At 35.5% G+C, this 72089-nt stretch overlaps 5 protein-coding genes across 5 annotated transcripts in view; all 5 read left to right on the plus strand.

The window, feature by feature from the left end:
* The window catches only part of LOC100019474 (olfactory receptor 52R1-like), a 945-nt gene extending 37 nt beyond the window's left edge, over positions 1 to 908 (plus strand). Inside the window, exon 1 of the mRNA XM_007491129.1 lies at positions 1 to 908. This exon is cut by the window's left edge and continues 37 nt beyond it. Coding sequence (XP_007491191.1) covers positions 1 to 908 — 908 coding nt within the window.
* A 19026-nt stretch (positions 909 to 19934) lies between these two features.
* LOC100618376 (olfactory receptor 51F1-like) lies at positions 19935 to 20992 on the plus strand. The gene has a single exon (XM_007491130.2). It carries the CDS (start codon positions 20027 to 20029, stop codon positions 20990 to 20992), a length of 966 nt encoding a protein of 321 aa, XP_007491192.2. The 5' UTR covers positions 19935 to 20026.
* A 10370-nt stretch (positions 20993 to 31362) lies between these two features.
* LOC100618419 (olfactory receptor 51F1-like) lies at positions 31363 to 36184 on the plus strand. The gene is made up of 2 exons (XM_056825901.1): positions 31363 to 32282; positions 36090 to 36184. The coding sequence occupies exons 1-2, from the start codon at positions 31363 to 31365 to the stop codon at positions 36163 to 36165; spliced, it is 996 nt and encodes a 331-aa protein (XP_056681879.1). The 3' UTR covers positions 36166 to 36184.
* A 16547-nt stretch (positions 36185 to 52731) lies between these two features.
* LOC100019585 (olfactory receptor 51H1-like) lies at positions 52732 to 53682 on the plus strand. Its single transcript, XM_001372352.3, has one exon. The coding sequence runs from the start codon at positions 52732 to 52734 to the stop codon at positions 53680 to 53682; it is 951 nt and encodes a 316-aa protein (XP_001372389.3).
* An 11656-nt stretch (positions 53683 to 65338) lies between these two features.
* LOC100618496 (olfactory receptor 51H1-like) lies at positions 65339 to 66289 on the plus strand. The gene has a single exon (XM_016433253.2). It carries the CDS (start codon positions 65339 to 65341, stop codon positions 66287 to 66289), a length of 951 nt encoding a protein of 316 aa, XP_016288739.2.
* Positions 66290 to 72089: the final 5800 nt, after the last annotated feature.

Below are 72089 nucleotides of genomic sequence, written 5' to 3' on the forward strand. Positions count from 1 at the left end.
TTTTCATCCTTCTTGGAATCCCAGGATTGGAAAAAGCCCAGTTCTGGATTGCCTTCCCATTTTGTGCCATGTATGCTGTGGCCATGGTGGGAAATATCATAATACTTCATGTGATACGTACTGACCACACCCTCCATGAGCCCATGTACCTCTTCCTGGCAATGCTAGCTTTCAATGACTTAGTTCTGTCCTCTTCCACCCTTCCCAAGATGCTGGGAATCTTCTGGTTTGGTTCTTGTAAGATTGAGTATCATGCCTGCCTCACTCAGGTTTTCTTCATTCATACTTTCTCTTCTGTGGAGTCAGGGATTCTCATGGCAATGGCTCTGGATCGTTATGTAGCCATCTGTTTCCCACTCCGCCATTCAACTATCCTATCTCCCTTAGTGGTGGCCAAATTAGGTATGGCCGTGATGATAAGAGGTGTGTTGTGGGTAAGCCCATTCTGTTTTATGGTCACTTGGAAGCCCTTTTGCCATAATAGAATCATTCCTCAGTCATACTGTGAGCATATGGCTGTACTGAAACTTGTATGTGCAGACACCAGAGCAAATCGTGGATATGGTCTTTTTGTGGCCTTCTCTGTGGTTGGTTTTGATATCATAATCATTGCTATATCCTATATCATGATCTTACAGGCTGTATTACGTCTGCCCTCTGGGGATGCCCGACTGAAGGCATTTGGTACATGTGCCTCACATATCTGTGTTATTCTGGCCTTGTATATACCTGCTCTTTTCACCTTTCTGTCCCATCGTTTTGGCCATCATGTACCTCAAGCAGTCCATGTAATGTTGGCTAACATCTACCTCCTGGTTCCCCCAATGCTGAACCCCATCATCTATGGAGTAAAAACCAAACAGATTCGGGATAGAGTAGTAAATATTTTTTGCCAGAAGGTACCTTGACACAGACCAATCTACTTCCTTACTTTTTACCTGACTGAGATGAGGTCATGAAGGCAACCTTGGTGGAAACCCTCTTTTACCCAGAATGGCTCTTAGAGTCATCATTCTCATCACTGAACTTGAGGTGAGGGAACATCTTTGGCATAGGCTGAGGAAATAATCAGTGCTCCAAGTGCCAATCTCAAAGAGTAAAAAACAAGGGTGATTATTCTGAGACTAAGAAATTTTGAAAACGTTTTAAAATTATTATAAAAATACCTACATTTATGTGAATCTTTTATTATAATAAACATACTGTAGATGACGGCTATACATTTAAAGTATTGTTAAGAGAAATTTCTGTTTAGATGAAGTTATACCTAATTATTTTTCAGACAAATGCATAAGAGATAATAACATGAGAGCACTTTTGCACTCTAATCAAAGGAGAATGAATATTTAAGAAGTCTTCTGCATATGGACTGAAACAGAGAGATTTTCATTATTTTAATATAATAATGAATGGAACTATGACACAAATGATATAGTACTGGACTTGATTTAAAAAGAATTCTATTTGAATTATCTTTTGCCTGTTAGCTATATCATCCTGGGAAAGTCACTGAACCTTAGATTATCTCAATCAACACTTTAATATTTATTTACTTAAGTCTCAGAAAGGTTGTGATACATAATGGAACTTCTACACCTTAAGCAATTTCAGATCTCCACACTGATATGACTGCAGATATGATGCTATGTGGTAATCATTTTGCTCTCTTTTTTTCCCTCATGCTTGAATGGAAGAATACCTTCGCATTTGAGGGCAAGGGGATTTTTTTCAGTAATCTGTTGTGAAAGAAGATAGAAAAATATTGGAAATAGGATAAAAATGTCATTAAATTGAATCTTTCTCCTAGTGGTATAAGTACTACATCTAAACCCCAAAGATTTAAAAAATAGAAAATATCCACATATACAAAAATAAAAGAGCAACTAATAATATTTTTATATAATAGATTTTGTACATATCAATTTTGTACATGTGGATGCTCAATATAAATTTTCTCATGTTGGAAATAAAAGAATTTTTATCACTTCTTATAGCAATTCTTTTTGTTATGTAAAATAATTATCTACTAAGGGAGGGAGTACTGAAGAAAGTATGGCATATGAGTGTGCTTAAATGCTTTTGTACTGTAAGACATTTTGAAGGAGAAGGTTCCTAAGTAATGATATTTTAATTGATGCAGAGTGAGTTCTACAGAACCAAGAGAAAAATTCCATGATTTTATTAATTCTCTCTCTCTCTGACCCTATCATCCATCTATGAACATGTATTTACATATATACATATATACTATACATATTATAGACATATATTATATACACATTTATATATGTATGCATCTTAATGAGTTTCTTTCATTATCTATACATATTTGTTATATTTATTTTAAATTATTTTTTCAGTGGGAAAAAAGTTAGGAGCAAGGGAAGGTGATTTTTCATTAACCAAAAAACATTTTTAAATCAATAAAATAACTAGTAAATGTAAGGTCATTGCAAATACGGTTTGCTTAAATTGTTTTTCACTTATAAATCCAGTTACCAGAATGCCTGGCACATTAAAAGTCATTTAATAAATGCTTATTGATTGAATTTAAATAAAAGAATCCTTCTTTCCTTTCCACCCCACAACACTTACCCATCAGTAGAGGCTATGAGACATTTCAGGGCATTACTTGATCCTTATCAACCAAAAGGTTGTCAATAAAGTAAATATTATGAATGATCTAGTCCTGACTTACCAACTGTATCAGTTTGGGAAAATCATATTACTTTTCTAGGTTTTTCCATTTCATAACATGACAATTTTTAACTAAGAAATTTATAAGCTGTCTTCTATTTCTGAATCTGTGAAGCTTCAAGGAACAAGGTAAGATTCAGAGATTCTAAGAACTGGAGGTGTCCAAAACAGCCATTGTTATATAGAATGATCTGCTTCAGAAAATAGTACCTCTCACTTCTTCCCTGTCACAGGTCTTCAGGCAGAGGCTACATGACTGATTGATGCATATGGATGGTATTCTTCTTCTGGTTCCTGAATTCCTTTTCAAATGAGAGAACCTATGATATCCTAAAGTGATTCAATGAGCTCCCTCACTCTAAATGGGATATCAAAAATATAATGCCATAAATATTGATAAAGTACTTACTCTATCCTTTTCCATGCACGGTGTAGTTGCTACAAATGGAAACACAATTTAGATGAATAACTGAACTGGACTCATAGAAATAAATTTGTAAAGGGATAGGATAGTAGGCCAAATGTCTCTTTGTCTCTTACAGATTAAATGATCAGATCATTATGCAACCCCCCCCCCATTTCTAGGGAATAGAAATGGAGATCATTACTAACCAGGGAGTTAGAATATCTGTTTTGAAGTTGAGAAGCATTTGAGATTGTTCTCAACTAATAATGTGAGTCTCTTCAGTATAATGAATTCCTTCGGCTCAAATAGTCCTAGATGAGTGGCAAACAAGGGTTTCTGAAGTATCGTTGGATGTTTTCAGATTAGGCTCATAACAAATATTGTGTCAAAAAATATACATAGAGGTTGTTTAGTAATTATTTTACTTCCTGCTCTGATTTTCCAGAGAAATTCAGTTCCATTGCTCATTGTAGTATGGCTGCAAAGTATGCCATGGGTGAATACTTCCTTCATTTTCTATGTGAGCAAGGGATGTTTCCACAGATATTGCAATATTGAGACACCTTGACTAGCATATAGTAGGTCGGGGAGTATAGAATCAGTCAGAAATGAACTATTTTCTATGTAAAAATAGCAGATATTTGAGAGGAGATTTGTTTTGTATTATATTGCTTATGTCATTCTGAACATTAATGTATCTGTTTTACTGGTTCATGGTGATCTTCAGAATATGGAGGCAGGAGTAAACTGGAAGCTAGATCACTAATCCCCATTTCTTATACTCCTTGCAGTTTCTGATTGATTTCCATTTTATGTTTCCCTTTTAGCTATGAAACTAATCCCTGAGGTATTTACAACCTTGTTTTCTTATAGAATCCCTAAATTGGAAAGGACCTCAGAGCCTGAAGTAGGGTGTAGTCGAGAGAATATTTGATTGGTTGTCTAAGAATGAAGGTTCAAATTCCAGCCTTGTCACTATATTTATCATTTTATAAAATCCTTAAGCCCACTCTTAGATTGAGCTTTCTGATCTTTGAAGTAAAGTTGCATTCGATGACCTTTAGAATCCCTTCTGGCTCAAAGTCTATGATCTTAGAACAATTTCTGAATTAAAGTTTCTCCTTCTATGTACCTGTCATTGAATCTTTGCTTTGAAACTTCTTAAGTGGGAGTGCTCACCACCTTCCTGCACAGCTCATTCTAATTTCCTAAAGCTATGATTTCTTAGTTTTAGAAGTTATACTTCATTATTTCCTAAAATTGGACCAGACAAATAGAGTAATATTATTTTTATTAATTAGAGTTCCCATTTTGCCATTATTGTCTTCCCCAATTTTATCTTAAATATGAAATGTGATTTTTCCTCCTTATGCTCATTAATTTTATTCTGTTTCTCCTTCACATAGAACACATCCCATTCTATTTTCATTCTAAATATTCCTTTGCATCTTTTTCTCTATGGGTAAACTGTAGTTAAGACTCTTTCAGGATGGTGACTCCCATAAACATAAGTCCCAATCTTCAGAATTGCTTACTGTTATAAGTACTTAAAAAGAAATAGCCAAGAAGTAACTATCAAATTGTATCTATTTGTCTTTAAACTCTTCTCTTGTCATCTTACATACTACTCTTTCAAATTCTGTAATAATATTATCTGAAGGAGGCTGTTTGAAGAGAAATAGAGGGATTAGTGTCAATTAATGAACATCTATCATATGTTATCATCAAAATCTTGCAAGAAGAGAGAGTAAGAAACATCCCATTCAAAACAACCATAGACATAATAAAATACTTAGGAGCATACCTGCCAAAACAAGCTCAGGAACTCCATAAACAATTATAAAACACTTTCAATACAAGTAATATCAAATTTAAATAACTGGAAAATATTAATAGTAAGCAAGAATTGATTGTGGATTGGTAGATCCACTTCTAAATGAAATATCAGACCTAACTAATATAACATCTTTATTCTCTAGCATCTCAATTAAATTACCAAAAAAAAAATTTGAACTAGAAACAATGATGACAATATTCATTTGGAAAAGCAAAAAGTCAATAATATCAAATTAATTAATGAAAAAAATCTAAAGAATGGAAATCTAATCTAGCAGTAACCGATTATAAACCATATAGCAAAGCAGTAATTATCAAAACTTTCTGGTATTGACTAAGAAAAAGGAAGGTTTATCAGTGGAACAGACCAGACATACACCATATACTAGTACAAGAGTATATTAAATTTATGTTTCACAAAAGGGACGATCAGATTTTGGGAATAAGAATTTATTGTTTGGTCAAGATTATTGGGAAAGCTAGAAGACAGTCTGGTAGAAACTAGGTACAAACCAATATCTATCAACATTTACTAAGATAAAAAATGAATGAATGAATGAATGAATGGCCTATTCATAAAGGAAATAGCATAAGCAAATTATAATGACTTAGAACTTATTACCTATCAGATTTATGAATAGGAGAATTTATGAATAATAAAAAAGATAGAGAGCATTGTTAGAGATAAAATGAATAAAGTTGATTGTCACGAATTAAAATTTTTGTACAATGGTGCACAAAGTGAAAAAAAAGTTTTGAATTATGACTATGATGGAATATTGCTGCATGGTAAGAAAGGGCAAACAAGCTATTAAAGAAATCTTGGAAACATGAAATAATGAAGAGTGAAACCAGCAGAACCAAGAGATCATTTTATATATAGCAATATAAATATTCTTTGTAAATATCCAGCTCCAGAGAAAGAACAGATAAATAGAAATAAGACATTGTTATGTGTATATCTATATATCTATATCTATATATATATATGTCTTTTTGTCAAATGATGCCTTCTTTAATGGGGGAAGCAACAGATGGAGGGAGTTAACTGAATCTATTAATATTTAAATATTAAAAATAAACTGAGTAGTTAATTTTTAAAATCATGGAATGTAATCTAATTGCAAGAATAGTTTCATTTTCTTCCTACTGCCTAGCACATAATAGGCACTTCATAAATGCTTGTTGATTGGTTGATCAATTATGTCTCAAGGTGCACTGCATTGTTGAGTTGGAAATAACTCAAGAGGTCACCTAGTCCAATGTTTTATACATGAATAAACTGTAACTTAGAGTGCTAGGTCAGAGTTAATGGGTAAAGGCAAGGATAGGTTTTTTTGGCCAACTAAAAATGTGTAGGAACTGTTCAATGACCCAATGATTCAGTACTTAGTACAATGTTTGACAGATAATAAGTAATTAAATTTCACTTTAAAATGTATTTGTTTCTTACATTAAAATTCCCAGGTATTTCTTTTCATCCCTCATGTTCTCATATTATAAAAAATATAACGTGTGTATGTGTGTGTTTTCTTTAGATGTTTCTATTTATCAGTTCTTTTTCTGGAAGTGGACATGCACATTTTATTTTCAATCAACATTTCAGTTGCTCTATGCAATATTTTATTGGTTCTGCTAGTTTCAGTCTTTATAATTTCATTTGAGTCTTTCCATGATTTTCCAATTGATGTCTTTCCTTCTAATTTTGGTTGCATTGGTTTTGTTTGTACAACCCATTTTTAATTTAATGTAATCAAAATCATTCATTTTATATTTTTAATGTTCTCTATCTCTTTCATGGTATTAAACACTTTTGATATTTTAGATGAAACTCCATATTCATCTTTGAATGAGTTGTGCATCTCAATAAACTGGCAATGCCAGAAGAACCTGGGAATTATCACATCACATTTACTAGTTTTCCCTACACCTTTTGTGAAAGAGAGAAATATTGAAGAAAATACAAAAACTGGATTTGCAGTGTTATCTCATGAAAAAGGAGATAGAACTCTGGCTGCCAATGAGGGATGGGAATGGAACCTCCAGTTAAGAAAAGGAGAGGAGCATTTGAGGACTCAGCTTTTTCTGTTTTGAACTAAAGAGGAAAGGAGCAATTTTCACTAAGCCTATCTAGTTACCAATCCCTCATTCAACAGAAAAGATCCAGACTAACCATCTGTCTCATAGTGGTTGGATAGAGACTTTTTTTTTCCTTTAGGGAAGATAATAGCTTAGCCTTCTTAAGACTTCTTCAAAGCTATATCTCTGTGCCAAGAAATACAATCATCTTGAACCTATAAAGATACTAAGATTGTCTTGGACTTAGTCCCTAGACTTGAGCTTCAAACCTCTGAAGAAACTATAGGAGGAAATATAGTTCAGGGTCCTGTTCCCTCTTTCCTAAGCTATTATATCAAACCCTTTATCTAATAAAAAGATATTTTAACTAATTGAGAAATCAGATATCTTCAGTGTAGTAAAGGGGATCATAGATACAATCAACTAAAGAAGAAAATAGTGGTAGTCTCTCGGTGGCCGAGAATGACAATTGTCTTTGTGCATTATCATCTATTGATGTACCCTCATATGGCTTTGAAGTCCAAAGATTGAGGCGCAAAGTTTGTGGCACATGAGGCATGAGACGCCAGTTGTTACAGGTGCAGTTGTGGCCTGGTGTCGGCGTTCATGCGCAGCGGCAAGACATCGATGTCGTTCATCTTCAAAGGTGGTGGTGGCATGGTTAATGTGGGTTCGCCAGCTGCTTCTGTCAGAGGCAGTGAGTTCTAGTTGCAGGGAGTTCTAGGAGCAGAGATTGAAGGGGATTTTTCTCTTACCCTTCAACTCTGGTCAGATCCAACTCCATTTCTCTAGACAGATCTGCCAAGGAAGAAAGTGGTGTTCCTCTTTATCTGTTCCCTTCTTCTCACGTACCTGTCAAACTTTTTTTTTCCTGATCCCCTGCTAGCACACTATCTTTGATTTTTTTAAATCTCAGATTTTCCTATATACTTACCTTTGCCAGAAATCAAGATCTTTCAATTCGATAGAGACAAGGTAAAATGAACCCCATTTTTTCTAAGTAAGATAAAGGAGAAAAATGAGTAAAATAAGCCCAAAGCTTACATAGTAAAGTAAAAAACCCACAGCAAGATGGAGTGAGAGGGTTCTCCCACTGAACACACCCTGAAAGCTAGGCAGAGAGAGTTGATTTTTATAGGATAATGGGGAAGCTGTGACAAGGAAATCACTTTAAAAGACTGATATATATTAATTTAAGGTCGCCAAGGAATTCAGCTATGTAATTCTTAAATGAAAACTCAAGTCAGCAGTCAACCTTTTCATGGAGTTTTTATTTACAAACAGGAGGAAGAAAGGTATTAGAGAGAGAGAGAGAGAGAGAGAGAGAGAGAGAGAGAGAGAGAGAGAGAGAGAGAGAGAGAGAGAAAGGGGAGAGAAGGGAATAGGGCTTAAATACCCCCTCTGTTTAGGCTGGGCCAAAAGGCCCAAGCCCTTAGATAGCTGAGGCAAAGAAAAGAGATCAGTCCCTATCACTCACGTGACCAAAATGGAGAAACAGTCTCAGGGGCCTCCACCTCCAGCCTCCTTCAGAGCAAGCCCTCCTCCCAGACCTCTCCAGGAGCTCTCCCTCCAGGACCTCTCTCCTCTCAGACTCCTTCAGAGCAAAACTTCTCAGAACACAACCTCTCAGAGCAAAACCTCTTGACCTCCACCAGTCCTCAGACTCCTCTATCTTTAAGGAAGCCATCTAAGTTCCCTCCCCTCAGTTCTCACGTCTACCAATCACTGTCCATGTCTTCCCTGTGCCAATGGTGGCTCTAGTTTAACCCAGGACCACCCAGAGGTCTGCCCCTTTGCACATGTCTGTTGAAGGTCATATTCTCAAATAATTAAATCTTGATCCTTGCTGCAGCCCTTCCTAAATCCTTTTACTCTGAGTAGGGTGGAGATTGTAGTTTCAAGACCTGGTTCTATCATTCCAAGTATCTCTATTGTATCAATTTTAAAATCAATCATGACTCAAAGAACTTCCTGTTCTATGCTTAAGCTTAGGTCAAAGCCCTTTCCATTGTTTAGCAAAAGGTTTCTGTCCTAAAGTAGTCTTAGGTAGGGAGGAGAAGGATCCTCCCATGCCAAGGTGTTTCGCATTCCAATAAAGTTCTTACTATCAGTAGGAAATTTTTTCCAGTATGAGATTTCCCAATGGGGAAATTTCCAACATTCATAAGTCTAAGAAATTTTATGGTTTACAAAGCAGAAATAAAACTACACACAATGGAGTACTGGCTGACAACCACCTCCCCTTACTTACTGAACCAGGTACTAAGCCTGGGTATAGGATAACTTCAGGATCCTGGAACATGGGCTATACCAACAAAAGAGCAGCTCAGAACCATATATTGAAGTCCCAGGACTTGCCACACTGAGATCTGGAAGTCCATAGTGCTGGGCCCCTTCAAACATGCACTGCTGTTGTGAAGACCTAGCTCTAGGACAAAATAGCTCACAGTGCCAAATCCTGCAAGTCAGCAGCAGAGAAGACAGAAGCAGCAAGTAGCTTTCAGAATTCCTAGTTCACAGGCAAAAAAAGGCTTGGAAAATAAAAAATAGAAAATAAACATTTAACTCTAGAAAAATTTTGGAGGACAAGGAGAAAAGCACACAACCAACAGGGCCTAGTGAGAGCCAAGTAACAACATGCATAACATCAAAACAAAAATAGCCAAAATAAATCCAAAAATTGATCTCAATCTGTGGAAGAAGTCAAAAAGGAAATTGAAAATCAAACAGGTCAAAGAAAAATGGGAAAAAGGAAAAAAAGTAATGCAAAAAGAAAATGAGAGCTTAAAATATTGGTCACCTAGAAAATGAGGTATTCTTGAACAAGAGGAAAAAAATAGACAATGAAAGAATCTATAAATCACCCCTTACATTAAATCACCAAAAGACAGTCACCAGGAATGTCATATCCAAATTCAAGAGTTTATAGGTGAAGGAGAAAATACTTCAAGCAGTCAGAAAGAGAAAATTCAGTTATCAAGGAGCCCCAGTCAGGATTACATAGGATCTGGCATCTTCCACAATAAAGGATTGCAATGCTTGAAATATTATATTCAGGAAGGCAAGAGAATATGGTCTACAACTAAGAATCATCTACCCATCGAAACTGACTATATACTTTTAGGTGAAAGTATGGGAATTTAATAAAATAGAAGACTTCAAAGCTTTCCTAAAGAAAAGACCAGAATTAAATGGAAAATTTGATGTCCAAATACAAAATTCAAGAGAATCATAGGAAGGGCACGGAACAACACATATGTTAGATAAAAATGTTTGTTTCTTCTGTGGACCATGTCCTACACAAAATTTAAATGGCAGAAGGATTCACTATGGATGATCACTTGTTCCAGATGCTCTTAGATGCAAAAGACATTGTGCTAATTACATGAAGACCCCAAATAATAGAAGAATTATGCAATAAAATGTGTGATTATTTGAGAGAAAACAATTTAACTAGTCATTTACATATACATATAAACCACAAAAATAATATCTATGATTGAATTGTGACATATAGTTGGATGTCTGAGTTGCTCCAGTATGCTGGAAATTCTTAATATACACTTTGTCTCCTGGAGTCAGGTCTTGAAGTGAAAAGTCTAGTGGTCCGGCTTGTCCTGCAGTTCTGGATTCATGGAGTTCATGCAGTTTATGCTGTAATTCCTGTATATAGGAAGCAATAATAGTATCTCCCCCTAATTGTGATGTATATGCCAGGGAGAAAGGCTTAGCCTGTATAGGCGGATGTCCAAAAAGTATCTTAAATTGTGAGATATGTAAGTCTCCTCTAGGCCTGCTTCTTAGATAAAATAGGGTCAGAGGGAGAATTTCAGGCCATTTTAAATGGGTCTCAGTGCATAATTTGCCAATCGTAGTTTTAAGTTCTTTATTCATCCTTTCAACTTGACCTGAGTTCTGGGGATGATATGGAACATGGAATTTGGAATTTGGAAGTTATCCCCAAGCAAGAATATATTTGGTTTAAGACAGAATCAGTAAAATGACTTCCTCTATCTGAATCAATATGTGCTAGCAAGCCAAAGTGAGGAATAATTTCTTTTAAAAGCACCTTATCAACAAAAGCTTCTGTGGCTTGGGTCACAGAAAGTGCTTCTGGCCATCTGGTCAGTTGATCTACAATGACCAGACAAAATGTATGAGGTCCAGCCTTTGGCATTGTTATGAAATCTACCTGTAGGTGCTGAAAAGGTGTATAAGCCAGAGGACGCCCACCAAAAGCTTTGCCACGAAAGGCGTGTTGGTTATATGCCTGGCAGGTAGATCAGTGTGAACACACTTTAGAAGGTATGCTAGTTATACTGGGGGCTATTCATACTCTCTTAACAGAGTCCAGGATGCCCTGGGTAACAAAGTGACCATTTTTGTGAACAGATTGGAAAATTTGGTGATAGAAACTTCTAGGGAGCAGGGCTTTCCCTTCAGATGTCACCAATACTCCATTAATCTGTTTTGCTTTAAATTTTTGTTTCCATTTTTCTACCTCCTTTTCATTATAGGAAAGTGATAAATTTGAATCATCAGTGGTTGTTAATGTTAAAATTAATCCAGGCCCTTCTATGGCGGTTAGCTTTGCAGCAGTATCTGCTCAGTTATTTCCCCTAGAGACAGGGTCAGAGTCACCTGTATGGCAGAGCAATGAACTAAGCTAGGGCTTTAGGCAGTTTGAGAGCAGAAAGAACTTCATTAATAATTTCTGCATTAGCTATGGATTTTCCAGCTCAGGTTAAAAATCCTTGTTGGAGCATCCTGACTGAGTGACAAATGATAAAAGCATATCTAGAATCCATATGAGTTGTTGCCTTTTTACCCTTGGCAATTATACAGGCATGTTTCAGATCTATGAGTTCTGCTCCTAGAGCACTGATATTAGCGGGCAGCAAAGCTGACCACTCAGTGGTAAATTCTGTGACTACAGCAGCTCCAGTGTAGAGTATGCCATCTCTCATAAAGAAGAACCATCAGTAAATAAGACCAGATCTGAGTTGTTTAAGGGAGTGTCCAAGAGATCATCTCGAGGCTTTTCTGTCATGGACACTAGTCTTTTACAACTATGTAATGGTTCTCCTGAAGTTGGTAAATCTGGAAGCAAGGTGGCAGGGTTAAGAGTTGAACAGCTCTTCAAGGTGATGTTTTCATTGTTTAACAATTTTATTTAGTACCTTGTTATTCACTGATCAGAGAATGCTTGTGTTCTATGTCTTAGCAACAGTGCTTCTACCTCATGTGGTCACATAATTATCACTTCTGTATTTGTTATTAAACTGCATATTCCTTCCTATAATCTCGAGAAAAGCTCTACACTCTACCTTATTGTGGCCCTTTTCCCCACAGATATTGCAGGTAATAGATTGATAATCAGATTTCTGGAGAGGGGCAAGTGTCATTGGTTCATTATCATGCCCACTTTCTAGTTTAGCTATCTTTTCTTTTAAACATCTCATTTCTTTCTTCATTTCCTCCATGGCATCATTATTTTCTTCCTCTTCTTTGTTTCCTTTTAAAACATATTTAGCTGTTTTTCGCAATTCTTCAAAATTCATCTCTGTCCATCTTGGACAATGTGTTCTAAAATAATCCTTAATCACTTTGTAAGAGTTATTGACAAAGATCCTTCTAACTTGTCTTAAGCTATTCTCTTTAGTTAGGTCAAAATCCAGGTATCTGTCCCCAAACTCGATTATTCTATCCATGAATCTGGAGGGTGATTCTTCCTCAGTTTGTTTAATTTTTTCAAGTTCAATCCACTTATCTGTACTGTCTGCACATTCCCTCATTGCTGTTAGGATGGCCTCTCTACAACAGTATAGTTGTAGATAATCCTCAGGATTGTTATAGTCCCATTCGGGATCCTGAGATGGCCAATGTGCTGCATTACACCCTCAGGTTTTGTTGACATGAGCAATTATTTTATTTTTCTCACGTTTAGTTAAAAAAGCCTATAACAAGTTCTCAATGTCCTTATAAAATGGATTATACTGAAAAAATATGTCTCCCATCTTTTTTGTTACTAGAAAGGGATCTTGTTCATATGTGGGGATATTTTGTATAAATTCATTTATTTCTTGGGGAGTAAATGGTATCCTGTGTCTTAAAGTCACCACATCCCCATTCTGTCCTATTTCAGGTACTTCTCTTAGAGGAAACAGGCCTCTTGTTGAATTTTGTACCTGTGGGTCAGTTTGACTAGGACAAGTTTCTCTAGGAGGACAAGATCTCCTTTGGGCTGGAATTTGGTTTTCTGTAGGAGAGGGAAAATGAGAAACTGGGATTGCAGGGAAAGGGTTTTGGGGATTCAATTCAGTCCAAATTTGCACTACACGAGAGAAGCAGTCTGCTAACTGAGCTATAGAGAAGGTGTTTTCCATGTCTATTTCACAGAAGGAAATTTCCTCATTCAAAGTTTCTGAAAGGTTCTGTTTTTGGTAGGGCGGATCTTTGCCAATTAATCCTGTAAGAAACATTTTAAGTTTTCAAATTGGGCTTGCATGTTCTCTTGCATCTTTATTATGTCCTCAATTTTTTGAGTTTTTTTCTGAATTTCAGCTTCAATTAATTTTTTTATGTTAGCATCTTTAAACACAGTGCTGAGGAGTACAAAAATGGCATTACCTATTAATATAAAAAATTGGAGGTATGCTGTATTCCTCAATGTCCCTACTTCTTCAACTTCTATATAAATGCCAAAGAATGTAGTATTCATATATATATATATATATATATATACATATATATATATTGTAATAATTATTCTAACGGTCTTCACAAAATATGTGGGGAGCAGGACAAAGCAAAAACTTTCTACAGGTTTTTTCCACTCCTAATCTAGGCAGTTGTTCCCTAAGGGAAAGGAGATTTAGAAACAGCTCTCCCAGCCAGGACCTTAGGGCCCTGTTGCTAAGATTTAAAACAGCTGTGTTCTATCTAATTTAAGGAGAGAGGGAGAAAAGAAAAAAAATATCCAAATTTACTTACCTGTATAGCTGATCAAATTAAGCTATTAAAAATAGTCACAGTAAGAAAAGGTTTAGGAAAGTTAAGAAGATTGAGGGTATTTCATCACACAGACACAGTCATCAAACTGTGATATTGAAATCACTTTAAAATACCCCAAAGAGATAATGGAGAAAAAGACTTGTACAAGAATATTCATAGCTGAGCTCTTTGTGGTAGCCAAAAATTGGCAAATGAGAGGATGCCCTTCAATTGGAGAATGGCTGAACAAATTGTGGTATATGTTGGTGATGGAATATTATTGTGCTAAAAGGAATAATAAAGTGGAGGAATTCCATGGAGACTGGAACAACCTCCAGGAAGTGATGCAGAGTGAGAGGAGCAGAACCAGGAGAACATTGTACACAGAGACTGACACATTGTGGTACAAGAGAACATAATGGACTTCTCCAGTAATGGCTTTACAATGTCCCTGAACAACCTGCAGCGATCTACGAGAAAAAAAAAAAACAACTATCCTCAAGCAGAGGACAAACTGAGGGAGTAAAAAAAACAAGGAAAAGCAAATGCTTGACTAAAAAAAACAAGGAAAAGCAACTGCTTGACTATAGAAGTTGAGGGGACATGATCGAGGAGAGACGCTAAATGAGAGCCCTAATGCAAATACCAACAGCAAGGAAATGGGTTCAGAGCAAGGACACATGTGATACCCAGACAAATCACGAGTTGGCTAGGGAAGTGGTGGGGGGTTTTGGGGGGAGGAAAAGAAAATGATCTGTTTCCAATGAACAATGAATGAAAATGACCAAATAAAATAATGTTTGAAATCCCTTTAAAAGACTGATATATATTAATTTAAGGTTGCCAAGGAATTCAGTCATGTAATTCCTAAATAAAACACTCACTCATCAGCTGCTAAATTTTTTTATGGTGTTTTTATTACAATAGGAGGAAGAAACTATTAGAGGGAGAGAGAGAGGGAGAGACAGAGAGAGAGAGAGAGATAGAGACAGAGAGAGAGACAAGGAGACAGAAAGAGACAGAGAGAGAGAGAGACAGAGGCAGAGAGTGAGAGAAGGAAAAAGGGAGAGAAGGAAAGAAGTTTAACTCAGAACTACTCTGTCTCAGGCTGAGCCAAAGTGGGCCTTAAGGCCTTGATTAGCCAAGGCAGGGAAAGGAATCAGTCCTTATCACTCACGTGACCAATCTGAAGGAAAGCAGTCTGTGGGGCTCCTCCAAACTCAAGCACCAGCCTCGAACTGACTCTAGCCCTCCTCACAGAAAGTCCCAAGCACTTCAGAAGCTGTTCTCTACCTCACTTCCTATGTCTCACATGTGCCAATGGTGGCTCCAGTTTGACCCAAGACTGCCCAGAGGTCTGTCCTTTTTTTGCACATGTATGTTGAAGGCCATATTCTCAAATAATTAAATCTTGAGTTTGTTGCAGCCCTTCCTAATCTTGTTACACTGAGTAGGGTGGAGAATGTAGTTTCCAAGACCTAATTCTATTATTCCAAGTATCTCTATTGTTATTGATCAGGAAATAGCTAAATCTGATCTTCTAAAGAATGGTCTGAATAGGGTGGAGTAGTTTTAAAATTCACACACTCAACACAACAGCTCTTCCAAATCTGTTCATTCCTCCTCAAACTCCCTAACACCATCCCCTAAGCCTCTGAAGTGAGAAATTTCACTTAGAGTTTTCATGTTTTACAAAAAACAAAAAAACAAAAAAAACTTGTGACCATTAGCCAAGAGATCTCCCTCTTCTCCTCTCCTTTCCATCTCACATCAACCTCATGTCTTCCATCACTATTTCTTCTTTTACTCTTATCTCACTTATTGAGACAGCCTCTCTCTTTGTCAAGGCAAAGCACAAGCATGATACCATTCCATCCACAACTCTTCAACAGTTTTCTCTATCTTCTCCATTCTCTCACTTATATTTATTCTCTCCTTGTCTACCTTCTCTTGTACCCCAAAACATGCCATTGTTTTCTCCATCTTGAAAAAAAAAACTTATTTGACCATTTTGTTGTTTAATTGTTTCAGTTTTGTCTGATCTTTCTGATCCCATTTTGGAGTTTTTCTTGGAAAAGATCCTGGAGTGATTTACCATTTCCTTCTCCTGTTTGTTTTTAAGAGGAAGAATTGAAGCAAACAGGGTTAAGTGTCTTGCCCATGGTCACAAAGATAGGAAGTCTCTGAGGCCAGATTTGAACTCATCAAGATGAGTCTTCCTAATTCCAAGCTCAGCACTCTATCCCCTGGGCCTAACTTCCCTCACTTGATCTATACTTGATAGCTATTGTCCCATATTTATCCTGCCTTTTGTGAGTAAACTTGAAAATTCCACTTACAGTGGGTACCTCAGCTTCTTATCTTCTTTCTCCTTAACTCTCCACAGTGTAGCTTCCAATTTCACAATTTAATCAAAACTATTCTTTCCAAAGTTACTAATATTCTCCTCATTGTCAAACCAAAGTCCTTTTCTCATTCCTCATTCTTGACATTTCTGAAGACTTCGACAGTGTCAGTCACCTTTTCCTCCTCAATAATCACTCTCTCTAGGATTTTTGGACACAGATTTCTTCTGTTTTTCTATCTATTTTTCTGCTCAATCAATTTACAGCCTTTGCTGGATCATCATCCAAGACATGCCCTTTAAATGTGGGAAGCCACAGGGATCTATTCTAGTCCCTCTTCTTTCTCTATTCGATACTTTATCACTGGCAATCTCATAAACACCCACATAATCAATGATTTCTATGCTGATGGCTCTCAAATCTACTTTTCCAGCTTTAACTTCTCTCCTGAATACCAGTCTAACATCTCCAATTGCTATTCAATATAATGAAATGAATATCCAGCAGTCATCTTATCCTTAACATTCAAACAATGAACTCAATGTCTTTCCCCCATCATATTACCCATCAGATTTATGAATGGGTTAAGAATTTTCTCACCCAGATGCATTGCAGGGAATAAGTTGGCTCAAGGGATATTCTGTCAAGGGATAGTCACAGATAACAGAGAAATTTGTAACTCTTATTTTCTCCCTCCAACCTCTTCTCTCCAGAGGTTTCTACCACAAGGGCTTTGGTGAGCAGCAGGTAGACTCTCACCTGCCTTAGGATAAAGTTCCTCTCATTGGGGTTACTTTCAGTTCTTTTCTGCTGTGAAACTTTGCGGAGACAAAGTAAGATTTTTTTCTTCATGAAGAGTCCAGGTAAGTATCTGGCTTAGCTCTATAGGAGAGGAACAGTCATAGTGATAATGCTAACTCAATAGGCCAACTGCAGAGAAAGCCTATAGATACCTTCCCTGTATTCTGTCTGGATGTCAGAAAACAAAGGGGATATTTGAGAAAAATATGATTCATGGAGTATGGGTTGTAATATCAGATGACTCTTGACCCCCTTTGAACAACACAGATGAATCCCCACAGTAACCAATGTCCACTATATTTTTAAGTCTCACTTTCTGCTTTGTTATTGATATTAAACATCTGTTCTAAAGCAGAAGAGCCCTAAGGGCCAGGTAATTAGGGTTGTGACTTGCCAAGGGTCACAATCAGAGGAAGTATCTGAGACCAGATTTGATCTCAAGTCCTCCAGACTCCAGACCTGGTGCTCTATCCATTCTGCTATTTACTTGCCCCTGAAAGTCCACTTTACATTGCTAGCATAGTATCTGCAACAAATTATTGGCTTAAGAAATACTTTTTATTTAATTAAATCCAATTTCATGGTTTCTCTTAGAGGGGCCAGAAGAATTTTTTTATTGCTACTTCATTTTCTTCCAATAATCCTTTCAGCTAGTTAGTCTATCATGTTTATTTTAGAGAGAAGAAAACTAATGGTTTGAGGTGTAAAGTTACCTGCCCTCAGTCTGTCAGTGCTTAAGGACTGAAATTGAAATAAATCCTGTTTCTCTGTCTCTAAAGATTACAACTTCAACTATGACAAACTATGTATGTTTTCCTTCTTTCTTTTTGTGGGGAGAAGGAGGTGCTTTTTTGAATTCTCTAAAAGTCCTTAGCACTTAATTAATACTTGCTGATTGATGGATTGATTGCCTGTAAAATGTCCCATAAAACTGATCTCCATTGTGTAATCTGAGGGAAGAGATTGACTATCTTCTGTCAGGGTAGTGATCAACTGGCCTGTTATAGATTTCTACATTCCAAAAATTGTTGGGATTAACAGTGGAGAAACAACACCATTGCAGAATCAAGTAGTGAGTTTTTTCACTTCATATATTCAGTCTATCAAAAGGGAGGTCATTAAATACTTTCACTTGCCTCAGTTCAATGTGAAACTCTGAGCTTTTATGGATATTTAAGATGCCAATAATTTTATGCATCTTAAATTAATTGAACTTTTCATTTTTCTTTTATGTGTCACAGATCACCTTGAATAAACCATCATAAAAGCTTTTCAACAAGATGAAAGACTCGAATTTTGCTTCATGAAATAGTATTAAGCTACCCACTAGATGTAATATTTGCCTTTAAATTTTTATTCCCTCCTTCTTTCCTTCCTTCCTATCTTCTTTCATCTCTTCCATTCTTCCCTTCATCCTTCATTTCATTTCTTTTTCTTTCTTCCTTCTTCATTCCTTTCTTCCTTTCTTTCTTCCTTTCTTTCTTCCTCCCTTTCTTCCTTTCTTCCTCCCTTTCTTTCTTTCTTTCTTTCTTTCTTTCTTTCTTTCTTTCTTTCAACATTGAAGAGTTTAATCAGAACACTTAGCCTATTTTTTTGATGACTCTAAAGTAGCATTCCTGTACTGGGTTGTCATATATATATATATGTGTATATATATGTGTGTGTGTGTAGCCTGAATTCCCTTACATTGACTAACTCTTAAATTCTTGTGTACTTTCTTTTTAACTCTTATTTTATTTCAATATCATTAGTTGATTGTCAGTTGTCATAATCTCTTTAGGCCTTATTATCCCATCTAGAGCCACACATCATTTTTCCCTTCCATATTGCAACATTTTAGTTATCTGAAAACTGTTTTTTATGAGCCCCCTCCTATAATCCCAACCTAGTTTTCCCTTCGCCAGTTTCAATACTCCTGGTTGCACTAGTATTCATTAGATATCATGATTTCCTAACCTCATATTATCCTGGCTGCTCTTCCTTAGAAACTGTCTAGTTTGTATTATGCCCCTATTAAAATGTGTTTTCCAAAGCCAGGTAGAATATTCAATAATTTTTTTTTAGGAACAACAGATAGGCAGTGTGCTATAAATATAAACAAATAGTCTTTGAATCAAGAAAAAACTTGGTTTCTAGTCCTTTTTTGGAAACAAATTGGCTATGGTGTTAAAAGCACGTTATTTCTTTTTCAATGTCCCAGAAAAACTGTTCATGAATATATTATGAAATAAATATCTCATCTGTATGGGTGGGATGAGTTTTCATATTCAGAGAACCTAATCTACAATGAAATCAAAAGTAATTGAAAACACAGAAATCCCTAAATCTGTTTTGTAAAGAATAATAATTTTCATAATCATTTTAGGGGACCATCATATTGAGGAATACCATATGTATCATAGTAGAGAAGTCCTCCTTGGTCTTTTCTCCTCATGCTTCTGATACTTCTATCTGGAGTTAAGCAGAATAAATCTTTCTCTTTAATGAAATGACCTCCCTTTAAATATTTGAAGACAGTTTGGTTCATTTCCTCAGTCATTTTATTTCCCATCTTAAAATTACCTTAGTTTTTTTAACTTTTCCACTTATGACCCAAATCTTCACAATTTTCAACCCTTGTTTCCATTTTCTGGCTCCTTCATTACCATAATCACAGCTATACCCAAGTGACAATATTCATTAACATGCTTTCTGACTCTTTTATTCTGTCAGTTGAATTGGAGTATGAAGATAAACCCATTTCTATGGAGAAGGCAGAAGGTAATAGCATAGTACTATACTTTGTGGGATCATCTGGGTTTTGCCATGAAGTATCTCTATGTTCCTACCATTCTCTGTACTATTGCAGGTTGGGATCTTTTCCATTTGAATGATGCCTCCTCAACCCATCATGTTGCTTTTGCCAAATAATACAATCATATCTTTGACATTTAAGCTAACAGTCATTCCTGGCCTGGAAGCTGCCCACATATGGGTTTCTATACTCTTTTACTTCCTCTATGCCATTGCCATCTCTGGGAATAGCATGATCTTGTTTGTCATCCTCACCAATCAAAGCCTTCATGAACCCATGTACTATTTGCTCTTCATGCTATCAGCCACCGACATGTGCCTGTCCCTCTCCACTATGCCCACTACTCTAGGTGTCCTCTGTTTTAATATACAAGAAATTGGTTGGAATGCTTGTATTAGCCAAATGTTCTTCATTCATTTCCTTACTGTCATGGAGTCATCAGTGCTCTTGGCCATGGCCTTTGATCGCTATATTGCTATATGTAACCCATTGAGATACACCACCATCCTCACTCCAACCAAGATTATCCATATTGGAATGATTATAATGGCAAGAGGGACTATACTCATGACTCCTCTCCTTGTTCTTCTTAAGCGTCTTTCTTTCTGCAGGGATAATATTCTCTCTCACTCCTACTGTTACCATCCTGATGTGATCAAATGTTCCTGCTCTGATATCAGGGTCAACAGCCTCTATGGTCTTATTGCTCTCCTTTTTTCCTTTGGTCTGGATGCTCCTTTGATTGGTATCTCCTATGTGTTGATCCTTCATTCTGTGTTCAACATTGCATCCCCAGAGGAACGATACAAAGCATTTAGCACCTGCATCTCCCATATTGGTGCTGTGGCTATTTTCTACATTCCCCTCATTGGACTCTCTGCTGTTCATAGGTGGGGAAAGAAGGCACCTCCATTTGTTCACACTTTGATGTCTAATGCTTTCCTCATTCTTCCCCCTGTGCTAAACCCAATTATCTATAGTGTGAAGACCAAACAGATTCGAAGGGCTATCCTAAAGGTTTTTCTGAAGAAAAGATATTGAAACATAAACAGCATAATTTTAAATGAACTCCTATGAGGAAAAGGACAAATATGAAATAATTTGAGTGGTGACTAGTGGCCTTTTGCAAATGAGTCACTTAAATTCTCTCCTTCTAAAATCCAAAATGAATCTAACAAAAAAAATAAATTAGAAATAAGTAATGGAAATAAATGAAACTTTAGAAAAGTTAGATTTAATATGTATCTGTAGAAAATTGAATAGGAATAAAAAGGAACATGCCTTATTTTCAGTAGCACATGGCACATATACAAAAATTGACCTTGTACTAGGACATAAAAACTTCACAACCAAATATATAAAACCAGAAATAATAAATGCAATCATTTCCAGATCATAATGCAATTAAAATTATAATCAGTAAGGTTTCATGGAGAGGCAAATGAAATACTAATTGGAAAATAAATAATCTAATTGTTCAATATGATGGTTGAAAGAACAAATCATAGAAACAATAACTGATTTCATTGAAAATAATGACAATGAGCAGAAAACATATAAAAATTTATGTGAGAGCCAAAACAGTACTTAGGGGAAAAATTATATAGTTGAGCATTTATTTTTATCAATATCAATAAAATAAAGAAAAAGCATATCAGTGAATTGGGTCTACAAATAAAAACACCAAGGAAAGAACAAGTTTAAAATTCTCCAATAAATGCTAAATTGAAAATCTTAAATATCACATAATTTAAAAAGAAAATAATTAAATAGAAAGTAAAAGACATATTGAACTAATAAATAAGACTAGGACCTTGTCCTTTGGAGAAAAAATATATGATTGTTTAATTTAATTTAAATTTAAATATTAATTTAATTTAATTAAAAAAAAGAAATAAGAGAATCAAATTAGCAACATCAAAAATGAAAAGTATGATTTCATCTCTAATAAAGAGGAAATTGAAGCAATCATTAGGAGTTATTTTGCCCAATACACAGTATATGACAAAAAATCTGATAATCTAGGTGAAATAGATGAACATATACAAAACATTAACTGCCTAGATTAGAAAAAGAAGAAATAGAATCATTAAATAATCCCATATCTGAAAAAGAAATTATACAAGCCATCAATAGGACTAGAAGAATTCACAAGTGAATTCTATCAAATATTTAGAAAATAATTAATCCCAACACTATACAATCTATTTGGCAAAATAAACCAAAATGGAGTCGTACTAAATTCTTTTCATGACACAAATATAGTACTGTTACCTAAGCCAGTAAGATCAAAAACAGAGTAAAAATTATGAACCAATTTCTTTAATGAACACTGATGCAAAAATCTTTTAAAAAATACTAGTTAGGAAAATACAGTAATATGTTGCATGGGTTATTCACTATGGCAAGGTGGGATTTATACCAGGAATGCAAGGCTGGTTTAATATTAGGAAAATCATCAGCATACGTGACTATATAAATAATTGAAACTATCAGAAATAGTATGATTATCTCAATAGATGCAGAAAAAGCCGTTGACAAAATGTAACACATTCCTATTTTTAAAAAACCATCTAGAAAGCATAAGATTAAAAGGGCATTTCCTTAAAATAATAAATAGTATTTATTAAACATTATCAACAAATATCATCTACAATGGGGATAATTTAGGTGACCTCCCAATAAGATCAGGAATGAAGCAAGGATGCCCATTATCACCACTATTACATAATATTGTACTAGAAAAGCTAGCTATGACAATTAGAGATGAAAAAGAAAATGAAGGAAGTAAAGTAGGCAATGAGTAAACTAAACTATCACTCTTCGCAGATGCTCTGATGGTATGCTTAGAGACACCTAGAAAAATCAACTAAAAAACTAGTTGAAATAATTAATAACTTTAATAAAGTTTCAGGATACAAAATAAACCCACATGAATCATTAGCATTTATACATACATATATATATATATATATCCAACAAAGCTCGGTAGCAAAAGTTAATAGAATAAACTCCATTACAAATCACTTTAAATAATATAAAATATTTGGGAATGTATTTGCCAAGAGATATTCAGGAATTATATAAACACCATTATAAAACATTTTTCACACATATAAAGTTAGATCTGAACAATTGGAAAAAACATTAATTGATAGCTGCCCAAGCTAATGTAATAAAAATGAGAATATTACTTAAATTATTTTACTTATTCATTGTTATACCAGTTGAACTACCAAAAAACTATTTTATACTACTAGAAAAATGATAACAAAATTCATTTGGAAGATCAAAAGATCAAGAGTATCAAGGGAACTATTGAAAAAATGTGAAATATGGTGGCAGAGTGCTACCAGATCTTAAACTATACTATGAACCAACAATCATCAAATCAATCTGGTACTGGTCAAGAAATAAAAGGGTGGATCATTGGAATAGATTAAGTGTAAATTACCTCAACAATCTAGTTTTTGATATATCCAAAGATTCTAGCTTTTGGGATAAGAACTCACCATTTGACAAAAAACTAATTGGAAAACTGGAAAACAATCGGGGGGGAAATAGGTTTAGATCAATATCTCATACTCTATACCAGTGATGGGAAACCTTTTAGAGAGACAGGTAATGTCCTCAGGTGTTCTTGGAGAAGGGAAGGGGAGAAGCCTGACTTCATGTCCCTCTGACTTTCTAGTACTAAACTCTGGTGAACTTTGTACTGGGAGGATGGTGGGCATGCCCACAGAGAGTGCTCTGAGTGCCCTTTCTGGCATGCTTGCCACATGGCCCTATGCCCTAACATATGGTAAAAATGAGTGTATCATGTAAACATAGAGAGTGATATTAGAAGTAAATTAGGGAAACATAGAATAGTTTACCAGTCAGATCTATGGAGAAAGGAAGAACTGATGACCCAACAAGGGATAGAGAACATTACAAGATGTAAAATAAATAATTTTGATTTTATTAAATTAAAAGAGGTTTATGCAAGTAAAAGAAATGCAGCTAAGATTAGAAGGAAAGCATCAAACTCTGTGGGAAAAATATGTTAAATTTCTCTTCCAAAGTTCTCATTGCTCAAATACATGAAGAACTAAGTCAAATTTATGAGAATCCAAGTCATTTCCCACTAATGGTCATGGTAATGATAATTGGTCAAAGGATATGAATAGGTAGTTTTCAGATGAAGAAATAAAACTATTGGGGGCATATTGGTAGCTCAGTGGATTGAGAGTCTGGCCTAGATATGGGAGGTCCTAGGTTCAAATTTGACTTCAGACACTTCCCATCTGTGTGACCCTGAGGAAGTCACTTGACCCCCATTGCCTAGGCCTTACCACTCTTCTGCCTTGCAACCAATACACAGTATTGTTTCCAAGAAAGAAGTTAAAGGTTTTTAAAAAATGGTTAAAGGATATGAATAGTCAGTTTTCAGATGAAGAAATCAAATTTATCAGTAATTATAGGGAAAATGTTCTAAATCCCTCTTTATTAGAGAAATTATAATTAAAACAACTCAGAGGTAACACCTTTCAGATTGGTTAACATAACAGTAAAGGCAAATGATAAGAGTAGGAGGAAATGTGATAAAATTGGGACATTAATGCATTGTGGGTGGAGTTGTGAATTGATTCAACCATTCTGGAGGACAATTTGGAATTATGCCTAAAGGGCTATTAAAAAAAAAGCTTACCTTTAGATCTAGTATTACCACTACTGGGTCTGTATCCCAAAGAGATTTAAAAACAATGGAAAAGAACCTGTTCATACAAAAATATTTTAGCTGCACTTTTTGTGGTGACAGAATTGGAAATTAAAAGGATGTCCCTCATTTGGAGAATGACTGAACAAATTTTGGAATATGATGGTGATGGAATACAATTCTGCTCTAAATAATGAGAAAAAGGATTCTTTCAGAAAGAACCAGAAAGATCTATGTGAATGCATGAATAGTGAAATAATTGAAATATTGTGGAACAATCAAATGTGAAAGACTTTGCTACTAACAGCAATCAATGATCCTGGATAATTCTGAGGGACTTATGACAAAGAATGCTGGCCACCTGCAGAGAAAGAACTGTAAGAGTAGTATTGCAGACAAAAACATATGATTTATCACCTGTATATTTGGGAATATGATGTGGGGTTTTCTTCTATATGATTATTCAATTACAAAAATGAATAATAAGCAAATATGCTTTAAATGATAATACATGTATGACCTAGAAAAAATTAAAATAAACATATTTTGAAATAAATTATATAGAGATATATATTTATCACAGTTCTTTTTGTAGTGCAAAGAATTGGAAACTAGGGGATGTCTATCAATTGGGTAATGAGTGAACAGATTATGATATATGATGGTGATGGAATAATGTTGTGCTATCTGATAAATAGGATGATTTCAGAAAAAGGTGGAGAGATTGACATGAACTGATATGAAGTGAAATAAACAGAACCAGGAAAACTTTGTACATAGTAATAGCAATACAGTCCAGTGATCAATTGAAAGACAGCTATTTTCAGCAATAAAATGATCTGTGACAATTGTAAAGACTTAGACAAAGAATACTATCCAACTCCAGAGAAAGAAATATTGGAGTCAGATGCAGATCAAAGCATTCTATATTTCACATTAGTTTATTTAGGGTTTATTTGGGGGATTAGATTTTATGTGAGTATTCTCTTACAATAACCTATATGGAAGTATAAGATATTTGTAAACCACATGAAGTTGCTTACCATCTCAGAGAGGGGAGAGGATAGGGAAGGAGCCAATTTAGATCTTATAATTTTGGAAAAGGTATTTTGAAAATTACTACATGTAATTGGGAAAATAAAAAAAAATTTGAATTTTTAAAAAAGTAAGGTTACCTCCTCAGTAACATTCTAATCTAAAAATGACTCTACTACTTGTATCAATTGCTTCTGTTTTTATACTTTAGGCCAAAAACTAATCTAATCTTTCCCTCACATTATGTCCTTAAAATATTAGATGAAAATTATTATGCCACCCAACCTGTGTTTTTCTCTAGGTTAAACATGGAGATTATTCCAACAGATCCCCATATATCATTGCCTCCAGAGAAGTCCTTCGCTACACTAATTAATCTACCCTCAACACATTTTAGTTTACTGTTCTCCTTCTTAACTGTTCAAACACATCAATTGTGACAAGGAAATCACTTTAAAAGACTGATATATATTAATTTAAGGTCGCCAAGGAATTCAGCTATGTAATTCCTTAATGAAAACTCAAGTCAGCCGTCAACCTTTTATGGAGTTTTAATTACAAACAGGAGGAAGAAAGGAATTAGAGATAGAGAGATAGAAGGAGAGAGAAAGGGGAGAGAAGGGAATAGGGCTTAAATACCCCTTCTGTTTAGGCTGGGCCAAAAGGCCCAAGCCCTTAGATAGCTGGGGCAATGAAAGGAGATCAGTCCCTATTACTCACGTGACCAAAAATGGAGAAACAGTCTCTGGGGCCCCCACCTTCAGCTTCCTTCAGCGCAAGCTTCTCAGAGCACACCGCAACCACTCCGACCAACTCCTCAACCCCCCTCGAGTATTCAGACCCCCCTATCCTTCCGGAAACCATCCAAGTTCCCTCCCCTCAGTCCTCACATCTACCAATCACCTGTCCATCAATTTCCCTGTGCCAATGGAGGCTCTAGCTTAACCCAGGACTGCCCAGAGGTCTGTGGCTTTGCACATGTCTGTTGAAGGTCATATTTTCAAATAATTAAATCTTTGATCCTTTGCTACAGCCCTTTATAAATCCTGTTAACCTGAGTAGGGTAGAGATTGGAATAATTAAATTTTGATCTAGGCTGCAGCCCTTACTCAATCCTGTTAGGACTGAATAGGGTGGAGATTGATTCCAAGTATCTCCATTGTATCAATTCTAAAATCAATCATGACTCAAAGAAATTCCTGTTCTATGCTTAAGCATAGGTCAAAGTCCTTTCCATTGTTCAGCAAAAGGTTTCTGTCCTAAAGTAATCTTAAGAAGGGAGGGGGAGGAACCTCCCATGCCAATGGGGTTCACATTCCAATAGACTATCAGTAAGAAATTTTCCAAGTATGAAATTTCCCAATGGTGAAATTTCCAACATTTATAAGTCTAAGGAATTTTAAGGTTTACACAATGAATACAGTTTATTCTATATCAAAGGTGATTATAGTTTAGGTTGAACTATATGGCTCCTTCCACTGTGGGATTCCATGATGGCATGAACTTCACCCCTTATTCTTTCTCATTTCAAATGAGTACATTTTAAATCCTCATTCATCTTGCTACCTCTCAAGGACAAATATACTTTGGGGTAAGATATTTGAAAGGAATAAAAGCTATCCCCAAACAGTAAGGAGTCATGAGAATCAATTTCAGCATACATACAGATACATAAGAGGTATTGAGTTTAAGCATGATTTCTTAGGAGTAATATGGTACTCAGAAAACCCTCAGGGTTCTATCTACTCCCTTGAATTCCAGAGTATCAACTTTTAACATTATCTCTCCTGCTGCCTGTACTGATTTAATTCAGATATGATTTGTACTAGATGATCACTGAGTTCGCTACCAGGTCTGAAATTCTGTATTCTTGTAGGATTATCTCTCCTCTGTTCATAACAGTCTAGGTTAAGCTCTGCTCCCCACAACTGAACTCCCCAAGCTAAACAAGCAACATGTCTCTCCTGGATCTAGATTCTTTTAGAATTAGTGTTCCTATTCTGTCCTTCCCTCTTTTATGCCCAGATGTTCAATCTCATATGGGCACTAAATCATTACAATCCTGAATCTCTATTTCAATTATTATAACAGCATTTTGGGAAAGATAGGTGGTTTAGTGGATTAAGATCCATTTCTATGGATAGGAGGTTCTTGGGTTCAAATATGGCCTTAAAATTGTCCTAGCTGATTGGCCCAGACTAAATCACTTAACCCAAATTGCCTAAGCCTTACCATTCTACTTTGGAACCAATACTTCCTATAGATTCTAAGACAGAAGGTAGACGTTCACATTTTTTTTTAAATTTTCTCAGAGGGTAGATCCTAAAAATATTAACTCTCCAGAAATCAGGAAAAAGCGAATAAAAATCTGTGGACTGTTGAGGAAATGTTCAAAAGTCCTCACAGTAAGATTTTCACATTTCAGTCATAGGAAAGAACTCTTGCTCATATCTTATTTTCTACTACGTTGATTTTTTAAATGAGTTTTTTTTTTTAGAAAAGCCTTATATAGATATATCATTTTGTTTGGAAAATTAAAAATCTTTTTATTGCCTTGTCATTTTCTTTGATCAATTAGGAAGCAAAAACATTTGCTCTAATCATTTTAAAAGGGCATCCCTTACCAGTACATTTACAATATTTTTCTCCCCCAGATGCATTGCATGGAATAAGTTGGCTCAAGGGATATTCTGACAAGGGATAGTCACAGATAACAGAGAAATTTGTAACTCTTATTTTCTCCCTCCAACCTCTTCTCTCCAGAGGTTTCTACCACAAGGGCTTTGGTGGGCATCAGGTAGACTCTCACCTGCCTTAGGATAAAGTTCCTCTCATTGGGGTTACTTTCAGTTCTTTTCTGCTGTGAAACTTTGCGGAGACAAAGTAAGATTTTTTTCTTCATGAAGAGTCCAGGTAAGTATCTGGCTTAGCTCTATAGGAGAGGAACAGTCATAGTGATAATGCTAACTCAATAGGCCAACTGCAGAGAAAGCCTATAGATACCTTCCCTGTATTCTGTCTGGATGTCAGAAAACAAAGGGGATATTTGAGAAAAATATGATGCATGGAGTATGGGTTGTAATATCAGATGACTCTTGACCCCCTTTGAACAACACAGATGAATCCCCACAGTAACCAATGTCCACTATATTTTTAAGTCTCACTTTCTGCTTTGTTATTGATATTAAACATCTGTTCTAAAGCAGAAGAGCCCTAAGGGCCAGGTAATTAGGGTTGTGACTTGCCAAGGGTCACAATCAGAGGAAGTATCTGAGACCAGATTTGATCTCAAGTCCTCCAGATTCCAGACCTGGTGCTCTATCCATTCTGCTATTTACTTGCCCCTGAAAGTCCACTTTACATTGCTAGCATAGTATCTGCAACAAATTATTGGCTTAAGAAATACTTTTTATTTAATTAAATCCAATTTCATGGTTTCTCTTAGAGGGGCCAGAAGAATTTTTTTATTGCTACTTCATTTTCCTTCCAATAATCCTTTCAGCTAGTTAGTCTATCATGTTTATTTTAGAGAGAAGAAAACTAATGGTTTGAGGTGTAAAGTTACCTGCCCTCAGTCTGTCAGTGCTTAAGGACTGAAATTGAAATAAATCCTGTTTCTCTGTCTCTAAAGATTACAACTTCAACTATGACAAACTATGTATGTTTTCCTTCTTTCTTTTTGTGGGGAGAAGGAGGTGCTTTTTTGAATTCTCTAAAAGTCCTTAGCACTTAATTAATACTTGCTGATTGATGGATTGATTGCCTGTAAAATGTCCCATAAAACTGATCTCCATTGTGTAATCTGAGGGAAGAGATTGACTATCTTCTGTCAGGGTAGTGATCAACTGGCCTGTTATAGATTTCTACATTCCAAAAATTGTTGGGATTAACAGTGGAGAAACAACATCATTTCAGAATCAAGTAGTGAGTTTTTTCATTTCATATATTCAGTCTATCAAAAGGGAGGTCATTAAATACTTTCACTTGCCTCAGTTCAATGTGAAACTCTGAGCTTTTATGGATATTTAAGATGCCAATAATTTTATGCATCTTAAATTATTTGAACTTTTCATTTTTCTTTTATGTGTCACAGATAGCTTTTCAACAAGATGAAAGACTCGAATTTTGTTTCATGAAATAGTATTAAGCTACCCACTAGATGTAATATTTGCCTTTAAATTTTTATTCCCTCCTTCTTTCCTTCCTTCCTATCTTCTTTCATCTCTTCCATTCTTCCCTTCATCCTTCATTTCATTTCCTTTTCTTTCTTTCTTTCTTTCTTTCTTTCTTTCTTTCTTTCTTTCTTTCTTTCTTTCTTTCTTTCTTTCTTTCTTTCTTTCTTTCTTTCTTTCTTTCAACACTGAAGAGTTTAATCAGAACACTTAGCCTATTTTTTTGATGACTCTAAAGTAGCATTCCTGTACTGGGTTGTCATATATATATGTAGCCTGAATTCCCTTTCATTGACTAACTCTTAAATTCTTGTGTACTTTCTTTTTAACTCTTATTTTATTTCAATATCATTAGTGGATTGTCAGTTGTCATAATCTCTTTAGCCCTTATTATCCCATCTAGAGTCACACATCATTTTTCCCTTCCATATTGTAACATTTTAGTTATCTGAAAACTGTTTTTTATGAGCCCCCTCCCACAATCCCAACCTAGTTTTCCCTTCCCCAGTTTCAACACTCCTGGTTGCACTAGTATTCATTAGATATCATGATTTCTTAACCTCATATCATCCTGGCTGCTCTTCCTTAGAAACTGTCTAGTTTGTATTACACCCCTATTAAAATGTGTTTTCCAAAGCCAGGTAGAATATTCAATAAAATTTTTTTAGGAACAACAGAGAAGCAGAGTGATATAAATATAAAGAAATAGCCTCTGAATCTGGAAAAACTTGGTTTCTAGTGCCTTGTTGGAAACGAATTTGCTAGGGGGTCAAAAATACAAGTTATGTCTTTTTCGATGTCCCAGAAAAACTGTTCATGAATATATTATGAAATAAATATCTCATCTGTATGGGTGGGATGAGTTTCCATATTCAGAGAACCTAAACTCTAATGAAATCAAAAGTCTAATTGAAAAGACAGAAATCCTTAAATCTATTTTATAAAGAATATTAATTTTCATAATCATTTTTAGGGAACCATCATATTGAGGAATATAATATGTATGATAGTAGAGAAGTCCTCCTTGGTCTTTTCTCCTCATGCTTCTGATACTTCTATTTGGACTTAAGCAGAATAAATCTTTCTCTTTAATGAAATGACATCCCTTTAAATATTTGAAGACAGTTAGTTTAGATCATTTTTTCAGTCATTTTATTTCCCATCTTAAAATTACCTTAGTTTTCTTAACTTTTTCACTTATGACCCAAATCTTCACAATGTTTAATCCTTATTTCAATTTTCTGGCTCTTTCTTCATTACCACAATCATAGCTATATCCAAGTGACAATATTCATTAACATACTTTCTGACTCTTTTCTTCTGTCAGTTGAATTGGAGTATGAAGAGAAACACGTTTCTAAGGAGAAGGCAGAAGGTAATAGCATAGTACTATACTTTGTGGGATCATCTGGGTTTTGCCATGAAGTATCTCTATGTTCCTACCATTCTCTGTACTATTGCAGGTTGGGATCTTTTCCATTTGAATGATGCCTCCTCAACCCATCATGTCACTTTTGCCAAATAATACAATCATATCTTTGACATTTCTGCTAACAGTCATTCCTGGCCTGGAAGCTGCCCACATATGGATTTCTATACCCTTTTACTTCCTCTATGCCATTGCCATCTCTGGGAATAGCATGATCTTGTTTGTCATCCTCACCAATCAAAGCCTCCATGAACCCATGTACTATTTGCTCTTCATGCTATCAACCACCGACATGTGCCTGTCCCTCTCCACTATGCCCACTACTCTAGGTGTCCTCTGTTTTAATATACAAGAAATTGGTTGGAATGCTTGTATTAGCCAAATGTTCTTCATTCATTTCCTTACTGTCATGGAGTCATCAGTGCTCTTGGCCATGGCCTTTGATCGCTATATTGCTATATGTAACCCATTGAGATACACCACCATCCTCACTCCAACCAAGATTATCCATATTGGAATGATTATAATGGCAAGAGGGACTATACTCATGACTCCTCTCCTTGTTCTTCTTAAGCGTCTTTCTTTCTGCAGGGATAATATTCTCTCTCACTCCTACTGTTACCATCCTGATGTGATCAAATGTTCCTGCTCTGATATCAGGGTTAACAGCCTCTATGGACTTATTGCTGTCCTTTGTTCCTTTGGCTTGGATGCTCCTTTGATTGGCATCTCCTATGTGTTGATCCTTCTTTCTGTGTTCAACATTGCATCCCCAGAGGAACGATACAAAGCATTTAGCACCTGCATCTCCCATATTGGTGCTGTGGCTATTTTCTACATTCCCCTCATTGGACTCTCTGCTGTTCATAGATGGGGAAAGAAGGCACCTCCATTTGCTCACACTTTGATGTCTAATGCTTTCCTCATTCTTCCCCCTGTGCTAAACCCAATTATCTATAGTGTGAAGACCAAACAGATTCGAAGGGCTATCCTAAAGTTTTTTCTGAAGAAAAGATATTGAAACATAAACAGCATAATTTTAAATGAACTCCTATGAGGAAAAGGACAAATATGAAAGAATTTGAGTCGTGACTAGTGGCCTTTTGCAAATGAGTCACTTAAATTCTCTCCTTTTAAAATCCAAGATGAATCTAACAAAAAATAAATTAGAAATAAAGGAAATAAATGAAATTTTAGAAAAGTTAGATTTAATAGGTATCTGGAAAAAAATTGAATAGGAATAAAAAGGAACATACCTTATTTTCAGTAGCACATGGCACATATACATATACATAGACCTTGTACTAGGACATAAAAACTTCACTACCAAATGCAGAAAAGCAGATATAATAAATGCAATATTTCCCAGATCATAATGCAATTAAAAATTATAATCAGTAAGGTTTCATGGAGAGGCAAATGAAATACTAATTGAAACTAAATACTCTAATTCTTCAATATGGTGCTTCAAAGAACAGATCATAGAAACAATAACGGATTTCATTGAAAAGAATGACAATGAGGAGAAAACATATAAAAATGTGTGAAAGATAGCAAAAACAGTACTTTGGGGAAATATTATATCCCTGAGGATTTATTTTTATCAATATCAATTAAAAAAAAGCAGATCAGTGAATTGGGTCTACAATTAAAAACACTAGACAAATAACAAGTTTAACTATCTCCATTAAATGCTAAATTTGAAATCTTAAAAATTAAAGGTGAAATTAATTAAATAAATTTTAAAAAGAAAATAAAAAAAATTGAAAGTAAAAGACATAGTGAAATAATAAATAAGACTAGGAGCTGATCCTGAGGACAAAGAAAATATATTATTAGTTAATTTTAATTCATACTTAAATATAAATTAATTTAATTTTAAAAACAAAATAAGAGAATCAAATTAGCAATATCATAAATGGAAAGGGTGATTTCTTCTCTAATAAAGAGGAAATTGAAGCAATCATTTAGGAGTTATTTTGCCTAATACACAGTATGTGACAATAAATCTCATAATCTAGGTGAAATAGATGAACATATACAAAACATTTACTGTCTAGATTAGAAAAAGAAGAAATAGAATCATTAAATAATCACATATCAGAAAAAAAAATTGTACAAGCCATCAATAGGACTAGAAGAATTCACAAATGAATTCTATCAAATATTTAGAAAATAATTAATCCCAATACTTTACAATCTACTTAGCAAAACAAGCCAAAAAGGAGTCCTATTAAATTCTTTTCATGACACACATATAGTGCTGATACCTCAGACAGGAAGACCAAAAACAGAGAAAGAGAATTATGAACCAATTTTCTTAATGAACATTGATGCAAAAATCTTGAATAAAATACTAGCAATGAGAATACAGTAATATGTTGCAAGGGTTATTCACTATGGTAAAGTGGGATTTATACCCGGAATGTAAGGCTGGTTTAATATTAGGAAAACCATCAGCATATTTGAGTATATGAATAATCAAAACTATCAGAAATCACAGTATTATCTCAATAAATGCAGAAAAAGTCTTTGACAAAATATAACATATTCCTATTAAAAAACAACAACAACTAGAAGGCAAAGGATTAAAAGTGCATTTCTTTAAAATAATAAATAGTATTTATTAAACATTATCAACAAATATCTACAATGGGGATAATTTAGATGACTTCTGTGACAAGGAAATCACTTTAAAAGACTGATATATATTAATTTAAGGTCGCCAAGGAATTCAGCTATGTAATTCCTAAATGAAAACTCAAGTCAGCAGTCAACCTTTTATGGAGTTTAATCACAAACAGGAGGAAGAAAGGTATTAGAGAGAGAGAGAGAGAGAGAGAGAGAGAGAGAGAAGGGAATAGGGCTTAAATACCCCCTCTGTTTAGGCTGGGCCAAAAGGCCCAAGCCCTTAGACAGCTGAGGCAAAGAAAAGAGATCAGTCCCTATCACTCACGTGACCAAAATGGAGAAATAGTCTCAGGGGCCTCCACCTCCAGCTTCTTTCAGAGCAAGCTTCTCAAAGCACAACCTCTCAGAGCAAAACCTCTCCCACCTCCCTAGTCTTCAGACCCTGCTATCTTTAAGGAAACCATCTAAGTTCCCTCCCCTCAGTTCTCACATCTACCAATCACTGTCCATGTCTTCCCTGTGCCAATGGTGGCTCTAGCTTAACCCAGGATGGCTCAGAGGTCTGTGGCTTTGCACATGTTTGTTGAAGGTCATATTCTCAAATAATTAAATCTTGATCCTTTGCTGCAGCCCTTCCTAAATCCTGTTACTCTAAGTAGGGTAGAAATTGTATTTTCCAAGACCTGGTTTTGTCATTCCAAGTATCTCTATTGTATCAATTCTAAAATCAATCATGACTCAAAGAACTTCCTGTTCTATGCTTAAGCATAGGTCAAAGCCGTTTCCATTGTTCAGCAAAAGGTTTCTGTCCTAAACTAATCTTAGGTATGGAGGAGAAGGACCCTCCTATGCCAAGGGGGGGTTCACATTCCAATAGACTATCAGTAGGAAATTTTTCAAGTATGAAATTTCCCAATGGTGAAATTTCCAACATTTATAAGTCTAAGAAATTTTAAGGTTTATACTTCCCAATAAGATCAGGAATGAATCAAGAATGCCAATTATCACCACTGTTATATAATATTGTACTAGAAATGCTATCTATGACAATTAGAGATGAAAAAGAAAATGAAGGAAGTAAAGTAGGCAATGAGTGAACTAAACTATCACTCTTCACAGATGCTCTGATGGTATACTTAGAGTCTCCTAGAAAAATCAACTAAAAAACTAGTTGAAATAATTAATATCTTTAGTAAAGTTTCAGGATACAAAATAAACCCACTTGAATCATTAGCATTTTTATGTATATCCAACAAAGCTCAGTAGCAAAAGTTAATAGAAGAAACTCCATTTGAAACTTCCGGGTAATCGTGGCTGCAATCTAGACGCCACACGCTTCCTCTCCCCAGCACCGAACGAAATAGACTACATCAAAGGAGCATAAAATCACCTTTGGAGGAACAGAAGGACTCCCCAGTACCCCACAGAGGCAAAGGTACGTGGGGCTTGAACATTTCCACACTAAAATAAGAAGGAAAAGCTTGCACAGAAAAGTGAACTGAGCCACCCTTCCCCCACCCCACCTCCCCCACTAAACCAGAGTGAGCTACCTGAGCACTCACCAGGACAGCGAGTGAGTGGGGAGCATCTCTGTCTGGGGGGGCACTCCAGGGTCCTTGGGATCTGGGGACTGCCAGGAAAAAACATCTCAGGGCGCTTTCACTGGAGAATTCAGCGGAGCTGTACTTGGGGCGGGCTGCGCTGAACACCGGGGCGGGCTGCGCAGAACACCAGGGCGGATCACACGCTGATTAACTGGGCGGAGCTGAACACCTGGGCAGTGTGGCTGTGATCAGGGACCCAGCGCTCTAACAAACCTTGGAGGCTGGGAAGAACTAGTCTGAAGCAACCTAAATTCACAGAAAAACCGCTCTTATAACCCAGACCCCAGACCAAAAAGGAAAGGGGAATAAAACCACCAAAGGGATGGCTCACATGGCCCAAAATCAAGCCTCCAGGAAGAAAGGGAAAAAAGTGACTATTGAAAACTTTTATGGTGGAAGTACCCAAGGAAAAGAGGAGAATGAGGAAGAAATCCAAAAAAATTCAGAACACGCCTCCCAAAATGGAAACTATCAACAAGCTCTGGAAGATCTCAAACTGGAACTTATCCAAAAGATGGAAACCTGGAAAGAAAAATGGGAGAAAGAGATCAGCTGTCTGACAGATAAGAATGCTCAATTGGAAAAAGAACTTGAAGCATCCAATAGAAGGGCAGACAAGGCTGAAAAGCAAAACCAGTCCCTAATGACCAGAATTAAGCACCTCGAAGAAAGTGAGATGATAAAACAGCAAGAATCAATAAAGCAAACCCCAAAAATTAATGAATTAGAAGAAAACATAAAATATCTCACTGAGAAGGTCACAGACCTGGAAAACAGGGGGAGACGAGAAAATCTCCAAATTATTGGTCTCCCAGAAAAACCAGAGGTAAACAACAAATTGGATATTATTCTACAGGAGATTATAAAAGAAAATTGCCCTCACGTTCTGGAGCAAGGGGGCAAAATAGAAATAGAAAGGATTCATAGAACACCTTCTATACTAAATCCCCAAAAGACAACCCCTAGGAATGTAATTGCCGAATTCAAGAGCTTCCAAGTAAAGGAGAAAATCCTACAAGAAGCCAAGAAGAAGAGCTTCAGATATAAGGGGGCTCCCATAAGGATCACACACGACTTAGCGGCTAACACACTAAGAGACTGCAAAGCATGGAACATGATATTTAGAAAGGCAAGAGAGCTGGGTCTCCAACCAAGAATCAACTACCCAGCAAAACTGACTATATACTTCCAGGGGAAAGTATGGGCATTCAACAAAATAGAAGATTTCCAAGCATTTGCTAAGAAAAGACCAGAGCTCTGTGGAAAGTTCGATATCCAAGCACAGAAAGCAAGAGAAACATGAAAAGGTAAATATGAAAGAAAGGGAAAAGGAGATAAATCTTATCTTTCTCTTTCTCTTTAAGTCAAACTCTCTTCTATAAGGACTACATTTACATCTAATTATATATATTAATATGTGGGGAAAATGTTTTGTGTAACTCTCATGAATTGTATCATCATAAGAGTAGTTAGAAGAAACATGCATAGGGAAAGATTGGGGAATTAAGAAGATTTGGGGAAAGTTGGGGCAAAAAAAAGAGTGCTACCAGATCTTAAACTGTACTATGAACCAACAATCATCAAAACAATGTGGTACTGGATAAGAAATAAAAGGGCAGATCATTGGAATAGATTAGGTGTAAATTACCTCAGCAATCTAGTTTTTGATATATCCAAAGATTCTAGCTTTTGGGATAAGAACTCACTATTTGACAAAAACTAATGGGATAACTGGAAAACAATCGGGGGGGAAATAGGTTTAGATCAATATCTCATACCCCAAAGTAGTGGTGGTAAATATTTTAGAGAGACAGGTAATGTCCTCAGGTGTTCTTGGAGAGGGGAAGAGGGGAAGCCTGACCCCATGTCACTCTGACTTTCTAGTACTGGGAAGATGATGGGCGTGCCCACAGAGTGTGCTCTGAGTGCCCTTTCTGGCATGCTTGCCACATGGCCCTATGCCCTAACATATGGTATAAATGAGTGTATCATGTAACATAGAGAGTGATATTAGAAGTAAATTAGGGAAACATAGAATATTTTACCAGTCAGATCTATGGAGAAAGGAAGAACTGATGACCCAACAAGGGATAGAGAACATTACAAGATGTAAAATGAATAATTTTGATTTTATTAAGTTAAAATAGGGTTTTACAAGCAAAAGAAATGCAACCAAGATTAGAAGGGAAGCAACAAACTGTGGGAAAAATTCTCATTGCTCAAATACATGAAGAAGTAAGGTAAATTTATGAGAATCCAAGTCATTCCCCACTAATGGTCATGGTGATGATAATTAGGCAAAGGATATGAATAGGCAGTTTTCAGATGAAGAAATAAAAGCTATTGTGGGCATTTTAGTAGCGCAGTGGATTGAGAGCATGGCCTAGAGTTGGGAGGTCCTAGATTCAAATCTGGCCTCAGATATTTCCTATCTGTGTGTCTCTGGGCTAGTCATTTAATCCCCAATCCTCAGCTCTTACCACTCTTCTGCTTTGGAACCAATACACAGTATTGATTCCAAGACAGAAGGTAAGGTTTAAAAAATTAAATCAAAGCTATCAATTATTTTATGAAAAAACTGTTCTAAATCATTCTTGACTAAAAAAAATTAATTAAAACAACTCAGAGATACCAGTTCACACCTATCTGTTTAGTCAATATGATAGCAAAGACAAATGATAAATGTAGGAAAGAATGTGGGAAAAATTGGGACATGAATGCATTGCTGGTGGAATTGTGAAGTGATCCAACCATTCTGGAGGGCAATTTGGAATTATATCAAAAGGGTTATAAAAGAGTGCATAACCTATGATCCAGTAATACTACTACTAGATATGGATGCCAAAGAGATTTTTTTTTTAAACCCTTATCTTCCGTCTTGGAGTCAATAGTTTTTATTGGCTCCAAGGCAGAGTGGTAAGGGCTAGGCAATGAGGATCAAGTGATTTGTCCAGAATCACACAGCTGGGAAGTGTCAGAGGCCAGATTTGAACTTAAGACCTCCCATTTCTAGGTCTGACTCTCAATCCACTAAGCTACCCAGCTGCCCCCTGAAAGAGATTTTTTAAAATGGGAAAGGATGTGTTTCTACAAAAGTATTTATAGTTGCCCTCTTTCTGGTGGCAAAGAATTGGAAACTAAAGAGATATCCCTCAATTGGGGAATGTTTGAACAAATTGTGGTATATGATGGTGATGGAATACTATTTTGCTGTAAGAAATTGTGAAAAGGCTGACCAGAAAAAGCTGGAAAGACTTACATGACCCAACACAAAGTGACGTAAACAGAACCTGGAAAACATTGTATATCATGTCAGTAATATCGTGGAACAATCAAATGTGATAGATACTGCTACTAACAGCAATATAATGATCCAGAAAAATTCTTAGGGACATATGAAATAGAATCTATTCACCTCCAATGAAAGAACTGTTGGAGTAAGAATGCAGATGGAAGCACATGATTTATCACTTGTTTATTTGGATTTTTAGAGCTTTTGTTTTATAACATTCACTTATAAAAATGAATAACATGGAAACATATTTTGCATGAAAACACTTTGGTATTACCAAAATTGAATTCCTTGCTAGGTCTGAGATGGATGAAGGAAAAAATTTGGATTATATAACTTAGGAAATCTCATGAGGAAATTTGTTATTAAAATTAAAAAAAATTAAAGTAAAATATTGTCTCAGATTGAATTCTGTAGTGGTGGAGGTAAAGATATTTTTCATGCCCAAGAAAACTTAAGAAATCAGCAGGTAAGGTGTAGGGATCAGCTTGAAGGGCAGCATACCCTGTGGCAATGCCAGTAGCTGGCTTAGAGGATATTTACAACAGAAGGCCTTGGAGGTAGGTGAAACAGCAGCTGCAGTAGTTTTTGGAGCTTTTAACACTGAGACGATACTGGGTCAGATCTGGTCACAAGGAAAGTAATTGAGACCCTTTGTTGGCAAAGAGTGTAGGACTCTGTTGTATATTCTATATTGTTATGGGTCTCTATTCCAGGACTAAGAGGTTTATTAGAGGCTTGAGATTGCAGGTGATCAGAGGTTTTGGTCACAGTTCCAGGGTGGATAAAAGCTCTTGCATGTTACTGACAGGAGATCAGGGTCCCTGCTCTCACTTCCAAGTTAGAAAGTAGCACTATTGCTTTTGGCTGCAGTGAAGTAAGGTCCCTTCCTAGTAAAGACAAGAGTAATACCCAGGGAAAAAGTTACCAGATCTTTACTTGTGTTGTACTGTCTTGGAAGCTCCAAAAATACTTTCCCCCAAATTAACTCTGTAAAGAACAGAATGGGAAGCTTCTCCATCCCAGGAGTATAGCCCAACTTTAATGTATATTTAAAAGTCAAGAAATACATTAGAAAATGAGACAACAATAACTAAAGAACTAACTAACTAATATTGTAACAGGGAAGATCTCAACACAAACTCAGAAGATATCAATGTCAAAATAGCTACAAGCAAAGCTTCAAAGAAAAACAAAAGTGATTCAGACATGATTCCAACAAGAACATATGAGGGGACTCATGATGCCAAATAAGAGAAGGAGAGGAAAAAGTAAGGAAGAAAGAAAAATTAGTACAAGAAAATCATGAAAAAAGAGTTAAAAACTTAGTGAAAGAGGTTCAAAAATACAGAAGAAAATAATATTTAAAATAGATAATTTGCCAAATGATATGAGGCATAAATATTCACTGAGAACTCAAAAAGCTGAATTGATCAAAATGATAAAAAGATACAAAAATTCACTGAACAAAATCATTCCATGAAATTTAATTTGGGTAAGCAGAAGCTATGAAACCATGAAATATTAAGAAACACTAAAGTAAAGTTAAAAGAATGGAAAAAAGAAGAAAATATAAAATACTTCACTGGAAACACCACTGTCCTAGGAAATAAATTGAGGAAAGCTCACTTAAGTATTATTAGACTACCTTAAAGTCACAAACAAACAAACAAACAAACAAAAAACAAATCCTAAACATCATATTTCAAGAAGTTATTTTAAAAAACTGTTGATATCATAGAACCAGAGGGTAAAAGAGAAACTGAAATAATTCACTCATAACCTGCTAAAGGAGATCCTCAAATGAGAATTCACAGGAATCTAAGAGAAGGCTATTACTAGCAGCTGGAAATAAATCATTCAAAAATCAAGGCATAACAGACAGTCAAGATCACACAAATTTTCACTATATCTGTATTCAAGAAGTGGAAGGCTTAGAATAAGACACTGTATTGCAAAAGACAAAAGGGCTAAGATTACAACCAAGAATAACCTACCCAACTAAACTTAGTATAACACTTCAGGGGAAAAAAAAGAAATTTAATAAAATAGAGGTCTTCTAAGCATTCTTGATTTAAAGACTAGAAGTGTATAGGAAATTTGACGTCAAACTACTATACTACAAGATGCAAAAAAAAAGTAAATAGAAAAGAGAAATTATAAAGGATTCAATAAGGTAAACACTGTTTAAATTCCCCTAACTTTTAATTTTTAAGATCATTATCATTATTAAAACAATTAGAGGAGTACACATGGACTTAGAGCATAAATGGAAGCTGCCTATTGGCATGATGAGCTAAAAAAAGGGGGAGATGTGGAAGAGGAACATATTGGGATAAGGGGGAAGGAATAACAGGGACAATTATATCACATTAAAGAGGCATACAAGGAACAGCTTTTTCAGGGGAGAGGAAAATGGGAAGGACTTGTGGAAAATACTTGAACCTCAATCTCATCAGCATTGCATCAAAAGGAGAATAACATCCACACTTAATTGAGTATCTTACCTAGCTGTCTATCTTACCCAACAGGGAAGCAAGAGGGAAAAGGATTAAGAGAAGGACTAGATGATGATAGAAGGAAAGGTGTGTTAAAAGAGGCAGTGGATAGAAACAAAATAAGCTTTTGAGGAGGGATAAAAAAAAGCCAGAAGGAAGAAGTAAATTTCATTTAAATATCTATAGACCAGTTTTGGCAAAGTATTGGCATGCCTGGTGACTTCCAATGGTGGAGATACTCTGCTCCACCTCCTCCCAGCCCCGAGGACATTTTTTCATACCCTGTCCCTCTGTCCAGACACCCAAAGCAAGCACTTCCTCCACTCTCTCAGGTAAAGGGGGAGGGGAGGCTTGCAACTTGAAGTTGTCCTTTGGGCACATGAACTATAAAAGCTTAGCCAGTGGCTTCTATGGACCATAAAAAATTCTTCAGAGACTACCTATGTACTAGAGGGGGATCAGGAACCAAAACGTGACAGGTCTCAGAGAGGGAGGGAACAGATAAAAAGAAACACCATTTCCTCTCACAGACAGAGTTGCCTCAGAGAATGTGAAATTGGATCTCTGTCCAGAGTTGAAGGGTAAGAGGAAATCCCCTTCAGTCTCTGGTTTCTGTCTCTTCTCTGGATTATTATTATCTTTGATCCCCTCAGTACAATTGAAGGATGAGATGTTTACTTCTTCTGAAAATTATAAGATCTATTTATTGTCTAAAGACTTAGGATTGGTAGGTTAGAGAAAGAGGGAAAACAGGAAGTCCCTATTCTATTGTCAATCTAAATTCATTCAGGGGTTGAAGGCTCAGGTCTGGGGACCTGGGTCCCTGAAGACCACTGTGGAGTCAGACTGATGTAATTTCCTGATATAGAAATAGTTCTGAGGATATGGATGGGAAATCTTCTGGATGGATAGTCTCTTACCTTCCCCAAAGGGAAAAAAGTCTTTATAGACCTCTTTTGAGGAAAGATGGCTATCTGGGTCTCTTCAGATCAATTGAGGGATTCTAGCAGGCTAAGTTCAGTGAGATTGCTCTTTTCCCTCTCTGTTCAGAAGGGACAAGAACACCTTTGCAATTGTCTCCCTGCTTTTCTTGGCTAGAGGTTCCAGTTCCATCCCCCAAGTCAGCCAAGGTTCCATTTCCTTTTTGCATAACGTTTCTTTGCAAAATCAAGTCCTTCATGAAAATAATATGATACTGGATAAGAAGTACAATAGTGGATCAGTGGAGTACATTAGGTGCATAGTACACAGTAAATGATCATAGTTAAGTTATGTTTTTATGTTTCCTAAACACAGAGATCCCAGTATTGGAAATAAGAATTCACTATTTATCAAGGTTACTGGGAAAACTGGAAGCATTTGGACAGGAACCAAGTAAAGATCAACATCTTAAATCATATACCAAGATTTAGGTCAAAATGTGCAAATAATTTAGACAAAAAAGGTGATATCAATAACAAATTTGGAGAGCATGAACATTTTACATGTTAACAAGATGGATAAGGGAGGAATTTGAAAAAAATATAGAGTAGATCATGGAAAGTTCAATAGATAATTTGATTGTATTAAATTAAAACATTTTTTCCACCAAAAATTGATGTAGTCAAAATTAGAAGAAAAGCAAAAACTTGGAGAAAAATTAAGTTGTTTTTCTAAAAAAAATGTAATTTTTCAAATTTTAAGAGAATTAAGTCAAATTCATACGAATATAAAACATTCCCCAAATGACAAATTATCAAGAGATATAAACAGGTAGTGTTCAAAAGAAGAAATCAAAGCCACCCATAATCATGAAGAAAAGCTTCAAATCGCTATTGTTTATAGAGATGCAAATTAAAAGACCTCTCAAGTATCATCTCACACCTATAAGATTGAATAATAGAATAAGAAAATGAAAAATTTGGAGGAAAATGGAAAAATTGGGATACAAAGGCACTATTAAAGAACTTGTGAATGGATTCAGTCATTTTGGAAAACAATTTGGAAATATATCCAAAGGGCCATAAAAAATTTATGCTCGTCAGTTCCACTGCTAGAATTGTTTCCCAAAGTGATCAGAGGGCAAGGTGGAGGCAAGATGGTGACTTAGAGACAGCAAAACTTGAAACCTCCACAAAACCCTTCCTGGTCAAACAAAAACACAATGCTTCAAGGATACTGAAAACCAAATCTAACAACAGGACAGAACTAGGAAATATTCCTGCTGGACTCAACTTAAAAGGTACCTCTGAATTCTAGAACATTCTGGTTTAAGGGGAAGGAAGAAGGAAGGTCCCAGGACCCCTCCCCCACCTACAGTGCAGAGCCTCCACTGGTGGTTGGAATCTCTGGGCCATCAAGGGCACTAGTCCAGAGGGAGTATTTTGCTGGCACAGTTGTGTCAGTCTCAGGGCATTGAACACAGGGGGAATGGAGGCATCTGGGGAAAAGTACAGAGAAGGCAGAAGAGAAGGCAGCCTAGTCACAGCTAAGATACTTCATCTTACCTTCCTCCCCCTTTCTCTGGAAGTTTTGGACTCAGGGCACATCTAGCTTTGCAGATCAACTCTTCCCTAGCTCAATCTTATCAAAAGGGCAGATAAGAAACCTTCAGAGGGCAGAGAAGCTCAAGCCTCAATACCCCTCCCCCAGACTGCTCAGAGAGTTTTGCTGACTAAGCTCCTAGGGCTAAGGCTTCAACCAATACAGGCTACAATCTTGACAACAGGGTGTAAAGCCCAGCTCCTTTTCATCTTCTGCTGCCAGCTGGGGAAGATATGAAATCAGGGCTTATCAATCCCATCAAGGTAACCTGACCAATCAGCAGAGCAGAGAAGAAGTACTTTCAGTACATAATAGCCCAAACCCACAGATCCAGCACATAATCAAGGGCATAAGATTACAGACAATTACAAGGCAGAAAGAAGAGAAAAATATGAGTAAACAACAGAAAAGGAAAAAGGAAATTACAATCAACAACTTCTATCCAGGCAATGAACAAAGAGCAAATAGAACAGAGGAAGACCAAGGAAAACCAAGCAAAAATACAGAAACTCCGGTGAATTGGACACAGTATTTGGAAGAACTCAAGATACAATTCAAAAAACAATTAAGTGAAGCTGAAGACAACTGGAAAAAGAACTTAAAAAGCAAAATAAGTCATCTGGAAACAAAGACAGTTGAACTAAAATGAGAAAACAGTGTCTTGCAAGCCAAAATTAACCAGCTTGAAAATGAGGAAAGAAGATGAAAGATCAGAAGGAGAAGGATGACAAAAGAGATCAAAGGAAAAGAAAAAGGATTTATATGCACAAAGATATCTATAGCATTTTTTTTATGGTGGCAAAGAATTGGAAATTCAGGAAATGTCTATCAACTTAAGAATTGCTGAACAAATTCTGACATACAATTATGATGAAATACTATTTTGATATAATTTACAAGCAGGATGCCTTCAGAAAAACCTGTGAGGAAATTTACTAACTAATTCAAAGTGAAGTGAGCAAAATCAGGAGAACACTGAACATGATAACAGAAATATTATACAATGATCAACTGTGAATGGCTTGTCTATTCTCAGCAATACAGTGACTCAAAACAATTCCAAAAGACATTATGAAAATTCTTATTCACCTCTATAGAAAGTACTAATGGAGTCTCAGTACAATTTGAAACACAATTTTTTCACTTTATTTTTCTTGCCCTTTTTGCAACACATCTAATATGTTTTACATGCTTTAATATGTATACTTAGTATAATATTTCTTGTAAAATTTTGTAATGGATAAGGAGTGGGAGGGAGAGAATCAGAATTCAAAAAATTTAAATTTAATTTAAATAAATCCTGAAAATAAATAAATAAAAAGTAATAAAATACAGTATTCAGAACAAACATCTGAAGATATTTGATGATTAGAACAGAGCACAGAGAAATTGATTCTTCTCTCAATTTGAAGTTCATAATTTTTCTTAATTTAACTTTAAATAGGGTTAAAGTTCACCTTTGGGAAGGAAGAACTGCTTGTAAAGTAGAAACTTTGCAATTTTTCAATTTAAATTAAAAAAGTTTTCAGTTTATTAAAAGTCTTGTATTGTTTTTACACAGAGATTCATTGGTAGCCATGCTTCTTATATCATAACCATATCAAGTTTGGGAGCTTAAATTCATTTCTGTGAAATTCCAATTCATATGATTTAGTTCATTTTTCTTCCTTTTTTGGGTCTCAGCTATCATCAAACACTGTAAAAATCCAGGACTCCAGTCCCCAGAAATCCTTGCTCACTTCCCAGAATGCTTTGTAATCACACTGCATTCTCACCTGGGCTAGAACACAAATTATTATTTAGAGGCATTCTCCGCCTACTGAGGCCATCTTTCTACTTCTACTTTGGAGCAGATACGTTTCTCATGATGCAAGTGAAATTGAATTGGGCCTCTCGGCCCACCTAGCACGTGCCTTTCTTACTTGTATTTTCTTAAATTCTCAACCTTTAATAAACCTCTAAAAAATATAATACTCCTTGCAGAGAGAAACTAATTTCTACTGCCTCAGTTTCCCTCAAATTTTAACTCTTACAACATGTTACCTATTATTTTCTCACAAGTGTGTTGCATATATATCTCATAAAGTATAACACCTATACCTTCATCCAAGTCACTACTAAAAATATTGAATTTCAAACAAAGGAGAATTTACTGGAAAGTTATACCATTGAATTATTTTTCCAGTGATTCATTTGGGTTCAGCCTATTCAACCAATTCTGAACACACTTAAATATAGCAATGCCATACCACATCTGCCTTGCTATATTAAAATAATCACAGCCTCATAAAAATAGACTATGCTTCACTAATGTCCATGAAGTACTACTCCCTCATTCCTTTTGACCTACATGAAATTGATCTTTTCTCCCCATATTTTTCTTATTCTTTTTACTGTACCACTTTATACTAATCTCACTGGCCTTTGTATTGTAACTATTTGTATATTTTACTATAAGTACTTTGTGAGCAGGATTAGCATTATATTCATTTTTTCTACTCCCAACCTTTAAGGCAGTGTCCTGCCCTAAGTGAGAATTTAACAAAATTAGTTTTATTAAATTGCCCCTTGTATGTATCCTACACTTACCTGCCTCTATGTCTTTGCTTCTTCTATACTTAGAATGTCATCCATTCCTTTCTTGCTTCCTGAATTCCTTCTTAAATAATCTGTCAAGTACAAACTACACTTGTGCCAGGCAGTTTTCCCCAGTTGCTTCTCTTTTTAATGAAAACTTCTCCCCTTCCCTTGAAACTCAATTGCCACTTGAGTTGTATTTTTCTAGTCAATTTATTTTGCATAATTTGGTATTATAGCTACACATGTATATGTTTTACCCCTCTCTAAAAGAGATGAGCATTTTGAATAGAGAAATTCTTTTTTATATTAATTTCTGGCACCCAACACATCAGTAAACACATAATAATGATGATAATGATAAGAAAAACAATTACAATAATAATAACATTTATATAGGAATTTGAGTTTTGCAAAACACTTTACTTATATCATTTTATTTGATTCACAACGCAATCCCATGAAGTAGGCACTATTTTTATCTCCACTTAACAGTTGAGGAAATAGAGGTTGCACAGCTTTTTCCAAAGAGAAAGGTTCTGAGTCCAGATAAGACCATATGTCTTCCTTATTTCAGTTATAGTACTCTATGCATTGTGTGAAATGCCTTTAGTAAGTGCTTAATGAATGTCTGTGGAATTCTATTGACAAGTTGGATTACAAAGATGTTACATGAAGAGTAATTTATAAACAGAATAAGTACATAGAGAAAAATATAAATATGTAAAATATATACACATATGGAAATGACATGTTCTAGCTGCTACATATGTTTGTTGGATTGGAAAATATAAGATACTAATTTTGGAAGAAGACTGAGGCATTATAATTGGATAAAGGGTTTGAAAATGTCATAAGTCATCTGGGATTCCTTTAATTAATCAGTACATGAATTAGTTTTCCTTCCCACCTCCATACCTCTTCCATATACCAGAAGGAGAAATTTCTGTAAAGACTCATTTTGTTTGATTGGCATCTAGGGAATAAATAGGGCCTCTTCAAGGCTTAGGGTGACCTATGGGATTTAAAATGGCAGATGAAGGGCTTAGAATCATCACCTTGGTCAAGGAAGAGGTGGAATCTACAGCAGAGAGAAAAAGACAGGTAAGAATAGCAGGAGAAGAGTTCAATACAGACAGACAAATGAGTAATGTGGGGTGGGGAAAAAGGATGATGAGAAGCACTTATAGGTATGAGATAAGCTCAGTTCAAGAAGGATTATGGAAGTCAGCAGCACCAGGAATAGAGAATTAAGGTTAGTGAAGATGTATAACATCATTTTATTTAAAATTTTAAATACAAATACACATACTGTATAATGTAGGCAATAGAGAATGAGGACAAAAGGAGGGAGAAAAAATTGGAAATCAAAAAAGGAAAAGATTAGGATAGGTTAAAACAGATATTAGCTATTTTGTGAGCAAATATCTAAGCTTCTGAGAATCTTGCTATTTAGAATGTACTACTTAATTTTTCTAGGTATAACAACTCACAACCATCCAATGACAATTAGATTTGGCATCACTCATGTAATGAGAAGAGTATTTTTCTTTGAATATCAAATAAATACAAGGTAATGAAAAAACAAACTGACACACATATGGCTTTTGCCATTTGCCATTCTTTCAGTGGTTTAGGAATAAGAACAATTAAACAAAAGTAAAAGACTGTTCTTATTTTCTTATTTAGGTCAAACAATTTAAATCACCTAAAAAATAAAATGTTGATCATTCTGTAGCTATCAATCAAATAATCTTTAACAGATTGCATTTGATGGGCTAATGGTTCCTAATTAGTTATTAAATGAATACTCCAATTTGAAAATAAGAGTGGCCTCAATGATTCATTTTACTATCTTGTTTAAAGATTGATGAGTTTAGCTCTGGCTAGTTCAGGGTTATTAATTGAGACACATATACACACATATATAAGTCAATGAGACTGAACTGAACTAAGGAAGGGTAGCGATTGAAATCTTATAGTAGAGGGAAGAAGAGAAGCTGAAGAAACATTTATTTCTCTTAAAAGTGACTATCTCCTCTCTTTTCTTTCTTTCCTCACTGACCATTAGCTTTCCCATAGAAAATTACTTCCTCCTGTCTTTGTCAAGAAAATGCCCAGGAATAGTTTGTGCCTGCATATATATGAATGTCTTTCTCTGTGTGTGAGAAAAGTAACTCTAAAGAGGATGGAAAGTAAGCAGACTGAATGTTAAGACCAATCTCTGAGCCAGTCAGATCCTAGATGAGAATCAACATACTATGACTTCACCAAGACTGGGGGGAGGGGAGTGAAATACAGAGATTAGAGTAGAATATCTCATTTCTGTGGGTTATCTAAGCTTGGCAGAAAAGTATTTTTATAGCAATCTGGTTGGATAAGTGATTGAAATATTCACTTTATAAAGAAGGGTCAGAGAGAGGTGTAATGACTTGTCCAAAGTCACATAGTTGGTTGTCATCTAGAGCTTTTTCCATTAAATTAATTGCTAAGTTAAGGAATCAAACACAGAAAAATTCTAGCACAGGTCAAATTAGACTGTTTCCATAAAGATGGGCACTTCTTGCTAAGTCTCTCTGCTTGTTGGTCCAACCTACTGTGAAGCACAATAGCACCTGGGGAGCACCACATGCAGGCATGCAGGTCCCACATATTCATTCATTTATGCATGTATGTATTCCTCTTTCTCTCTCTCTAGGGTGAATCATTCTATATAATTGAATTCATATGAATCCCAGTAACTACTTAATTGGTATCCACCTAAACATTTCCAAATGTACACATCTGGTCAATGGAATTTAAAAGTCAAAGCAATATTCCTTTCTTTTCCTGCTTTCAGTCTCATCTTGTATCATTTGCCTTTGGGTCCAATGTTGAGTATCCTTTCAAGGGGAAATGGCCACTCATTCCATAGTCAGAGATCAGGCAAATATTTAAAACCTTGAGGATCTGGGATTTCTACAAGACTTACTAGTTTACAATTCACTTCACTGAGAGGCACTGTGTGTACAGAGAGCCCTAAAGTGGGTGGAAATCACTAAAAAGAATAAAGGAACTTTCCTTGGAAGTTTTAATGAAGGCTGGCTTGGTTATGAATTTTAAACCTCTTTGAGTGGAAGGAAGATGGAAAAACTCTGGAAATAGAGCTGTCTTTCAATTATCCACAAACTAAAGAAGTAGCAGAACATGAAAAGCATAACTTATAAATAACCCAGGGCATTCATCCTTCTCCAAAAATAACTATGGTGCAACTAAGTAATATGGAGACATAGGTGAGATCTCTGTATCTGAGGAGAATTGACAAGAAAGGAAAGAAACAGAGAGTGTGAGGGTGAGAGAAAGATACAAAGTATCTCTGTTATTGTATAAGAGTATACCAATGCATAGGAATACATATGCCCATTTGTTGAGAAGTAGAAGAGTATTTATGCAGCTAGGTGGTACAGGGGATAGAGTTCCCAACTTAAAGTCAGGAAGACATTTCTCTGAGTTCAAATCTAGTTTCAGGCTCTTACTAGCTGTGTGACCCTGGACAAGTCACTTAACCCGCTTTGTCTCACTACCTCATATAAAAATGAGCTGAAGAAATAAATGGCAAACTACATCATTATTTTGGCCAAGAAATCCCAAACTGGAGTCACAGAATCAGACATAACTGAAACGAGTAAAGAACGACAAACAGAAAAGTGTGTGTGTGTATGTGTGTGCGTGTGTGTGTAATAGAGCAAGAGAGCGCATACAAGTGAAAGAGCACATATGCTTATTTTCTCTGTATAGCAATTTCATTCCTGCTCTTGTATCTTCATAAAGAATGCAGTCATATGTATGAATATATTTGTATAGGAACACTTGGGTTTTTTTTTTTTTGCAAGAGTTCGTAGTGGAGTGTCTGAGAGTGTTCCTTTAGAAATTTCATTTGTGTGTTATGAGAATTTTTATATTTCTGTGAAAGGATAATAGTGCTTTATCTTGTATTTGCTTTTTCCAGTGCTTAAACCAGCGATCAACATATAGTAAGCTCTACTTAAAAATGTTTTATTTTACTTCTACTTCATCCGTTTATTCTCCTCTTTGTACATAGATTGTATCTATCTGGTTGTCTTTGAGCTTTTATTGAAGAAACTGTGTGTGTCTATGTTAGAATTGATGACATAAGCATGTAAATGTGTCTTTTCTCTCCCTGGTCTTAATACATGGGTTCCCCTCTGATTCTAGTGGAAATCTGATCCATCCATCAAGGGTCAGTTCAAATGTCATACTCTCCATGTTGTATTCTTTGATTGCCACCACTGAAAAGAGATGCCATTTTCTCACAAGACTTTGTACTTTAAATGCACACACTAAAATATATCCCATGCATTTGAATTTGCATCTCAAATCTACAGTGAGAATGAAAATTCATGGGTGAAAAACCATTATAATATTCAACTCTGTATCATTACGATGTTATTAGCAGCCACAGAGCACATTGATGTTGCACTGAAATAACAATAGTTTACATTCCTATAGTAATGAACAATTAAGGAGGAATTTTTCTCCCAATAATTCTATGTATCAAGTCATTCAATCTGACAACAATTTATTAAGCACCAGGAAATGTGCTAGTAGCTATGAATAGAAAGACAAAGTAAAAGAGTCCCTATCCTCAAGTAGCATAGACCGAAGGTGGTGGAGAGTAGCATATGTAGATATAAATGAATTTATTGGTATGAGGAAGACATCTATTTAATATGACCTGAAGCTTGTTAATAACAGAACAGGTGTCCTAAAGGGCACACACAGTAGAAGGGTAGAGAAAAGTGACATAGACACTAGAAGGATGAAGATGACATGAATGATTTTTAAGGAATATAGAGGTCATGGAAAGGGGCTTTGGCTATTATGACATTTTTTGAGTACAGCTATGCAGTTTTAGACTGTGAAGCCCTTCAAAGAATTAAAGATAACTTTTCTAATAATTTTTATAATTTGTTTTGTTTTTAACTTGCCTATATTTCATCATAAATCTTCATGCCAGAGTCCTTCTATATATCAAAGAATGTTTTAAAGAAAAAAAGAGAAAAGACAATCAATAAAATTGATCATTATATCTAACAATTCTGAAAACAAATACAATGCTATGAAACTCCTATGTCCTCAGAAAAAAATGAGTGAATGTCTACTCATAATTGAAGAATTAGATCCATGGTTAGTCTTTTCAACTTTGTAAACGACTTTCAACTTTTATGGTAATTTTATTATTGTCATTGTTTATATTGCTTTTCTGTTCCTGATTACTTGGAATAAATATAATATTAATTTGATTTTTGAGTCACTGTAGAAGAGGCAGATGTTGGGTGTATTCAAAGTTCAGCTATCCTGTACTTTATTCTACCATATGTTCAAAGAAGGCACAGTAGATTACTAGGATCAGGCTGGTAAAAGAGGACAGAGACACATTGGAGATCTCTTCATCTAGGTAAGTTTTCCATAGGCCAAACTTAAATGTTGAATAGATTCTCTCCGAAACAACTCAGAAACATCTTTCCTTTCCTTCTTAGTTTGGTAGTCACTACATTGTGATGTGGGTGGCAGGACATATATATCCAGTTCCTACTCATATAGTGAAGACAGGGGGTTAGCAAGAATATAGAAGTAATGAAATGTGATGTAATACTATTTCCATTTAAATTAATATGAAATTTGAAACTAGATAAGGGTTATTTGAAAACAGAAACATCTGAAAATAGAACACTTATCTTATGTGATTAATGACAGTTATAGGGGAATTATAGCTTACAAATTTAGATACCTGGAAGTAAATGTATATCTGAATTATTGGATAAATCTCCATATACAAATATATGTATAGGATATGTGTATCTTATATTATGTGCTTATATGCTTAGATAATTCTCGTGAGTGTTGAGAAAGTGTATATATGTTTGTAAAGTATGATTGTAAAGAGGAACAATGAACTGAGTTTTACCCTCATTTGATAGACTTTACATGTGTATATATGAATAGAAGAGTCATGGTGCCCCATAAGCTAAAGTCTTCAAGTCCTTAAGATAAGAGTCCAAATGTGAACTAATTCTTAAGGATACTGCTTTACTATTTCTATTTTTTTCCTCATACAAACAAACCAAAATCAACAAAGGCAGTTACTATACTGATGATTCCCAAGGAAGTAAGGGGTAAAATGATAGTGAAAAGCCCCTTGTTTCTTCTATTCCCCTTCTGCACCAACCTAACTGTACTTTTCTCTCTAGTCCTTAGGAAAATGTTCTTTCATTTCAGGAGCTGCCTCCCAAGCAGAGAAGCCCCCTTCTGAGGATACCATGCTTACCCTGAATGTCTCTCACATCAATCATCACAGTTTTATACTGACAGGTATACCAGGAATGCCAGAGAAGAATCCTTGGATGGCATTCCCTCTGGGACTCCTCTACACTCTCACTCTTCTTGGCAATTGCACCATCTTGTCCATTATTAAGATGGATAGAAGCCTTCATGAGCCCATGTACTACTTTCTCTCCATCTTGGCACTGTCTGATGTGGGTCTCTCCATGTCCACCCTGCCCTCCATGCTCAGCATTTTCTGGTTCAATGCCCCTGAAATCCCCTTTGACGCCTGTATCACTCAGATGTTCTTTATCCATGGATTTGGAGTGGTGGAATCTGGGGTGTTGGTATCCATGGCCTTTGATCGCTTTGTGGCTATTCGAGATCCTCTGCGTTATGCTTCAGTCCTTACCTCTGGGGTCATTGGCAAGATAGGATTAGGTGTCATTGCCCGAGCTGTCTGTGTGGTCTTCCCTGTGCCATTTCTGATCAAGAGGCTGCCTTTCTGCAGTTCTAATGTCCTCTCCCACTCTTACTGCCTCCACCAGGATGCCATGCGACTTGCTTGTGCTAGCATACGTGTCAATATCCTTTATGGCCTAATCACTGTCATTTGTACTCTGGGACTGGATGCTCTTATTATTCTCTTCTCTTATATGCTTATCTTGAAGACTGTACTAGGTATTGCCTCATGGGCTGAGAGGCTCAAGGCCTTCAATACCTGCCTCTCCCATATCTGTGCTGTGTTGCTCTTCTATGTACCCCTCATTGGTGTCACCATGGCCCACCGTTTTGGGAAGCATCTGTCACCCATTGTGCACACACTGATGGCCAATGTGTATCTATTACTCCCACCTGTGCTTAACCCCATCATCTACAGTATAAAGACCAAACAGATTAGAAAGCGGATAGTCCAACTATTCATTAGGAGAAAAGGCAGGACTTAGTGGATACTTGGTCTGAGAGGAGGTTGAGTAATAATCACTAAATAGAGTAAATAAGGGGAAGGAGTAGGAAAGGCAACATGCATTTATATTATGCCCACTATGTGCTCAGAGTTGTGCTAATTGCTTTACAAATATTTTCTCAAGTGATACCTGTGATGTAGGTTCTGTTAAGATATACATTTGAGGGTTACAGAAAAATAAGACAAATAGGGTTTAATTGACTTACTTAGTATCATATAGTTAGTATCTGACACCAAATTTAAAGTCAAGTCTTCCTGACTCAAGTCAAAAACTGTATCACCTAATTGACCCTGAATCTCTCTAGTTAATAGTATTGAAATCACTGGATTTTTTGGATTATTGAAGGGAAATGGGCACCCAGACTACTATTAGCATTTAGAACACATTAAACATCATTCTGATATCATAGCATTTACATAACGCTTCATGATTGAAAAGATCTTCTAAATAAATCATTTCATGTTATTTTCAAAAATTTATAGATTCCTAGGATTGAAAGAATTGTTATCTAATCATTTAGGACAACCAGTAACCAAAGTATAAATCCTTCAACAATATCCCAGAAAGGGATAATCTAATCTGTACTTGAAGAATCCCAGTAACCCTATGAGGTAGACAGAGCAGAGACTATTACAATTTTATAAATGAGAAAGTTTATGAAGGGAGACGTGAAGTAAATTCTCAAAGGTCATGCTCTGAGTAAGTGGAAGATTTTGGATTTATATATAAATCCAATTTATATATAAATCCAATATAGAAATCTGACTACAAATCCATTATTTACATATATACACTTATTATTATCAAAAGGCTCCAGGCAATTGATATTCTATTGAAGGTGACATATATGTATATATATATATATATATATGTGTGTGTGTGTGTGTGTGTGTGTGTGCATGCACATGAATTTATTTCTATATCTATATATATTATATACATGTGTGAATGTATGCAGATATGTATATATGAACAATGTATATGCTCACATATGTTCACAAGTAGGAAATGAATATCATGAGTCCCCACCTATATTCCTTGTTGCATTTAATAACCTGTATGATTCATTTGAATTATTATTGATACATGTGTTTGACTTCTTTTCATCTATTATTTTGGGCATGTTGCTACAGCTCTATATTCCCTCATCCATAAAATAAAAATCCTTCACTAGATGATCTCTAAAATGCTTCCAGCTCTGAATCCCATGGACCTGTGATCTTACTTGTAAACTCCTTGTTATAAATTACATTAGACATGTCATTGCGATGTCATTACATTAGCTGTCATTGCGAGTAGATGGACACCATGGTTATTCTTTTGGAACTCTTTTTAGAAAAGGAGAAATAAAATCAATCAAGGGCTATAAAGATACTCATGTTCAGAAAAGAATAAAAGTATTTCATTCATAGATATTTAATAGATTAAGAACTTCTATGATTATAGTATGAAAATGCAGCTCTCGGCCTGCGAGAGGCTGCAAAGGGAGAAAGAGAGGATAGAGATAGAGTAGAAGTTTTGATCCCGCGAAGGGCGTGAACGAGCCGACTTTAGAGATATGAATAACCGAGTCAGTAGACAAATATTATTTGTATGAGCCACAGCTAAGCTCCGACCACTGAGTGTAATTATTCAGGCTAAAACCACCCAATGATCTCAATTTAACACCGTACTGGTCAGAGGATAAAGCTAGCTCAGATGGAAAGGAGATCAGAAACTAAAGGAGGTAGATGTTGCTAGGTAGCATTAGGAGAAAGAGAGGAAGTAAGGCAGGCCTAGTGAGAAAGATAGAGAAGAGAGAGAGAGACAGGGGAGAAGATGCTCCTTGCAAAACCTGGGGATGCTGATCAAGTGGGCGGAGCTTACTGGAGCTTGTTTATTTATAGTCTTGCCAGCTCAATACATATTGAACAGTTATATGATACCTCAATACATATGGATGAGTTACCTGGGGTATCCCCATTGGATAATACAACTTATGACAAGGTGAAGGTGGGGTTATTATCCTCGGGTGAGTGGGACAAAGGAAAGCAAGGTTTCGCGCCTAAACTTCAGCCATGCTGGCAATAAAATTCATTGCCATGCACAGAATGGCCATGTGCTCACTCACATTCCTTGTCTCCCCATAATGACTGTGGGCTGGACTGCTACATCAAATTAGAGAAATTTGTTTTTTACAAAAATAAGTTGGTGAAATCATTCTTTTTCTCTTTTTTTCTGGTGAGTTGCTTATTTTAAGGGGTTGGGTGTAATGATAAAAGCCAATATTTTTCATTCACTTTGCCCAGGCCAGATGAAGAATTAGAAATCACATTCTTCTTTTTCATAGAAGGTATTAAATTGCCACATGACTATTCTCTGTTCCAAACACATTACATGCTTTCTTACCTCAATGTTTTTTCATACTTTCTTCCTCCATGTTTTTGTTCATCTCAATCCCTCTACCAATAATGTCTCAATCCATTTTTGCTGGTTGAAATCTTGCTCATTCTTTAAAACCCAGATCAAGGACCATCTATTTCATGAGTTTTTTTTTTCTTCATAGCCTGTGGTCTCTCAAAGAGGAGGGTCCTTCTGACTAGGTGGAGCAGTCAGGAGAATAAGAGATGAGAGGCAACTGAGTGCTTAGACCTATGCTTAGGTGTCACTCAATGTTCTGCAATTGCACAGGGTTTGCATTTATTTTATAGCTTCAGTAAGTACATGCTTTTCTGAAACACAATTTCATTTTCAACATACATATTTCCATAGAACCTAACAACAAACGTGAAGCCTAAGGAGATAGTCAACAAAACATTGATGCTAAGTCTAAGGTCAGAGGGTAGAATCAATATGACACAGATATAGGTTTGGGAATTCAGAGCACAGATTTGACAGAATTTTTATACCTAGAAAAGAAGGGTCCTATCTATATGGGTATATAAGAATCCTTAGGTTTAATTTTGTAAATGGGATCTCCTGGTAATATTCTGGGGAGACAGAGTGGGACATCTGTATTAACCCTGCAAACTGTTCTCATCTATTTTTCCTGGGGCTAATTAAGAATAGTAATCATAGCAATTCCAATAACAGGGGGATGTTAATAAGGAAAGTCACTTGGCGGGGCGGGGGGGGGGGTTAGTGGATGTTTCCATCTTTCCTGGGCGCTGCTTTGCAGTCCCCAGTTTCCAAGTGTGACTGTGTCAAATAGCATGGTCTTTGATGGCTCCTGGCATCTCCTTCTTTTCTGTTTTTTAATTAGAGTAACTTTAATTCAATTTGGACTTGATGTAGGATAGAGCCTAGGGATGTAATGATAGAGATGAGTGTAGTAATAGCCCAAACAGGGGATGCAATGGAACACTTAGAGCAGCTTAAACTATGGGGGATTAACTGTAGGGCATAAATGTCTAGATCATAATACCAGTCAGTAGTCATTAACAGGAAGCATAATAAAAGGTGGTTGTTTGACAACGAATACAGTGGTAGCAGGAATGGAGGGATTAAGACAATTGGTTAAAATACATCCTGAACAAGAAATTCTAAAAGTCATGATAACATATGCATCTGTAGGACCACTGATGTCTGTAGACATCACTCGCATAGAATAATGTCTGAACTTGTTTTATGCCATTTTTAGTCTTCTGATTGTCAACTACAAGAATAGAGAGATGATATTAGTTACTTTCATTCTTGCATAATAGTAAGCACTTGAGAAAATATATTTAATGTAATTAAATTTTATCTATACAGAAATAATTTTCAAATGGTACAAATCTTCTGAGAATTGCTTTAGGAGTAGCATTAACTTCATTCTATTGGATTTCAGTGTCTGCTAATTTTTAAAAATCTAACTTGTTAAGAAAGAATTCATTCATAATTTAAGAGTGAAGTGAAAGTCAAAATAAGCTGAGGGAATCATATCCTGCTCAATTTGTGATGAATGAGGGAAATTCATGTATTAAAAACTTCTATGCTTTAATGAGGTTGGGAATAAGCATGTATATAGTATCAACAACGTTCCAGATACTCTGCTAAGTGCTTTATGAGTATTATTCTATTTGATCCTCACAGCAACTCTACCATGTATGTGCTCTTATCTCTATTTTACCATAGAGGAAAGTGAAGCAAACAATTTTAATTTATTTACCCAGGAGAATACAGCTGGCATCTGAGCTTGATTCTTCAACTTATATACTCTTGATTCCAGGACCCATGCTCTATACACATTGCCACCAAACTATGTAGAAAACTAGAATTAGGAGGCAGCCAAATAGGGTATTAAAGGAAACATGTTATAATTATATTTAGTTACAACATAGTTATTATATGCAAAATATTAACATTTAAATGTGAGTCACAAATGTATTAGAGTCCCTAAACATATGTTCCCTTTAAACCTATTATACTTTTTATTGGGCTTATTTCCACAGTAATAAAAGGAGGAAAAGGACCCAGATATAGTAAACAAATATATGTATTTTTAAATACATGCATATAGATAGTGTGGCCCCAAATGAGAAACTAAGGAGGTACACACCTTTGAGAAAACACTAAATAAATTAAGATATATGAATGTTGTATTAAAAGAAATGTCAGAATAAAGAGCTTCAGAGGAAACTGAGATCTGTATAAACTGAGTGTAGAGTAATATGAGCAGAAATAGGAGGAAAAGCATAAAGTGAAAATAACTGTTTGGAGAAAGAAAACAGTTCTGAGAAACTTGGGAATTCTTATCAAATTGGGTTTCAGCCCAACATTTCTGGGGGAATAATTCATAGAATTTGATTTTATGAAGAGGGGGTCTCAGAGATTACAGATCCCAGACTTTTACCCTTTAAAATTTTATCACCTGAATGAAAATCTTTGGTTTGTAGCTCCTGGGGATACTCCATACCATTACTTAATGCTTTGGGATCTCTTTAGCAGGCCCTAGCTTTTTCTATCAAAAGGACATCCACAGACCATATTGCCCTTGATCCCTTTTAGAACCTTTGAGTGGCTGTCATCAGGTCATTGCTCTAAATTTTGAATATTTAAGGTCTAACTGGCTTTCCTTTGGGTAATTCTCTTGTTTTCAACAAGATACTCTGGTTCTGCCCAAGCTCCTCAACTATGCCACTCAGTGAGGAAAACTTTTCAGGTACATGTTTCTTTTACAGTCACAAAGTTGTTCTTTTCTTTCTAGTAATGATTTATTTATAAGCTCCTCAGGGTTAATTTGATAACTAAGAATAATAAACTATTCCTTGTAATTAATATTTTTTCTAGAAAGAAAACATAAAATTTGGGTCATAAAGAATCAAACATGACTGAAATGATTGAACAACAACAAAAGTAATTCATACACATATTATTTGATCTATAAAACAACCTTGGAGGATAGGTACTGTTATTATTCCCATTTCACAGATGAAAAAATTGGAGCAAACAGAAGTTCAGTGACTTGTTAATGGTTACAGAAATGGAAAGTGCCTGAGTCTATATTAGTCTTCAGATATTCTTGATTCAACTTCCCACACACTAAATATCATTGCTTAATGAATGTTTGTCATATTTCATTGACAAGTTAGGATGTGCACAGTAATGACATAAAAATAATTAATTGACATAGAATAAATATATGGAGGTTATATAAATACATGAAATATGTTTATATTATGGGAAAGGGAATTTTCCAGCTACTACTTTTTTGGATGAGAAAATAGAAGACTACATAAAAATGGGAAAGATTATGAAACTATCTTGAATCATATAAATCATATAAATTTTATTGAATCATATAAAATTTATTGAATCAGTACATAACTGAGTCTTCCTTCCAACCTCCATCCCTCCTACTTATAAAGGAGAAATTTTGGTAAAGAAAGACTCATTTTGTTTGATTGGTATCTAGAGAATCAGCAAGGTCTCCTAAAAGGCTCAAGGTGACCCATGAGATTTAAAATAACAGCATAAGGACTCAGAATCATAACCTTGGTCAAGGAAGAGGTGGAATCTATAGCAGGAAGAGAGAGGCAGGTAAGAATAACAGGAAGAGAATGTAATACAGATTCACAAATGAGTAACATGGGGTAGAGAAAGGAGGTAAGGAAAGAGCACTTATGAGTTTGGGCTAAGTTCAATGAAGGAAGGATGGGGGAGGTTAGGAGCCTTAGGAATAGTTAATTCATGTTGATAAAAACATATATCATGATTTAATTTGATTTTTCAACTATAAACCCACATGCACATTCCACAGGCAACATGGAATGAGAGAAAAAGGAGAGAGAAGATAACTGGAAGTTAATGACAAGAAGAGATTAGAATTGGGTAAAACAGATATTAACCATTCTGTGATTAAAGATCTGGCTTTTGGGAAAAATTGACTTAAACTGACCATTGAGAAAATACTGTTTTATTTTTCTATGTACCTTGGCTTAAGACAATCCAGTGAGAATTAGCATGGATTTCCATAGGTATAGTGAGCAGAGTATTCTCTTTAGGGTATCAAATAAATACAAGGTAATGAACAATCAGACAGAATTATTTTTTTCTTTTTGCCATTTTATTCCTGTCAATGCCTTAGAAATTGAAATAAAGAAAAAATACTAGACTGCTCTTATTTGGACTCATTTCAAATCACTTTTAAAAGTAAAATGTTTATCTTTAATTCTCTGGCTATCACTCATATAGTGACTATAAAGAATTGTATTTAATGGGTTAATGGTTCCTAATGAACAGTCATTAAATAAACACCCCAATTAGTTTGAAAACAAAACTGGCCTCAAGAGTACATTTTATTATGTTTGCTTAATGTCTGCTTAGCTTAGCTCTAGGTAGTTTTTTTGTTAATAGCTAAGAAATGTATGTATCTGGGAAATTGAACTGAATTCAGAAAAATAAGGAATTGAAACATTGAAAAGCAGGTAGGAAGAGAAGCTAATGAAATATTTATTTCTCTTCCAGATGGCTCTTTCCTCTCCTTTCTTCTTTCCCCACCAATAATTCCCTCTCCCATGGAAAGTTACTGCCTCTTGTGATAAAAAAAAATGTTTGGGGATTATGTGAGTTTGTGTTTGTGTATAAGTACATGAATCTGTGTGCATGTGTGTGTGTGTGTGTTTGTCTGTGTGCCAATAAAAACTCTATAGAGTGTGGAAAGCAAGTAGACAGGATTTTGAGTTCCTTCCCTGGGCCAGTCAGATTCTATATGAAAGACTTTACTGAGAACAGGGAGAATGATAAAATACAGAGATTAGAGTAGAACATCTCACTTCTGTAGGGCTCTAATTTTGGCAGAACACTATTTTTATGGCATTCTGATTAGGTAGATGATGAAGTATAGTCATTTTGTAAAGGAGAGTCAGAAGGAAGTTCAAAGACTTGTCCAAAGTCCTATAGCTAGTCAAGGTCAGAGTGAGAAATCAAAGTCACATCTTCTGATTCCAGGTCTAAAGTTCCTTCCATCAAACCATTGTGAAAGCTGATGGTTTAGTAGAATTCCAGAGGGGATGTAAAGTTCCTTTTATCTCGAGTCATCAGTCTCAATCATATACCACCTGTCTCCTGGCCAAAGACTAAGTACTCTTTCAGAGGGATATGACAATTTATGCCACAGTCAGAGATCAGACTAAAATATAAAATCCTCAGGATGGAGGATTCCTATAGCACTTAGTAGTTCATAGTTCTTTTTCCTAAAATGTAATGTATCCGGAAGTGGTATACAAAGAGTGCTAAAGAGGGTAAGCTTAACCAAATAAACAAAACAGTGCAGGGAAGAGTATGATAACTGCCCAAAGAAATAAACTTTCATGACAGCTCTGCTGAAATTTGATTTGGTTATTAATTTTAAGCTCCCTTGAGTGGAAAGAAGCAAGAAAACTTCTTGAAATATACTTAGTTTTCAATTGTCCAAGACTGAAAGAGCAGAAGAACCTGGAAAACATAAAGGATGTTTATCCTCTTTCATACATCAGCTATTGAGCAACTCAATAATGATGAGACATTCGTGATATTTCTGTGTATTGATAGGAAGAATTAACAAGAAAGAAATAGTGTGTGAAGACAAGACAGTGAGATGGGAAAAGTTCCTATTAATGTATGATATTTGTTCATAGTAATACATAAGACCTTTTCTGAAAAGTAGAAATGTGCATTTGTGTGTTTCTTACTGAGAGAAAGAAACAAGATAGAGGTATAGGCAGAGAAGGGAGAGAGAAAGAGAGGTGAGGGAGAGAGAGATTGAGAGAAAGAGAGAGAGAGGAAGGGAGGTCTGGGCATGATAATTTCATTCATTTACTATATGGGTTATTTTTTAATATATAAAATTCCTTACTTTCTGTCTTAGAATGAATACTAAGAATCATTTCTAAGGTAGAAGATCAGTAAGAACTAGGCAATTAGGATTAAAGAGATTTGCCCAGGATCCCATATTTAGGAGGTGTCAGACTATATTTGAATCCAGGACTTCCCATCTCCAGGCCTGGCTCTCTATCCTCTGAGAAATCTAACTATCCCATCTATGAGTTTTTGATGAGGAATGTAGCTGCATATTTGAGTGCATTTGCATAGGGTCATTTGCAGTCTATCAGAAGACTTATACTTGAGGCTGCTGGAAGACTCATCTTCCAGAATTCTAATATGGCCCAAGACATTGCCTGTGACCATAGGCAAATCACTTAACATCCATAAAATAAGCTAGAAAAGGAAATATAGTATTATTGTTAGAAAACCCCCAAATGTTGTCGGGATGAGTTGGACATTACTGGAATAATTGAATGACATTTGTAATAGTGTGTGAGTTTGTAGAAGAGTGTCTGAGAGGATCCTTATAGATATAATTGCGTATTTGTAAGTCTGAGAGTTGCATATTTCTGTGAAAGAGAAATAGTGCTTTTACTTGTATTTGTTTTTTCAATGCTTATCCAAGTGATTAACATGCAGTAAATACTGCTTTAAAATGTTTTTGTTGTGCTTTTCCTTCATCCATTCATTTACCCATCTGTACATCAAATATATCTATCGAAATACTGAAACTTCATGTTTGTGTCTATGTTCAAATTAATGACAAAAGCATGTCAGTGTTCCTTTTCTCCATCTTGTCTTATTACCTGGGTTCCCCCTGATCCATACCAGGTGATCCATAGACCCACACTTTATATAGTCTTCTTTGATTGCTACCACTAAAATGTGATCCCATCTTCTCACCAGTCTTTGAATTCAGAATGCATGCTTTCAACTGCAGTCTATCCCATGTATTTGAATCTCTGTCTCAACTCTACAGGGGAAAGGGAGAATTCAAATTCATGGAAGAAAAAACATTAGAACATTCAACTCTGTATCACTGTAATGTCATTAGTATTCACAGAGCACATTGATGTTGCCTTGAAGTAGCGATAAACATTCCTATGACCATGAACAGTTAAGGAGGATTTTTTTTCTCCCAACAATCCTGTCAATCAAGTAATTCAATTTAACAACAATTTATTAAACACCCACTAATCCCCACGCATTGTGCTAGGAGTAGTGAATATAAAGACAAAATGAAAGAGTCCCCATCCTCAAGAAGCTTAGACCTAAGGTATTGGAGAGTAGCGTGTGTAAATATAAATGAATTTAAAGTATATACAAAATAACTGGTGTGAGGAGGGTCTCTGTTTTTATTGTTATGTTTGCACGAGGGTGATCATTTAGAGTCTATTATCCCCAATTATATCCCCATCAAGCCATGTGATCAAGCAGTTGTTTTTCTTCTATGTTTCTGCTCCCACAGTTCTTACTCTGGATGTGAATAGTGTTCTTTCTCATAAATCCCTCTGGATTGTCCTGGATCATTGCATTGCTGCTAGTAGAGAAGTCCATTACATTCGCTTGTGCCACAGTGTATCAGTCTCTGTGTACAATGTTTTCCTGGTTCTTCTCCTTTCACTTGAGGGTCTCTGTTTAATATGACAGAAAGCTTGTTAATAATGGAACAGGTGTCCTAAAGGGGCACACAATAGAAGGATAGAGAAGAATGTGACATGGACACTAGAAAGATGAAGATGGCAGGAATGATTTTTAAGGGAAAGTAAAGCATTGGTTATGGAAAGGAGCTTTGGCTATCACAACATTTTCTGAGTAGATCCACATAGTATTAGATTGTCGAGCCCTTCAAGGAATCAGAGATAACATATTCCAATAAAATAAATTATATTGGCATCTTTTGTTTTTAAGATTCCTAAGTTGCTTCACATATCTTTAACCTCAATTACTGTAAGAAAAAAAGAAAAAAGTATTTTAAAATGGATCAATACATCCAAAAAGTTAGAACTATATGCAGTACTATGGACCTGATTTCTGGAAAGGAATGAAATATATATTCAAATCTCTTCTTTGTCTCTATGCTTATTCTTTTTAATTTTGCAAAAGTCATTCAGCTCCATCATAGTTCTTTCCATTTTCATCATTGTGGTCATTGTGTATATTATTTTCCTTCTCATGGTTACTTAGAACCAAGATAATACTAATTTGATTATCAAACCCTGTAGTAAGGTAAATGAGGTATGCCCAGTACTTAATCTTAGCTTACGTTCAAAGCAGATGTTGTGGATTATTAGGGTCAGGTGCTAATAGAAGATAGTGAAATATTGGAGAACTCTCCTACACACAAATAAGTTTCTCCCAGACCACACTTAAACATTGAATAGATTCTCTCTCCTAGGTGACTCAGGAAGAGCTTTCCTTCTAGTTCTTGGACTGGTGTTTAATATGCTGTGAGGTAGATGGCGGGACTTATTTCCATTTCCAGCTCATATAGTAAAGGCAGGAGCTAACAGAGACCTGAGGTAAGGCAAGATAAGTAATAATATTCCTATTTTTATTGATTGGAAAGTTGAGACCAGAAAAGGAAAGTAAATTTTCAGGGTGTCAAGGATAGTTAGAATCAGTATATCTCAATGTTCCTAGTAACTCAGAGTAGTTTTTTCCATTTTCCCAAAGCTGGTAGGGAGGTGTCCTATCCATCAGAAAAGAGGCCAATTTCCACAAATGCTGAATAACTTTTAGAAAGAAATGATGACATATGTTCATACATTGAAATACCTGGAAATTAGTATATAGATTTGATTTTTTTAAATTATAAGATGCAAATATATGTCTAGAATATGTATGTGTAATATTGTATACTCATATGATGAGTATAGAATAATTATATTTCATGATTATAGAGAAAGTATATATTTTCTTTTAGAGAGTGCATTTAAAGTGGAAATGAAGATTTAAATGAATATTACCCCAGTATGACACAGTTCTAAATTACCATGAATTTTCTCTATTGCTTTTGCCACTACTCTGCCAACATTTAAACTGCAGAAATGAACATAGTAATGATAGTAATCCAAAGGTTAGTCTTTAAATCCTTGAGTCTGGGTTCTCAGTACTATTTACTTATTAAAGATAATGCCTTTCTAAGTGTATCCTCCTTTTTTCATATTTACTAGCCAAAGACAATACAGATGTTAACATATTTGAGACCTCTAAGGAGATAAAGGGTAAAGTTAGGGAGAAAAACCTCATGTCTCTATTCCCCTCCTGCCCCAATCTAATGGTGCTTTTCTATCCAGACCTTAAAAGAATATTCTTTCATTGCAGGAACTGCCTCCTTTCTTCAGAGACGCCCCTTTCTTGGGATACTATGCTTTCCTTGAATATCTCTCACATCAATCACCACAGTTTTATACTGACAGGTATACCAGGAATGCCAGAGAAGAATTCTTGGATGGCATTCCCACTGGGACTCCTCTACACCCTCACTCTTCTTGGCAATTGCACCATCTTGTCCATCATTAAGATGGATAGAAGCCTCCATGAGCCCATGTACTACTTTCTCTCCATCTTGGCACTGACTGATGTGGGTCTCTCTATATCCACCCTGCCTTCCATGCTCAGCATTTTCTGGTTCAATGCCCCTGAAATCCCCTTTGATGCCTGCATCACTCAGATGTTTTTCATCCATGTGTTTGGAATCACAGAATCTGGGGTGTTGGTATCCATGGCCTTTGATCGCTTTGTGGCTATTCGAGATCCACTGCGTTATTCTTCCATCCTCACCTATGAGGTCATTGGCAAGATTGGATTAGCTGTCCTTGCCCGTGCTGTCTTTGTGGTCCTCCCTGCACCCTTGCTTATCAAGAGGCTGCCTTTCTACCACTCCAATGTTCTCTCTCACTCTTACTGCCTCCATCAGGATGTCATGCGACTTGCTTCTGCCAGCACACGTGTCAACATACTTTATGGTCTTATTGCTGTCATCTGTACTCTGGGATTGGATGTTCTTGTCATTCTTTTCTCTTATATTCTCATCTTGAAGACTGTACTGGGCATTGCCTCATGGGCTGAGAGGTTCAAGGCCTTCAATACCTGCCTCTCTCACATCTGTGCTTTGCTGCTCTTCTACATACCTTTTATTGGTGCCACGATGGTCCACCGTTTTGGGAAACACCTCTCACCCATTGTGCACACAGTGATGGCCAATGTGTATCTTTTACTCCCACCTGTACTTAACCCCCTCATCTACAGCATAAAGACCAAACAGATTCGTAAGCGGATAGTCCAACTATTTTTTAGGAGAAAGGGCAGGACTTAGTGGATGCTTGGCCTATTAGGGAGTTGAGTCATAATTACCAAGTAGTGTGGGCTAGAAGAATAAGAAAATCAATTAGGATTTATTGTGTTCACTATATGCCAGGAATTATGAATACTATATAAATATTATATCAAATGATGCTCACAACATCTGTGCAAGGTAAGTTCTATTATGATAGACAATTTTACAACTGAGGAAAATAATAATAACAGAAATTAAGTAACTAACCTAAGGACAAACAGCCAGGAAGCATTCAAGGTCATATTTTAACTCAAGTCTTCCTAATTCCAGGTCAAGTACTATTTTCTCTATGCCACTTACTTGCTTCTGGATTTTTCTAATACTAAGTAGTATTAAAATCACTGGGTCATCTGAACTATCAAAAGGAAATGGGCATCTAGATTACTACCAGAATTTATAGTGCATTATATATCATTCTGCTATATCATTAAATGTCATCATCCAACATTTACATATCACTTAATGATTATAAAGATTTTCCACATACATGCTTTCATATGCTTTTAATAGAGTTGTAATTTCCCAGAATCGAAAGGTTCCCTATCTATTTATCTAGGTCAACCAACAGCCAAAGCATAAATCTGATCAACAATAACTCTGAAAGGTATAATCTAATCTGTGCTTGAAGATCCCCAATGACCTTGTAAAGTGGACAGAACATTAACTATGATTAAAATTTTACAAATGAGTAAATTGAGAAAGAGAAAAGTAAAGTGACTCATACTTCTAATAAATGGAAGAGCTGGGATTTACATAACTTTTTTCTGTATATTGAAATTCTAAATGAACTTATTTTCTTATTAAAATATATATATGTGAATGAGTGTGTATATATAATATATGTACACACATGCATGTGTGGGGTGTATACTATGTTTAAGTGTGTTCAAACATGTGAACATACCCAGGGTGCATGCACATATGTGTTCATGTTGGGAATGAACATCATAAGTACCTTCAATATTCCCTGTTGAATTAATAAATTATAAGAATTATTTGAATTATCACTGATGAAGGGAAATGTTTATGCAATTTGGAGTTAAAAGACCTGTATTTGAATCTTGGATTTACTTCTTATTCCTTATATAACCTTGGTACTATTGCTTCAGCCTTACATTTCCTTGTCTATAAAATAAAAATTTTTCACCAGATGATCTCTAAAATTCTTCCAGTATGGAACCCCATGGATTTGTAATTTCATTTGTAAACTCCATATTATGAATTGCATTAGGCATGCATGAGGTCAACAAGTATTCCTCAAAGACAGACACTATGATTGAATCTTTGGACATCTCTTTATAATGGGAGAAATGAAATCAATGAAGGACTGAGAAAATACTTCTATGTGGAAAAGGATAACTGTTTTATTCTTAGATAGTTATTAAATCAAGAACTGTGATTAAAGTGAACAAGTAGAAAAATAGATGGGTAGTGGAAAAACTCATTTTGTAATAAGTTAGCGAATTAGTTCTTATTCTCTTAATTTCTGGTCATTTGCCAGCTTTCATTCATTCATTTTGCCTAGGCCAGTTGGAGATTCAGAAATCATTTTCTTCAGTTCTATTGGTGTTAATAAACTGCTTCTGTCCCAAACACATTTCAAACTTTCTCACCTCCATGTTTTAGTTCATATCAGCCCCTATATTAATAATGACCCAACCCATTTTTCCAGATTGATATCCTGTTCTTTTTTAAAAACTTAGATAAAAGATTATATATGATAGGAAATGTTTTCTATTCCCTCAAAGTAAAGGTATATTCTTTTCCTCTATAGACTTCACTCACATAAAATTTTGTTTGAACTTATATTGTGCCATTATTTTGTTCTTTGTTTGTGGTATAGCCTTCTCACTTATTGTTCATTCCATTAACACAGAGATGATCTCAAAAACTCTCATTCTTGCAAAACAGTAGACATTTAGGAAATTTGTATTTAGTATAATTAAATTTCATCTGTAAGGAAACACATTTTCAAATTGTATAAGAGAATTTAATCAGGAATAACATTTATTAATTTAATATATAGGAATTGAATGTCTGCTTCATCTTTTGATGCCTAAAATAATTCTAAAAGGAAATTCTTCATCCATGATTCAAGTGGGACTTGTAAGCCAAAATTAGCTAATTGCTGAATATGTGAATAAATGAATGGGTGAGAGAATGAATGAACAAAAAGCCATGTATTAAAGAATTTCTATTGTGTAATGGGACAGAAATAAGCATTTATAGAGTATCTATTATGTACCAGGAACAATGTTAGACATTTTGCAAATATTATCTCACTTGATCCTCATAACAACTCTATGATGTAAATGCTTTATTTATAACTCTACAATGTAAATGCTATTTATTATTTTATTATATTATTATTAAATTCTATTATTATATTTGTAAGCAAATAGATGTTTAAATGATTTAAATGAAAAAGTGGAACATAGATGGTGTTTAAGGCTGAACTTGAACTCAAATTCTTCTAACTCCAGGTCTGAATGCTCAACTATGCCACCAAGCTCTATAGACAACTGGCCTCAAAATCAGAAAGAGTTGGATTTAGGTTTTACTTCTTAGTTCTCTAGCCAGCACTCTGAGGCTATATTTTGCAAAGAAAATGCTAATTTGTATTTGTAGAGGGGCTTACTTACATAAGATATTTAATTTATGTTCAGATTGGATAGACTTGTTACACTTATTCCACCATAGAACAACTAGAATTCAGAACAGAATACTACTAAGAGCAAAGTATAAAAGTATGATTATGACCAGAAGGAAGAATATAGATTCCATATAAAAAAACAACTTCCTAACTATGAGAGTTTTACTGAAATGGAATGACTTGCCAGAGTGATAATGAATTCCAAATCACTGGATATGTACAAGGAGAGACACTATTATTATCTCTTTGTCCAGGATTTGTGAACTACTTGGATATTGAGGTTAAGGAAGAGAGAAGAGCTAAAGATTACTCTGACGATGAAAACCTCATTGAGTATGAGCATGGTGATTTTGTAAATTGAAAGGAGGAAACTTGGGAGAAAAAGTTAAATTTCTAAGTTTTAGGAAGGACATCAGGAATTTGGAATGATTCTGATACTCTAAAATGATAAGCAGGGCTGAGATGAAAAATACTTCCCTTATTTAAAAAAATTTATATACTTCCATTTTTAATTTGTATTATTCAAATTTGTCCAATTATTTTGTGAAGAAGAGACCCTTACAAGATAGTGGACTCCTTTCATAAGCCTGTATAATGGAATAAAAAAATGAGTTGAGTTTCAAGTTCGTAGATTAAGCTCTTTTCCCCCACATCCATGTCGGCAAGACATGCTGAGGAACACATGTTAGGTCAGTCCTTTAAGAGGATAACATGTAAAATTGCTTTACTTTTATTGGTTAAAACCCATGTGAATGATTGGGGTTGTAAATTGCATTCCAATCAGCTGACTGTTGTGTCTAGATTATAACTTTCTAATAACTGGACAAAGTTGAACAAGAGGAAGGACTGATTCATGTTAGGTACTATGGTAAAAGAGAGACTCTGTGATCCCATTTCTTGTACTTTCTTGCTGGCTGTAACAACTGTACATTGACTCTTGAGTACCCATTCTCATGGGTATGAAATAAAATAGCCTTTTCCACATTAACACCAAGTTTGAGATTTTTTGAGTAAGTGATCATTCCAAAGCTTTTTTAAGTCTAGAAAAAAAGAAAACTATTATCAAGCTGTGGTTTTTATGCTTTCCTTATTTCAAGTGATCATAGTATAAATTTATAAACAAATGATCATAATGAAAATTTAAATATGATCTCTTGAGAATCAGTTTGAGTTGGCTCCAGTTGCCCCTACCAATCAAGGAGAAAAATATAGAAAGCAAATGGAAATATCAGGCTGAAATGTTTAAGTAACTTTTGATCTGGATTGTTAGCATAATTGTTCTACAACTCTCAAGATAGGAAAAGAGTAAATAGATGGCTGGAACTAGCTAGTATTGAAAGTTAACTAGGAGGAAATAACAGCTGGATGAAGGGGAGAGTGATTAAAGGATGAAGGAAGGGAAATAGAAGTCTGAAAATGGGTAAGGAACAGGCACAAAAAAAGTTCAAAACAGACTATATGATACATACTTTGACTTTTCCAGATAATATAAATTTCATATTTTCTTAGGTATATAGGTTGTATCCTCTAGAGGAGTTTAAACTGTATGAGACTTTTTCTTCTTTTTTTTAATCTTTGTATCCTCAGCATCTAGCACAGTCCCTTACATAGAATGTACTCTTTATAGCTTTTTTATTTTGTCTTGTTTCCTGATGTCTTGTGGTTTTACTAGTTTATATTTGTTAAAATCTAATTTTAGGAAATTATTTTTCCCTTTGAATTTTTATTTCCTTTTCCCTTTGGACAATCCTACTCTTTAATGAGTTATTTTATTCAGGGTTTTTTTTTTTTTGCATCCATTTCTTTTTGAACCATTCTGTTCCTTAGGGAGTTTTCTTCGAGGTTTTTTTGTGTCTAAGTTTCTTTTTGGTCTCATAGTTTTTATGGAGTTGCTTTCTTCATTGAATTCTTTTCCAGCTGCTGAGTATTTCTGTAAATTCTCTTATTATTTTTTAAACTTCTTTCCAAGTTCTTCCAGGGGTTCTTTCTGAGGTCTGACATTATTTTACCCTTTCCTTGGAGGCATCATATATTTCCTTTTTGTCACTGTTGTCCTCTTCTGAGTTTATATTTTGGTCATTCCTATAACTAAAGTAACTCGCTATGGTCAGATTTTTTTTTGTCTTTTGCTCATTTTTCTATTTGCTGTTTTTGTCTTTTCCCCCATTATTTTATCTATCTGTTGAGTTTCTTCTTTGTTCCTGGTGTAGAGACCACATTGCTCCAAGCTTGCAGAACACTTTTCCCTGGTGCTTAGAGTAGACCTGGCTTCCTTATTCCTCATTGTGGGTCTGTAGAAAAGGTAATCCTTCTTACTTGCTCTGGGGAGGTTGGCAGCAGTTTTATCAAGTTATATTCAGCACCCTGTGCTACCAATTCCCTTGTTGTTTTATGGACTGGTCTGGCCCACACTCTGCTACTTTCTTTCTCCTGTCAAGTGGCTTGGGCTGGGAAGTTCCTTTGCTGACACCTTAGTCACTCTACTGACATGTGGGAATGAGAAAGTTATTATAGTTCCAGATCTTCTCTGTTCCCTTGTAGCCCCAGAGCTCTGCTGCCACAAGGGAGTGAGTAGCAGCCTGAAGCTCCAGTTTCCCCTCTCTGTTCCTTTGTGCTACCACATGAAAATTTGTAGGTTTTTTGCCTCTCTATACCTGAGTGGAGTGATTCAAGCTGGTGTCCCTCTTGTTCTGCAGTTTTGTTGCCTCTAGTGGATCTACCACATGTTGGGGCTGCTCCAAGTTCTGCCAATTCTTGTAGATGCTGTACTTCCTGGTCTACTCTCCCCTCTTAACGAAGTGAGATGTATTCTTTCATTTTTCCTTTGTTTTTAAGTAATTTATTTTCTTTTATTGCATGTATGGAAAGATCAGGGGTAGTTGAGCATCCTTATTCCACCATCGTAGCTCTTAACAGGCAAATATTTCTCTTAATAACTTCTCATTAAATAAATTGAATCATTACTTCCATGTCCTGAAATTCTATAGCATTCTTGCACAATACAGAACCACTTAGAAGAACATTCTATCTTATGCTGCTTTGGACTGCTCTCTAATGTTTGACTTTTTTTTTCCTTTATAGGCTATTAGTGGGGAGGTAGATGGATGGGACTCCTTCCCAGATACT

The sequence above is a fragment of the Monodelphis domestica genome, chromosome 4 (genome assembly GCF_027887165.1).
Source record: "Monodelphis domestica isolate mMonDom1 chromosome 4, mMonDom1.pri, whole genome shotgun sequence".
Lineage (NCBI taxonomy): Eukaryota > Metazoa > Chordata > Mammalia > Didelphimorphia > Didelphidae > Monodelphis > Monodelphis domestica.

Excerpts from the sequence above, each read along its gene's own strand:
- LOC100618376 (XM_007491130.2), top strand. The coding sequence starts at position 20,027 with ATGATGCCTCCTCAACCCATCATGTTGCTTTTGCCAAATAATACAATC.
- LOC100618419 (XM_056825901.1), top strand. The coding sequence starts at position 31,363 with ATGTCACTTTTGCCAAATAATACAATCATATCTTTGACATTTCTGCTA. Across the intron at positions 32,283-36,089 it reads ATTCGAAGGGCTATCCTAAA|AATGCTCAATTGGAAAAAGA; the intron begins GTTTTTTCTGAA and ends CTGACAGATAAG.
- LOC100019585 (XM_001372352.3), top strand. The coding sequence starts at position 52,732 with ATGCTTACCCTGAATGTCTCTCACATCAATCATCACAGTTTTATACTG.
- LOC100618496 (XM_016433253.2), top strand. The coding sequence starts at position 65,339 with ATGCTTTCCTTGAATATCTCTCACATCAATCACCACAGTTTTATACTG.